The 72,089-nt window shown below is 33.0% G+C and overlaps 2 protein-coding genes, 1 long non-coding RNA gene and 1 pseudogene across 3 annotated transcripts; all 4 read right to left on the bottom strand.

Moving 5' to 3' along the window:
- Positions 1 to 14,563: 14,563 nt before the first annotated feature.
- On the bottom strand, positions 14,564 to 17,386 carry LOC136070547 (uncharacterized). Its single transcript, XR_010631765.1, has 2 exons — positions 17,036 to 17,386; positions 14,564 to 15,304 (listed from the first exon to the last, which is right to left on the bottom strand). It is a non-coding gene; the product is annotated as an uncharacterized LOC136070547 (long non-coding RNA).
- A 3,260-nt stretch (positions 17,387 to 20,646) lies between these two features.
- Positions 20,647 to 31,110, bottom strand: LOC112008376 (disease resistance protein RPV1-like; annotated as a pseudogene).
- An 8,873-nt stretch (positions 31,111 to 39,983) lies between these two features.
- Positions 39,984 to 43,671, bottom strand: LOC112008375 (eukaryotic translation initiation factor 6-2). Its single transcript, XM_024040707.1, has 7 exons — positions 43,662 to 43,671; positions 43,046 to 43,133; positions 42,490 to 42,575; positions 42,047 to 42,091; positions 40,639 to 40,769; positions 40,308 to 40,445; positions 39,984 to 40,241 (listed from the first exon to the last, which is right to left on the bottom strand). The coding sequence occupies exons 1-7, from the start codon at positions 43,669 to 43,671 to the stop codon at positions 39,984 to 39,986; spliced, it is 756 nt and encodes a 251-aa protein (XP_023896475.1).
- Positions 43,672 to 57,877: 14,206 nt separating this feature from the next.
- Positions 57,878 to 66,256, bottom strand: LOC112004983 (oleoyl-acyl carrier protein thioesterase, chloroplastic). The gene is made up of 7 exons (XM_065780617.1): positions 65,797 to 66,256; positions 64,671 to 64,804; positions 64,468 to 64,581; positions 61,711 to 61,806; positions 59,939 to 60,026; positions 59,795 to 59,863; positions 57,878 to 58,510 (listed from the first exon to the last, which is right to left on the bottom strand). Exons 1-7 carry the CDS (start codon positions 66,136 to 66,138, stop codon positions 58,232 to 58,234), a joined length of 1,122 nt encoding a protein of 373 aa, XP_065636689.1. The 5' UTR covers positions 66,139 to 66,256; the 3' UTR covers positions 57,878 to 58,231.
- Positions 66,257 to 72,089: the final 5,833 nt, after the last annotated feature.

Raw genomic sequence — 72,089 nt, 5'->3', positions numbered from 1 at the left:
ATTAGTAATAAAGGTTGTTGAAATTTTCCATGAAATAATCTTTGGGTATGATCCCCGTTCAATCAGAAGGGACCCCGAGTTTTTGAGGGTTATGTGAGCATATATACCAATGGGCGAGTGATAGACCATAAAACCTCATGGTTTATTAGTTTAGAGATTTTAAATGTTATATTTTATTTGAGAGATAATGGTTCATAGTGTTCTTGCAATCTTACTAAAATATAAGAAGAAAAGATTAATAAGAAATAAAATTAATTGGGAGAGAAAGAAAATAAAGAATAATGTGATTCATTTTGACAGTTTGCAGTTATAGGATAAAATCCTACACATCTACATAGTGACGAAGCCAAGATTTTAATTTAGGGTAGCAATATTAAAAGGCAAACATAATAGCAAAATTAATATGAAAAAAAAAAAAAATTGACATTAACAAAAACAAATATAACAAATATATAATAATGTATACGTCAATACAATTTATTTTTTTTATATGGCTAATAGGGACATGACTTGATTAAAGTCCCTAATGCAAAGCCAGTTCGTCCTGGCTATGTGCCTAAGTTGTTTAAGCTTTATCCAAACTTCCTCCCTTTTAGAATGATTAGGTTGTCCATAAATGAAGGTTATAGAAAGAGGAGTACCTTTATGATCTAGCATTTTTGAGTGGATCATATGCCTCGAGCTGTATTGAATTGTGAGCTTCTACTCATGCGACCATCCTAGCAAAAGATCTTCTTTGAGTCCCTTCCTTGGGACTTCCCATCCATTCAAAAAACCACACTTTTTCAAAAAATTCTGTCCTTTACCTCTGTCCAGTTTAGTTTCCATCAAAAACAAAATGTTGGGTTTATATTCTTGGGTCTTTTTTTGACATTGGAGAATTGCAGAAGGGTTGCCCAACCCTTTACAGTTCCAACTCAAGACCCTCATGGCTGATGGGGAAGCTGCTGAGGGCCAGCTTCCCATAACCCATTTTCTGATTCAGTAATGGCACTTGGTGCAGTGGTTGTTTGTTGTATATCTTATAGGATACTAACTACTGGTTGACTCTCTTTATCAAAGAATCCACAGCAAAGCCTTTGTCTAATATTTCTCCCAAACTTTTCTATCTCCTTCCTAAGTCGTTTCCTTGAATTATCAGACAAAGTATCCTCCTTAGGTATAATGTTGGCAGCTGATGTTGGTTCTGGAGTATTAGGGAGAGGTGGGCCTAGGCCTAAAGTGAGCAATTCAAATGGGCTAAGATCACTCACCATTCCTTCCATGTGATAGTCTGGGCTAGCACTAGAGAGTATTGCATGTGGGCTTGGGTTAGTGGTAACAACACCATGACCTTTCTCCTGGTTATTTATGCAATTTGGGTCAACATTTTGAGATTGGTTTGTCACGGCCTGATCTGGTAGGATGCTCGGCCCAATACTTGACCCTCCCAATTCAAATCTGAATCTCCCGCAGTTAACTCTCTGCACTAAAGATTCAATAAAAGAATCTGGAGACTCTAGTATAAAGCCATTCATCCAAGGTCAAGGCTACACAGTTTCAGGTCTTTCCTCATTCATGCTGTCCAAGTTAAACAATATTACTGTCGTATCACTCTTTGTATCCGATGCTTCAAAGTCTTGGCCCCTACTTTGTCCATTGGTGATGAAAGGGCCATTCCCTTCAATCCATGCCCAGGTTAAATTTGAATTTTTTGGTGGTGCCCAAGGAGGTCTTGTGGAGAATGTGTTTGTAGCAATCTGTTTAGACTCTTGGTTTACCGTCTTCGGGTTGGTAGGGATTGAATTTGATGAGGCTAAAGAGTTTGCTAGTGTAGGAGGTACTACCCTATTGTTCAGGTTTAGGAGATTAATAGCTGCATTAAGTATAGAGTCATTATGATTTGGCTGAGGGGTAGTGTTGGTTTGGGGAGCAATATTTGGTGTTTACATGTGACTTTCTGGTGGTTGTGTAGGTAAGGGTATGGGGTGTTGGGGTGAGTGTGGTGGACTTGGTGTACAAGGATCGGGGAACTCTGGAAAGGGGTTAAAAGGTGCTGCATGTCCTAAAGTTTGGGTTAGATGTCCAAATCATATCTGTGTTGTCCATCTTCTCCTATGAAAAGCTCTCAGGTCATTTGAAAATTGTGGTTGTAACATATCAAACTGAAACTGAACCTGATGAAGATCTTGAATTCTCATTCTTTGTCTATACAAGCTTCTTTCAATATCATGCATACACTGAGTACATTTCCTTCGAGTATGTCCTATTAGTCCGCGCTGATTACATAATTTGTGGACTCTCATATTGGCATTGAATCTAGAAGTGAGATCCTTCATTTGTTCTTAAGTTAAAACCTGTAATGACTGGCAACCATGGATCCACCCTGACCTTAACCCTTATAAACCTAATATTTCTAGGCATTCTATCTTCCTAATCAACCTATTCCACAATACCCATCAATTGTCCCATGTACTTTGCTAGCTTTGGATATTGGCATTCAAGGGAAAGACCATGAAATTGTACTCAAATTGAAATGTAATTTAAGTGAAGACGATTTAGTACTAGGTTCGGTCTCCATTTCTCTAAAACTAGCAAAGCCCCTTCCAAAGCCCATGGTCCTTCATTACAGATATGCTGAAGATCTTCAGTATATTCAAAATGCAAAATATAGAAGTATGATTCACGACCCACCACTATTATTGGTCCTCTGAGCCTCCAAGCAGCATTAATAATATTTTGAAAGAAACCTACTGAGAACTTTCGATAATCCAAAAGGAAGCCAATGGTGCACTTGTTCTAGAACTCCCTTTGAGCAGCAACATCTTGTTGGTCAGGTCTTATGATGGGTCCATGTCTGGCAAAAGGTATCTCATCTTCGCTTGATAGCAAATCAGATTCCATCTCCTCTGTTGTCATGTCCCTACAATAGTTTGTATCACTACTATCCGTCCAACCGTACTCTCTCACTTCAATATTATGGTCCATAGGTCCAGGATTATCAATGACACCTTGCATGCACTAGGAGCAAAGTGCCAATGGACCAACCCAAAAAACCTGTAAAAGAGGAGAACACAAGAGTAAATGACAAGTACAGAAACATAAAAGGAGGGAAATACAGAAACAGAAACAAGTGATTGGATATAAGAATAGAGACAGAGAAAGAGAAATCAACAAAACAGGGGAAAATGTATGACAAAAGGCAAGAGGCAAAAGGCAAAGAAGAAGTAGGACCAAAAAGAAAAGCATAGCAATTAGAGCAGATCACACTAGTATCCAAGGGTTAGAAGTTGACTTGAAAGGATGTAGTGCCACGCGACTAAAATGCAAGAGAAATTAACTAAAGGAATGATGAGAAGGTATAGAAAGGAGCAAAAAATTAAAAAGGATAAGATGGCTTTACCTACTAGGTTAAAGAAAACACGTAGAAAACAAAAAGGAATAAAAGGGGGGAAGGGGGAAAACACATAACCCAAAAAGATACCGCTAGCGGTAACTCTGAAGAGAGAAAGCTTTGTCATGGAAAAATTGGACAAGGCTTTTGCCACGATGGATTGGATAAATTCTTATCCATATTATGTTTTCCATAACCACCCTATCATTAGGTCTGATGATGGTGCCATTCTCCTAGACTTAAAAAATAAAAACCCTTTTAGGAGAAGGCCTTTTAGGTTTGAGAAGATGTGGGTTAAGCATAATGAGTGTCAGCATGTTGTCCAAAATGCCTGGGGAGTGACAGTTAATAGGTCAAGAGCATTTTAGCTTTAGAATAAGTTGGCATATCTTAGGAAACAGTTTATTAAATGGAACAAGGAGGTGTTTGGAAGGGTTGAAAAGGAAATTAAGACCAAACAAAACTCCTTCAGAATTTGCAAGACTCCATTCACACCTTAGAGGATGTTAGGAAGGAAAAAAAACTCAGAGAAGAGTTAGAGGATTTGATGTTGAAAGAAGAGAATAAATGGGCTCAAAAGGCTAGATGTGATTGGGTTGTCTAAGGGGATAGGAACACAAAGTATTTCCAAACTGTAGTTCAACAAAGGAGGGTCAAAAACAGAATAGTAAGCCTAAGGAAAGAAGATGGCACCTTGATTGAGAATTTTAAGGAAATAGAGAGTATCATGGTATCTCATTTTAAGGATAGATTCAATGAAACAAATCCCAAATCAGTTCAATGGATCCTTGGTGAGTTAGAACATCTTCCTATTCCCAAATTGACCAACCAACAGTTATTTCATCTTGAACAACCTTTTTACAGACCTTGAGATTGAAATGGACGCCTTCTAGTTGGGCCCAAGCAAGTCCCCTGGTCTGGATGGCATCCTGGCTTTTTTCTACGAGGAGTACTGGAGTATAGTGAAACAGGATATTTTAAATTCTATTCATGCGTTCTTTCATTCAGGCTCAATGCTGAAAGCCCTAAACAAAACCTTTATTACTCTTATCCCTAAAGTGATGATGCCAGATGAAGTATCTCATTTTAGGCCAATAAGCCTTTGTAATGTAACTTATAAGATCATATCAAAGATAATGGTCAATAGGTTGAAACCCTTTATGGATAAGCTCATATCACCATACAAAATGCTTTCATACATTGTAGAAACATCTCGGATAATATCCTTCTTGCACATGAAATCATAGACACTTTTAAGAAAAAGAAGGGTAGGAAAAAAGGTTATGGGGCACTCAAAGTTGACATGTGCAGAGCTTATGATAGGGCAAGTTGGAATTTCCTTAAGGCTGTGTTGATTCCAATGAATTTTGGTAGTAGTTGGGTCCACAGGATCATGGAATGTATTTTCTCAGCGCAATATGCACTGCTTTTAAATGGCAGCCCTACTCAAGAGTTCCTTCCAACTAGAGGAGTAAGACTAGGGGATCCAATCTCCCCATATATTTTCCTGTTCTATGCCAATATTTTGTGCATTGCTCTTATACAGGCCAAAGGTCAAAAGAATATTAAAGGAATCAAACTAGGTAGAAATGGGCTCTCATTTACTCATCTTTTCTATGCTGATGATTCATTATTCTTCTTTCAAAATGATAGGAACTCTCTAAACAATTTGAAGGGCATAATCCTTTGGTATTGTTGCCTCTCGAGTCAGAGCATTAATTTTATGAAATCCGATTTGTATTGCTCTCCCAATATGCATACTTCTATTCAAGAATCCTTAGCTAATGCATTGCAGGTTAATTTAGTACATAATCCTAGCAAATATTTGGATCTAAACTTCAAATTAAGAGGTAGAAGAGTGGTAGACTTTGAGGATTTGGTAGAGAGACTTCAAACAAAACTTCAGGGTTGGAGTGCTAAGTTGTTGTCTCAGGCGAGTAGAGCAACTCTAATCTCAACAGTACTACAATCTATGCCATTATACACCTTCTCCTACTTTAAAGTTCTAGAGACAATTTGCAACAAATTAGATGCTACCATTAGAGATTTCTAGTGGGGACATAAAAATGGAACTAGGAAAATGCATTTAATTGGATGGGATAAGCTGTGTGCTCCTAAGAATACGGGTGGACTTGGGTTTAAGAGATTTGGTGACTTCAATCAGGCAATGTTGGCTAAACAGTATTAGAAAATCCAAAGTAAGCCTAGCTCCCTGCTTGCTAGAACCTACAAAGCCAAATACTTTCCTAGGACTTCTCTAAAAAATTATACTCCCAAATCTTACCACTCTTGGACTTGGAGAGCTATTGCTAATCCTCAAAGCTCTGTATTGCATGAAGGTAGATGGATTGTGGGTGCAGGGCACCAAATACCTCTTAATCATCCAGATTGGTTTCAGGCTTCAGATCAGAAGCTAAGGGAGCTCAATTTGATCAATGGTACAGTGGCTGATTTGATCAATGGTACAACAACACCAATCCACATCCACGGGAAATGGAGCTTCAAGTGCTCAGTTTGATCAGAAGCTAAGGGTGTTGGGCTTTGTGGAGCCTAGTTGTGTTTGATCTGGTTGACGACCTAACTCGACCCAAAATAATGTTGTATGGTTTTTAATGAGAGATTTTCTGAGGCTTAGTCCATGGAGTGGAGGCTAAGGGTGTTGGGCTTTTTGGTGATTAGGGTTTTGGTCTTGTTATTGTTTTTGAGAGAGAGAAATACTGTAGCCGCACTTTGTACTTTTCCCTGATAATAGTAAAATTCCTGCAACTCCGTGGACGTAGGCAAATTGCCAAACCACGTAAATACTGTCTTGTGCATGTGATTGTTTTCTTTTGACATGTGTTTTTCTCTATTTTTTGTTTCTCACGTTTTGGGAATTTCAGGTTGAATTCCCTACAAAGGGAGCTCAATTTGATCAATGGTACAACAACACCAATCCACATCCACGGGAAATGGAGCTTCAAGTGCTCAGTTCTCTCAATTAGACTGGAAACTCTTCTGGAAGATCAAATTACCTGCTAGAATTCTTACTTGTGTTTGGACTATTATGCAGGATAGCTTACCTGTGTTTGAAACTCTTCAAAGGAGGGGGGTAAGGAACTATGCTAACTGCTTGATGTGTGATGCAGAGGTGGAATGTACCTCTCATCTTTTCCTTCAGCGTACTTTTGCAAGAGCTGTCTGGCATGGATTTGCTCTTGCAATCAGAACAACAGACATTAACACCCTCTCAGTGAAACAATGGATTGGGAACTATATCAAGATAAATAATATCACAGGCAGCACAAAGATAGAACTTCTACAGGCTATGTTCACTATACTTTGGTCAATTTGGAACCATAGGAATATGGTTCTTCACAAAGGAAAGGTCCCTAATCCTATAGAAGTTGTGCTAATGTCCCAATCTCTCATTTGCAGGTACAAGGAAGCATTTCAATTCCAACAGAGTCAGAGACAAGGATTCAAGCCAAAGTCGAGTATCTCAATACTTACTCAAAGTTAGGAAGTTCTTATTAAGGTAGCTGTAGTCAGAAATAGTAGAACAAAAAGATGTGGATTTGCATTTGAAGCCAGGAAGTTGGATGGTGACCTGCTGTTTAGAGGTGGTGCAAGCAGTGGAAAACTGACTCAACATCTTGCAGCTCAGGAAGCTCTAGTGGAAGCTCTACTTAAAGTGCTTGATTTGGGTTTTCACAGAACCTTTGTAGTGACTAATGACAAAAGATTAATGGAACTGTGCAACTGTCAAAGGAAAGCAAACTGGTTGGACGACCAAGCCTTGGCTATGGATCTGTAGAATCTTCACCAGAAGGGTCTGATCACACATTTTTTGTTAGTCCCTAATGTTGTGGACCTTGTGGTAGGCCAGATTTTGTTTTTAGCTAGGACAGCCACAAGGTTTCCTGTTTAATTTTTTGAAGCAGTATATGCCTAGTAATGGCTTTGTAATGTAACTTGCTTACTCGTTGTACTCTCTAACGCACTGTTTAATAGATGTTGACTCCGTTTATTAAAAAAAAAAAAATTTATAAGATAAAAAGTAAATTCAGGTATGTAGTTTTTTTTTTTTTGGTAGCGGTATGTAGTTTAATAATTACTCAATATAAATTGAAAAAAGAGAAAGAAAATAAATATAGTAATGTTCCTCGAAATTGTATATCACCCCATTTCCTTATCTACTTTAATAATAAAAAATGTAAAATTCAACTTACTTTCACTAGTTTTCTTAATTTTAAATTTTGAGTTTTTAACAAAAACCTAGGGAAAAAAAATTAGTGGAGGGGTTAGAGGCAATAGGAGTCAGTGTCGTGTGTGAGTGTTTAAAAAAAAAGTTATTTTAAGTTTAAAATATTGGTCCACTACTTTGAGTCTTTGAGGTATGGTAAAATGGTCAAATGAGAAAGATGATTTTGTTTTTTTGAGAAAGTTGATTTAGATTTAGATTTAAAAATTGTCACAGTATAACAAAGTTGAATTTCAATTTTAATTTTCATTAAAGACGTGAGACTTCTAATCCTTTATCCAAATATAATGCCGTGATTCTCTCAATATATTTGTTTTTTTAGTTTTTTTTAGTTTTTTTGTTTTTTTTTTTTCCTTCTAATTTTAAATAATATATCTTGCTCTCTCTACCTAAAATATGGCCATGGGTCTATGATGCATCAAGTGCTGTTAATGCAAATTGACTGGTGAAATTCGTGATAAAGCTTGGTGTTGGAAAGCTGTAAGATCTAAAGACCTTATTACCATCCAAAATAAGCTGCTATTGATAAAGATTGGTGAAATGGATAAATATTCTAGGACCTTATTTGCATCAAGTTCCTTTTCATGTTCTTCCTTGGGACAAGACTAGATTTAGAACCCTAGTAGTTTGATGATGAAAGATTATTTGGTCCTACATATCATTAGTTCTGAGTTCGGCTGTTACACGCTTATTTTTTGAATTGAAATCGTGAGTTGAAGACATGATTTCAGTTTTTAAAATTGTGTCTTCAACTCATGATTTCAATTTAAAAAATGTGTAATAGTATATATAGAGCTGCACTATGATTGGAATGATCCGTTGCATCAGGGTACTAATTTATTGTGTGTTTGTGTGGAAGAGGTAACATATAGCTAAGAAACATTTATTTCAGTATGTATGTCTCATTACATATCAGTAGACGTAGATGCCTGAACAACTACAAATGGGGCACTGCCTATTCAAGACTCATTTATTATTTTGTATCATATAACCACACCCTTATTCTATTAGGCACCTTAGAAACATGCTAGCTCCATTTGGTCATGGAGAGATATGCGGCCAGCTCCAATATCAGCAGCATTAGGAATGTCCCCATACACATCTTTGCCTTCCGCCATTTCTTTGAAATCGGTATGAGCTTGAGGAGGGTCTCCTATACCACCTCCAATACCACCACCAACATGACTATAACCAGAACCAGAACCAGAATCAAAAGCAGGAAAGCCTCTAAAACCAGGACATAAGCAAAATGGCCAGAAAGTCTGGGGTTCATAGACCTGATCATCTTTCTTTGGCACATCTCTTCCTCCTTCAGCACCAATGAGAAATGCCATAAGAAATAGAGTGAAAACGAGCACTGCCTTAGTAGTTTTCTCCATTATATTTATATCTTTTGTATTTGCTTTTAGTATGGGAAGGCTGGGAAGAATTGCTTCACGGTCACCTAAATTTATAGTGCAACTTGTGAAAATGTTAGGTACTTACGTGACTTTTTTTGGGAATGAATAATCAATAAGATGGCCCATGGTAATATAGGTGATAAATCAATTTTGCATGGGCCATAATTTCTTTAATATTTCGGGTATTTGCTCTGAATCTTCTGATTGTCACAAATGAGAATAATTAGTGTATTTATTGATGGCATCAGGCCCCCATGAAGTTAATGACTCAGTTTGAGAATTCATTTTGAAGAATAATCTGATGCATCAGAGCATAAGTAGAGAGGTTGATTAGGTGGAGCTGTAAAAGCTTTGTGCTGTGTCATGCATGAAGATACTATATATGCATACTACCCATATAATATAGTATTTAGAAAACATAAAATATAAAATAAAAAAAGTAATGAAAGTTATTACATTTTGGTCCCGTAAGATTTATTTTTGTTATTTTGGTCTTGTAAGATCACAAATGATGTCATAGTTAGCCTTTTCTCGATTGTGTTAAAAGAGTGACCATTATATAATGACTAACGATAACTGCAAATGTAAATTTACATGCATAAAATGACTAATAAAAAACTTTATAGTACAAAAATGACAATGAGCCGAATTTAAGAGGTGTAAATTTTAATTTTGTCTTTTAAAAGAAATTTAAACAGTCTTTTACTATTAATTTTTTTTATAATAATTAGTTATGAACAAAAGGATTAATGATGCCAACAAATGCGAACTTACCAAACTAAAATTACAAATGAAATACAAAAAACTAAAATGACAATTGACTAAACTTGAAGCGTATAATTTAGATTTTTGCCAAAAAAAAAAAAAGAGAGAAAAGAAATTGTGTAAACACACACACACACTTCATATATAATAGAAAATAAAAGTGTAGCAATATCATTCTTTTCTTTTCATGTTTTATTATTGGTTGTTCTTGAAGTCCATGGTGAACTCAGCCCTCATCAGAGCTCAACTGACCCAAGTTATATTCAAGATTTTGATACAGTTTGGTTAGACAAATCTTTGAGTTAGGGCAGAGACCAACTAAGGATTTTGTCATCATTATTGTTTTCTCTAAAGAAAAACTCAGCGTTATTTATCAACTTGAATATGTCCATTAAATATAGAAATTGCCCCCCCACCCCACCGCCAAAACTTCCCCTACCTTTCTTGCTATCTAATTTTTTTAAAATGGAGATTAAGATATGAAATTATTTTTTATATAAAGATATTTCTAATTTTCTCAAATAGTCTACTATTTTTCTCCTTAGCTATGTGTAGCTTAGCATTATAAAATGATATATTGTTACAACATCCTATTAGAGCATCTCTAATAGAGTATGTATAGCCAAAATATAGAGAATGAAACCCGAAAAAAAGAAAAAGAGAGCTCCAATAGTCTCTCTAAAACTCAAAATTTTTTTGCTCATGAACGGTAGCTCATCAAGTCTGATAGGCTACTGTAGATTAACAATTGATTTTTATTTTCATTAAAAAATTCCAGCACCTAATATTTTATCACTTCTTTCTCTTTCTTCATCGATTTGTTTCTTCTCACAAAACAATTCTTGCTCTCATAAAACTGATTTAATTTAAACAGCAAACCTAAAATCAAAACAACAACAACAATAGATCAAGAAAAAGAAATAAAAAATTAGAACAACAATAAAAGATCAAGAAAAAAAAAATGAGACGTATGTGTGTGGTAGAGCAGCAGCAGCAATGAGGAGGAGGAGCAGTGGTGGTGGTGTGGTGGAGCAAGGGTGATTTCTCCTCTCTCTCCATTCGTGTCTGTGTGTGTTTGAAGATAATGGTAGAAAAAGAAAAGAAAAAGAGTAGAAAATGAGAGAGCTGGAGAAAGAAATAGAGAGGGAGGTTCTGGAAGTGGAAAGTAGAGAAAAAAAAAGGAGAGGATGAGATATATGGGTATACGTGTGTGGTGCAGAAAAAACAAGAGAAAAAAAAAAGGAAAAAAAAAAGGAAACATATGGATGAAAGAATGGAAGTACTACCACAATATTTTTACAATATTTTCACAATAAATCTTAAGTAACATATTGTTATTAGCTAATATTGGTGAGTAAAAATATAATTTCAGTGGTGGGTTCAAATTAGAATTAGTAACAACTTTTCATATAAGATTTTGTTATAATTCTTGTGAAAGTATTGCGAAAAATGTTGTAAATATAACACTTTTCATTGAAAAATATAATTATTGGGAATAAATATAGAAAGAATAAATGATGATAAAAAAAAGAATAAAGAATGAAAGAAGAAATAATATTTAAATGAGATAGAGAATAGGATAGAGAATCTGTTGGAAAGTGTATTTGAAAAAGTGGGTAGTTAAAGGTAAAAACCATTGTTCATTCTTCAAACAGTACAAAAATTTGGAGAATCTGCTAGAGATGCTCTTACCTATCTACAAATTTTATTTTTTGTTGTTTTTCTTTTTTTTTTTCTTTTTATTATTATTATTTTTTAAATTTCTTTTGTGGCAATATACATTTTTTGAATAGTTGGAAATGAAATTTAAAGTAAAAGAATAATCATTGATACTTTTAAGTTAATTTTAGAAATTAAAAATATTGTACAGTGTTTCTAAAAAATCAAGGCATATAGAGAACATTTTAAAATTTTCAAGGGTATTACCGTATATATGAACTTTCTAATTTAATTTATTTATAATTTACTGTAATCAATGACTTGTCATGAATGTCTTATATTTAAGTTTACTATCGTGTATCTTTGGCGTGATGATCACTCCATAATAAGTATAAGTGTTTGTAGAGTGTATAAGAATAAGAACTGATATTCAAATCTCTAGGAGAGAGTTTCATGCATAATATATATAGATTAGGCTAGAATAAGATTCTATTTTGTATAAAAAAAAAGTTAATCTTTTAACTATATCTATTAATGAGTAAATATTAATTATTTTGATTTATGTAATTTAATTGTTTGAAATATATACTTATGGCGACCTTAGAGTTTAAAGTATTTTAAGGATAACATTAGTTATACTGAGTTTCAACTCTAATAACACAAACCACCAAAAAAAGAAAAAAAAGAAATCGAATATGAAAAAAAAATTTAAATATATATATATATATATATATATAATATTTTATGTATATGTTGTTTAACTTTTTGGCTTGATTAATTAATTTTACTTATATTAATGAAAACTTTGGAATTATATTTTGCTCAACCTTTTTATTTTAATCTTGCGTCCTCTATACTCAAATTCTGTATCCACCACTCGTTGGCTAAATAGATAATTGGGCAGGACTTGCTATGTGTTTTCTATATATAGGTCTCATTATGAGAATAGAGATCAATACTATTCTTCAAGTGATCTTTTGTTCAGAATTTGGAGAGAAGGTAGACGAATGTGCTATAAAGAATCTTTTGATGATGTGTGGGCCAGATCCTTTCATATTAGAGTCGAAGGAACTTCATTTTGCATCAGGGAGCTGTCAAGTCTAAAGAAAAAAAAAAAAAAATTATAGGAAAGCAAGTGAAGTCTCGTATAGGCTATTGGGAGTGGTAGATCTCACACGCTCCAGTGTGGATAAGATAACTGGCATGAGCTAGAGACATCCTAGAAATGAAGCATTAAGAACCATCCAAACTGGTTCTCATCAGGTCCAGTTTTATGAGGTAGCAAATCTGCTTGGGAGGCAATTCGAACAAGAAAAGCTCAAGTTGGTTGGTGTGTCTTGGTGTAGTATTAAGCTACTGTGCCTAGACATGCTTTCATTCCACAACAAAATGTACATGGTTAGCCATAAAGGTAGCATAACCCCTTGTGATAGAATGGTTATGCAGAGCTGGAAAGGAGATGTGCTTACTGCTTAGTGTGGCTTCTGCAGAAACCAGATGGAGTGTAGAAATCATTTATTTTTCGAATGCTCCTCTTAGAGGTTATGGGAGTAGGTTTCTTGGCTGTGTATGAGCCAGGCAGTGTGTAGCCTTTGATTGGGATGAAGTTATAAAATAGGGAATTGGTAAAATTTGTTTGTCAATTTTGGTAAGATAGCCCTCGCCACTGTCTATCGTATTTGGAGGCAGAGGAATTGCAAAGTGCACACAGTGTAGTATATGAAGTTAGTCAAACCAATCTTAATGCTCACATTCCCTCCAGGCCGTCCATTAGAAACGCAGGCCTTTCTGACTTGTTAAGAATCCATGTCTAAACATTATGACGCTGGCATGTAAGCTCTGTTATAAGTCGTATACAGGCTGGCTCAACAATTTTAAGGCCGCGAAAATTTTAAGTGGATAATTTTTTTTAACTTTAAACTCTAAGTTTGTACAAATAGAAATTAATTTATTACATGGTTCAATAAATTAGTATTACTATAATACAAATGAGTTGATATGATATACATTAAATAATTAATTGGTGTGATAATTTATAATAATTGATAAAGTAAGAGTTTGCATTAAAAAAAAGGGATAACTTATTAATTAGTGTGGGATCGTGTGGAGGCCAACTTAGCTTAGGCCTTGTGATGTGTTGGGGCTTGTGGACAAGACTGCATAGTGCACATAGCACTGTGCAGTCTTACCCTATCAAGTTGTGTGCACTGTTATTGTGCAGTATTCTGCATTTTAGGATATAATGTGGTTTTTTTTAATGCATTTTATTGACCAATTAAAGTACTTAAAATATTTTTTTAATTAAAATATATAGATAAGTATATTATATACATAAAATTTTTTTTTTTACAAGTGGGGGCTTTTTTTATTATTATTATTTATTTATTTATTTGGGGGCCTTAGGCGATTGCATCAATTGCTTATATGGTTTAGTTGGCTCTGGTTGTATATACTTTAAGAGTGTAGTTTGGTAGCTTGATTTTAGCCTTGTTTTGTGTCTAGTATCAGGGTTCTTGCAGCTTTGTGGGAATTTTCACGCCACCTTTAAGAGCTGAAGTTGAAGGAGAACTTGGATGAAGCATTGCAGCCAGTAGATGGCTAGCATAGTTGTGATCCCTTTGTTAGTTTGTTCTGATTATTATTATTTTATTTTTTTATATTAAAAAAGAAAACAGTTATTGTTAGTTGTGACTAGTGAGCTCTATTTGTATTTTGTATCTTGAGTTTGCTTTGCTTAGCTGTGTTGCTATTTTTGTATTGTCTGAGCTCTGCCCATTGTTGTAGCTAGCTAGCTACTGGTTTCTAGTTTGTTTTCAGTAAAGCTATTTAGAAAAAAAAAAAAAAGGGTATTTATAAAATAAGGTAAAAGAAAAAGAAAAAGAAAAAAAAAACCATAACTTTGTGCTGCATGTGCTTTTAGCTGCATTATATGACAAGAATGATCTCTTGCATTGAGAAAATATGTGGTGTTTTTGATGCATGCATTTTCTTTCTCATATGAGGGTGGACCCTATAAATATGAGGTCCACTTTCATGTGAGAGAGAAGATGAATAAACTGGAAACACCGTATACCACCTCCCTTGCATTATGGTCCTAATTTACTGCCTATGGAAAAGGTAACATAGATAAAGCATTATTGCAGTACATATATATATATATATCTCATATCAGTAGCCACATGTTTAGATGGAGATGACTAAACAAACACAAATAGGGTACGACCTAGGGCTCATTCTTGATTGACTATCATAAACACGCACTTATGACATCTTTGGAAACATGATTGGCTCCATTAATTAAGTCGATCACGGAAATTTGCCAGCAGCTCCAGTATAAGTATTACGAACGTCCCTATGCACGTCCTTGCCTCCTGCTATTTCTTTGAAATTTGTATGAGCATTAGGGCCTCCAATACCAAAACCAGGACCGACACTGGGACTTACACCAGGACCTATACTAGGAGCAACACTAGGATCCATACCAGGACCGGCACGGGATCAACACCAGGACCAATACCAGGGCCAACACTGGGACCAATACTAGGACCATAACCAGAACCAGCACCGGGACCGACACCAGGACCAACACTGGGACCAAATCCTGGACCAACACCAGGACTGAGTCCTGGACCAAGACCGGAACCAAGACCAAGACCAGCACCAGGACCGACACCAAAACCAAATCCTGGACCAAGACCAGGACTAATACTAGGACCAAAACCAAGGTAGCCTGCAATAGGGCCAAATAGTCCTAAGCCGGGAATGCCTCCAAAACCAGGGAAGCCTCCAATAGGGCTGAATGGTCCTAAGCCAGAAATGCTGCCAAAACCGGGAATCAAAGGAAATGGCCAACCAAAGCCTAAGCTGCCAAAGAAATGTTGACAATTGTAAAGCTAATTATCTTTCTTTTGCACATCTCTTCTTCCTTCAGCAACAATAACAAATGCAATAAGAAATATAGTGAAAACGAGCAATGCCTTAATAGTCTTCTCCATTATATTCTATCTTTTTTCTTTGTTTTTAACATGGAGATAAATGCTTTATGGCCGCCCTAAATTTATAGTGCAACTAGTGAAAGCGAGGGTTCCTTACATTTTTGGTCTTGGAATGAAATTAAATGGTCTACGCATGGAACGCTTGGTTGTTTCAGAAGATTAATGAGGTGGACCATGGCAATATGGTTGGTAAATTAATTTTACATGGCCATAATTTCTTTAATTGTTTTGGTATTAGGTGTAGGTAAAAGTTTAGCCATGTTGTCATGGCTGAAAATACTACCCATGCAAGCATGTTTACGAATATTTTAGTTAGGTAGAATGACACAGGTATACGCAAATGAACTATTATACCATTTTTCTACTGTAAGAAGTTTGGATTACCAGATATCATAAATTTCATTACTAGTTAAAGCTTTTTTTTTTTTTTTTTTTTAAAAGAAAAGAAAAGAAAAGAAAAAGAATCATTGCCACCAACTGCATATATACTATTTTCATCTTTTAAAAAAGAAAAGAAAGAAAAGAAAAAGTGGCATGGTTGTTCATTTGTTCTTGTTCTTTCCTAAGGAATCGAGTTCAAGGTGAACTCAGCCCTCAACTGGGCTCAACGAACCCATCCATATTCAAGCTTTTGATAAATATTATTTAGACCAATACAAACCAACTAAGCTTTTTCTCAGTATTATTATTGTTTAATTTTCAAGAAAATCTTAGCGTTATCAATTATTACCTAATATAACAACTTAAATATAATGGATTTGGTGCTTAAATTTTGCATGGGCCATGATTTCTTCTGTTGTTTTAGTAATAGCTAGGCTGCCCTTCTGATGCCAAATTTCCAATAAATGAATTTAGTAAATTTATTGTTTATAAAAGAAGAAGAAGAAGAAATTATAAATTTATCGGTGGCTTCATGACCCCATGGATTTATTTGGTCAATATGACATTAATTTATTTTTATAGTGGGATATTCACCTGGATAGTTTATGTGGTAGTGCAGCCCACAAAGATTTTGGATTTGTTGGGCCTGGACCCCAATTAATTTGTATGCTACTTAAGGGTATGGTGGTGATAAATGGTTGTGGGCTGCATACAAATTAATTGGGGGTGATAAACGGTTGTAAGGTGGTTTGTTGCTAAAAGTCCAACTACTTGAGAAGGATTTTAGATAGCTGAGGCACCCCTTAGGCATCTTGAGTTAGATCACCTTCCCTAAATATTAATTGATGTTTCTCTCTCTTTCTCTCATGTTTCTCTCCCTTGAAAATATTTCAACCCTATTCATTGGCCCTTCTTTCTTTTTTATACCTTTCTATTAGTGGTCCCCTAATAATGAGAGAATATTCTGCTGGCATGTGAGTCTTTTCACCCGCGGTGCCTGGGTAGCCCTTTGGGTTTAGGCTACTGTTTTAACATGTCTATTCTTGTGTTAGGGAGTGAGACCTGTTGTTTTGTTGTTGAAATGATTTCCTAGTAACTTGAACTGACGCCGAATCTCGTGCTCTGTTGGTGGACTCCCCCAAGACATTACTTCCCTTCCTTGGGGGACAAATGAGGATTATTCAAAATTTCAAATACCATAGAGAATGCAACAACTTACTTGTAATTCAACTCAGGCCTCTTGCTTGTGGGATGGGCCTGGGATTAGTGATCCTGAGTCTAAGTTTGGTATGGGCCGAACTTTGTCCTCCCGCAATTTTATTCACAGCATGAAGGCTTACAAAATTATATCTTTACTGTTGAAAGCACTATATATATTCGAAATATTGGACCAGGCCGACGAAAAAGTAGGTCCACGGTGAGCTAGATGGTCCAATCTATAACCAATTGACTCCCTTGATTCCCTACAAATAACTATCTATAACAAAAAACTATAAGTAGGGGTAATATGCCCACGTGGGTAATGGAGGGATGTGGGTATGTGAATGTATTTGAAATTTTGAATATGAGAAAGAGAACAAAAATTGTCTTCATTTGTACTCTTTGTGAAAGGGTTCTTACTTCTTAGGTAGTGGGTTCATGTGATTTGATTTACGCAATGAATTATTTGATTTACACATATTTTAATCCAAATAATGCTTCAAGAAATAACTAAATATGAAATTATTAATTTAAAGTTGTGTTTAATTATTTGAAAATTTATTTATTTTTTATATCATAATAGCCCCACACTTTCAATAATGATAATCCAAATTACTCACATTTGAATTTTCCTCAATTTTCATGTATATATTTACAAAATGTAAAACATTTTACTCTTCAAATAATTTATATAAATATCACATGGGCTCAAATATCATATTTAACACATTAGACATACCACCATATATACTCACAAATTACTCCGAATGTTCACCTTTTCTTAGAATTCCTTAGACCTCAATTTTAGCAAATCAACTCTAAAATAATTTAATAAACATTTTCAAAATTTAATTTAATCAATTTTAACCAAATTTTAGGAATTAATTAATGCTTTATCTCTTGGATTGAATAAGGTGCATGCAACTCCACAATAAATTAAATCTACAACCAATAATATTATGATATCTTATTAATTAAACTTAATTTGGACTAAAATAGACTAACTAAAATTAAGAGTTCATAACCATGTGTGATTGAACTTAATTCAAGCAAGTACACATTAACTTTTAAACATGTTTTCTTGATATCTTTCAATCCGGTGGTCTCCTATTAATGCTCATGAATTGTCATTTTGATTGTTATGGCTTCAAGATTTAGTTTATGTAATGCAATTGGAAATCAAATGATCAAAAGTACATTTTTACCCGTTTGATGTGATGTGATGATAATATGCAAATGAGGTGTCTATAACCATATGATATGTTGCACATTGTCAATAATCCAAGAAGTGCAATCAAAGGCTGTTCTTTATACTATTTGAGAAGAAAAACTGAATGACTTAGGTCAACATTAGGATTTTGATTTGGAAGATTTAGAAGAAGAGTACCTGAGAAATTATGCATAAGGGAAGTTTGAGGTGCGGATTGAAGATGAGAACGAGAGATCATGATATTGGCTGCTTGATGAGGAGCTCCAATCCTAGATTCCCCAATATACTGAGCACTGAGAAATCCAACAGTTGGTGGCATTGTTCTTGGGTTATTGGACATTGAAATCCAGATTTTCAACAGATAGAGAATTGGTGGAATTGGTGTTAGCCTGCACTGGAGGTCCACCATTTCCATTGGATCTAGAAACCTGGTTCATTGAGGACTTAGATCTGGACTTTTAACCCGGTGGATATTCATGATGTTTGTAGCATTTATCAGCTACTGAGCTACATGACTTGGAATTCCACAGTGACTACAAATTGACCTTTCTTTCTTGTTATTGTATCTTCCTCCAGAATTGGGCTTGCAGTTTGAATAGAGAAAAAAGAGAGTACACCTTGCTGATAGATGATATACTACTGACTCACTCATGAGGGTTTAGCTACTATACCATAATTCTCATTCAAGCCCATGAGAAACCTCATCACATAATCTCGTTTTTTCATTGTTTCACAAGAACATTCAGGCATTGGATCCTAGCTAATTAACCAATTCTTCCCAAGTTGATTTGAAATTAGCAAAATAGTCACAGATTGAAAGGTTGTTTTGAGAAATGTGAGAAATTCCTTTGTGTAATTCATATATTCTCAGGGAATTTCCTTGAGATTACCTGTGCTTCAAATCCAACCAGATTTGTCTGGCAGTCTCGGTATACATCACAGTGTAAGCTATGCTCTTCTGGATTGAATTAATGAGACAGGACAGTACTGTCGTTTTACAACAAATCCAAGCATTGAACAAAGGAGCACTAGTTTATGTCATGGTGATCTCGCCATTAACGAAACCAATTTTGTTCGTTGCTGTAAGAGCAACGATCATAGATCATGCCCAAGAGGGATAGTTATCACTACATATCAGTGGCTGAGTGACAAGAGAGCTCCCAGGGCCATCACTATTACTGAGGTGTAGTGGGGATTGGAATTCAAATAATCTGCCATAGAATTTGGAGATTGAGTAATAGATTGATTGGAGTATGCCATGGATGAATCTCAGAGAAGCCCTTATTTTCACTCTTGCTTTCTCTCGATAACACAGGTGTTAGTGCTTAGCACTTGTTTGATGGATATTGGTTACGGACTATGTGACGTATCTATTGAGTGGAGGGTTAATTTTAGTTCACATACACTACACCGTACGTGTGCAGATAAAGCTATTATCAAATTTGAAACTATTCAATTGATATAATATATATATATATATATATATGTATTTAAAAAAAAAAAAAACTATGCAAATATATTTTTGCTTTTCTATGGATAGTAGAAAATTTGCCGTAATAACTACCGGCCACAATGACACAATAGTACTATTTATCATAATATATATATATATATATATATATAAATTTACCATTATTTCCAAAATACATAGGAATTTACCACTTTTTGGATATTCGAGTTTTTCATGGTATTCGAGTTTCATGAACTTGAGTTCAATAAAAAAATTTTCGACAAATTTGAAGGCTATTTTTTCAAAGAACTCGAGTTCATGGAACTCGAATACTATGCAAAACTCAAATTTCCCAAACTTGAGTACCTAAAAAGTGCTAAATTCTTACATATTTCCGAAAGAGTAGTATTTGGCCATAAGTACCCAACATTGTATTTATAGAGATAGTTCAACTAATCACTTTATTTTTCTCTTATAAAAAAACCAATATATGATTCATAAAATTAATGGTAGACACAATTTGTAAGTGATTGTGATAATGATCATGTATGGTTAGAGGAGATTGAAGCATTCCTTAGTGATGTTGTATAAACAAAATATTGTTTTGTTATTTAATAAAATTTCTAATTGATTTAAAAAAAAAAAAAACTATTTGAACATATCTTTGCCTTTTTAAAATTGATATGAGTTGGTTAATTTTCATATTAGTAATTTAGTAGTGATTGTTGTGCAATTGAATGTACCTACTACCTACCAATTGTTTGAGTAATAAATTAAAGTAATTTTGTGATCCTTAAGAGGAAAAAATTTATAATAAATTTTAAACTCCAAAAAATTTGGAAAAAATTTCACACTATGTATAATAGAAGTTAGAAAAATAAAAAAAGAATAATATCTATCAAATACACCCAAAATAATAGAATGATATATATGGAGAGAGAATTTAAAAGAAGAGATTATTTTCAACAATTTAAGTGAAGAAATTATTACATATTACTAGTTCCAGTATTATTCAAACTCTAGCCGCAATGAATAATAAAACCGTGTAGCATCAAAGAAAATAAAATAAAATAGCATTTAAAATTGTAACAAGGATGTTTGAGATAGTCATTACAGTCTTCCAATTTGGTCCGACTGCAAGCTGCAAGATGCACAATGTCCTGGATCGTTATAATCGTCATTACCACTGAATGAAGAGACGAAATAATTAATTTGATAAGATCTCTCAATTGCTTCGTTTAAACTCCAGTGCTCGCTATCCAAACCCTCATAAGCATCATGATGGACACCATCCCAACCCTCGTAAGCAATAATGCTGTTTCTGCTGCTGCTGCATTGTGCAATTGTTTGGTATAACTCTTCCACACTCTGCTCGTATACCAAACTGACCCCACAATTACGCACTTTCTCTATTGAGACACAGCTCTCAAATACAACCTCAATCTGATTGTATTCACCATTCGGAAAAGTAGCAAACCAATCATCACGAGATAAATACAATATCCAAATGTCACCTGCACCAAATGACACCTTAAAGACAATTTCAGAGTTGGGGAGTTGACTGTGAAGTGAATCACCAAGGGCCATCACACGAGCTCTAAAACCAAATGTTTTGTTGGAATTTAATCCAAAAAGATAGTTATATCCTTCCAACTTAGCACACAGAGCGAATCCCATCCACCTACTGTTACACCAATTGGGAGGCAGGTCTATCCTTGCTGAGTTCCCCACACGTTGATGAGTAAACCACCGCGGAATTTCAAATGCAGGAATAATTATTTGAAATTCAGTTCTTGATCCTTCCTTTTTCTTTTCGGTAGAAGTTTCATATCCAGTTTTTGAACGGAGTCCCTGTACCCAAAAAAAAAAAAAAAAAACAAACAAATTTATAATGAAAGATATTTTAACAATTCATGTGAGAGAGAGAGAGAGAGAAGAGATTACTTGTAGGTAACGGTCCAATATTTTAAATGCCACTCCACCGTTGCTCTCATTATAATAATGCCTCGTGCAGCCAAAAGATTGTATAAATTTGAGCAGATCTGGTGATGGTTTTGGCAGTCCTGGTAATAGTTTGAGGGAATAACATCCTTCAGCATTTATATATCTCACAGTTGATGGAAACTCTGGCAATGATTGAAGCTTAAAGCAGTTGGACAAATCAAGAGCTTCAAGTTTCGAAAGTTGACTGATGCTTGCAGGCAGGGTGACAAGACTGTTTCCACTTAATGTTAAATGTTTTAACGAGGATAAGAGGCCAATGCTTTTAAGCCCCATTCTTTGAAGTCGAAACAGCCCACCAAAATTAAGTTGAGTTTGGGAAAAGGAAAACAATCCACGCCTCACAGAAAAGGAAGAGGAACATGGTCTAAATCTAATGCCAGGTCCACTCAAATCAAGTTGCTTCAAACACTTCATTTTCCACACGTTCTCTGGTAGGGCGGAAAGTTTCAAGCATCCTGGAAGAAGGAGTTTTTCAAGAGACCTCAAACTATCCATATTGTTTGGAAGGCATTCGAGATTTTGGCAGTCTCCTAGATTTAACGAAGTAAGGGCAGTCAAACACTCGATTGAGGAGGGTAGTTCGACAATAGCAGTCTTATTCATGGAAAGTTCTGATAGGCTTTTCATAATTCCTTTAAACTCTGGAATATTTTTGATATTTATGCAGTCACAAAGATTAAGAATTGTAAGGGACTCCATTTCAGTGGACATGATAGGAAGATTCGTAAGAGATCGGCAGAATTCTAGATCTAAAACAACAAGCTTCCTGAGTTGTCCAATAGATGGGTGTATCTCAACTAGATTATGGCAGCCAATAAGATATAGTCTCTCCAGTCTTGGAAGCCCAGAGAAGTCAGGTGTTCTAATAAGGAATTTGGAATCACTAAGATCAATGGACTTTAACTTGTCTAAATACTGTTGCAAAAAAGAAAAGAAAAGAACAATTAACTTACATTAAAGTGAATATAGATTTTAGTTTAAGTTGTAAATAATGTATAAATTAAAACAATTATATAATGAAAGGGGAAAGATGGAAGTGTATTGTAACTACACCTACAGAAAAGAGATATAATATAGGGTAAATTACGTATTTGGTTTCTATCCTATACACTATATTTTAATTTGGTCTATAACCTTTCAATTGTATCAATTTGGTCCCTATCATTTCAGTGTTGTGTCAATTTAGTCCTTACCATTATTTTTAGGATGAAAATTAATGACTCGTCTAATGGCCAAAATAAAAAAATTAGACTTCGTTGATGCGACAATACACAAAAATTTTATTTTGGCCATTTGTTATGTCATCAATTTTCATTTAAGATATAATGATAGGGACTAAATTGACACAATACTAAAAAGTTAGGGACCAAATTGACACAATTGAAATGTTAGGGATCAAATTGAAATATGATGTATAGAATAGGGACTAAATATGTAATTTACCCTATAATATATCATAGAAATGCACTTAAAAGACAGAAGTACCTTAACTCCCTTCCAAAGATATTCAATGTTGCTGGAGTGCAATTCAAGTTTAACAAGCTCTTTCGGTTGGAAACTAGAAGGCAAACATTTTGAGGAATAACCGTTCCATATAAGATGTCTTAGGGAATTAGAAACATGATTGAGACCATTTGATATATGCAAATCATCAATCATAAGCAATCTAAGATTAAACATCTTTGAAAAGGTTTCAGAATATTCTTCAAAGCTTTGAGCCTCTTCCGGATCCCCATCTAAAGAGGTCAGACCTATGGCTTGAATTGATTCTGTTGCCTAAAATTCAAAAGCAAAGACTTGGTGATTTGCATGAGAAAATATAAGAGTACAAGTACCGGTCTAGTTTTATACAATGTTAAGGCGATGAAAATATATATTCATTGAGTTTTCCATGTATATAACTTCCTTTTAACCAACCCTGCAAAAAGTGATAGTTTTGTGCACTACGTGCCACCTTTTTACAACTTTTTATAACTTCATCTTAACCAACAAGGTTGAGAGTGGGAAATTGCCCCATTGAACCCCCTAGAAATAATTAAATTTGCATTGCCCTTCCCGAGAGAACCCCAAATGATGGACCCAACTTCAAATTTAACAATAGAAAATCAATAAGTTTTAAGATATAACATTTTTCAAAACTGTTGATATTGTAGGTTGTGATTGGTATATGATAAAAGTGATATCAAAGTTTGGCTCAATCGAAAGTGGTACGGCTCCAATCATAATATATCATATTAATAGTTATCAAAAAATGTAAATAAAAATGTTATATCCCTAACACTATTCATAGAATATAAAATAGTAAAATATAAATTGTGTTACGACTAGTCACTAATAGATCGCAGTACAACGTCATGGTTTAACAGTAAAATGCACTGCATATTAAGAGTCCCTTTAGTAATTAAAAGAGCGTAGTATCCCTAAAAGAGATGATCATAACACATCATATTTTAAGGTTTTCTTCTTATCGTCCAGTTTAAAACTCATATACGAAGATTGCTATTTTTGTTTTATAACCATGCTTCAAAACTAGAGGTCCAATTCTACCTTTTAGGAATTCAAGACCAAGAGAATATGTGTGTATATATATATATATATTGGAAATGACGACACTACTTTTAAAGTGATTGGAAAATAAAGAAAATAAAGCCTATAGATCGAAGTTGAAAAAATAAAAAAATATTAGCATTTTGTTCTAGGTAGTAATCGGATGAATGATTGGATGATTACATCAAGAAAAATGAATTCATTTTTTTAAAAATGAATTCAAGTTTACAAACTAGTCATTAATTTGGGCGATGCGCAAGAAAATTTTAAACTATAAATTAAGATGACACATATATACACAATATAATAAATAAAACAATTTTCCCAGTATCAAAATGAAAAGCAAAACAATCTTTAAGGTAGAAAAAATATCCATTCCTAAACAACATTTACTAACAAAATTTTGTGCATCATCAATTCTTAAAGTATGCTAAAAATTAACAATTATTCTATAAAACAAATTTTATAAAAATATAAAACCTTTCTCCCCCCTATAAAATCCAAAGTATCAAAACCACAATTCAAAACAAAATGAAAAAAAAGAAACAAAAACAAAAACAAAAATTACTTCAAATTCTAACTTTTTGTCCCTAATATCCAGAATACAATTGTACATCAAACATTTTTCAATCCATGAAACAAAATAAAGCAAACAACTTCAAGAACAAAAACCAAAAAGAGCAGAACACATAAGACTAAGGGTCCATTTGTTTTGGTGGTAAACAATTTCAGGAAATCATTTTCCATTGACCCGCGTGTTTGGCAGCTATGGAAAATAAAATTTTCCAGAAAATCAGATGCATGTTGACCATAATTTACTCCTTTGACCCGAAAATGGTTTTACACTTTCATTTTCACTTCAAACCATTTCTAGGTCACGCACAAAAGAGAGAGCCAGAGAAAGAAGAGAGTTCGAGAAAGAAGAGAGCTCCGCCTGAAAGAAGAGAGACAGAGAAACACCGAGAAAGAAGAGAAACACCGAGAGCCAGAGAAACGCCGAGAAACACACAGCCCCGCCGTCGCATGCAAGCCACTCCGCCTACCCATCCCTTGTCCTCGTCCTTCGCCGAACCATCCCTCATCCCAGGATCGCACCGATCGCGCCCCAGGATCGCACCGATCGCACTAAGATCGCCGCCATCCTCTGTTGATCTGATCTATCTCTTACTCTCAGGCGATCTCGGTGCGATTGCACCCCAAGATCGCACTGGATTTGATGATTTTGACCGGATTTGATATATTTTTTTTCTTTAGGTTTTGTTTCTTTTGTGTCTGTGACTGAAATATGATATTAATATTTGTTTGGAAGCTGAGAAAATGTGAGCAAAAAGTAGAAAATGTGTTTTCCATAGTATTTTCAAGAATACAACCAAACACCAAAAAATATTTTTCAAAGTATTTTTTGAAATGCAACCAAATAGCCTGAATATATTTTTCTTTCCCGAAAATAGCATTTTCGGAGAATAAATATTTTACGGAAAATATTTTACACGAACCAAATGGACCCTAAATCAAAATTGAATAGGTTAAGAATGAAACTCTTTCCAATCTTCTGGAAAGATTAAACAGAAAGGAACCGCAACGACCTTCATCTCTCAGTAAGTTCTACCAAACACTGAATATGAAATTATAATTTCAGTAAAAAAATAAACATAAAATAATTTGAATATGATAGTTTGATAAAATTACTTCGTTAACATAGAAACATTTTGGCCACAAGTATAGCATTGTAAACATAAATATGATGTGTGATGTGCATTGCCACAGTCCGCAGTTAAATCAACCAAAAATAATAGAGAAGTACTAGTCTATAATATTTTCACAACACTTTCACAACAAATTATAGGTAGTAAGTTGTTATTGATTCTAATTTGAATCCACAACTTGAATTACTTTTTTGCCCGCCCATAACAACTATTAACAATTTACCACTTAGAATTTGTTATAAAAATATTGTGGACATAAGCATTTCTCAAAATAATATGTTAGTAAAAAAATAAACAACTAAAAAAATTACCAAGACGGAAACAAAATGGAAGAAATAGAGAGTATTGGCCTCTTTTTTAACTTAAGGGCAAAGGATGTAATGATTAGGAGAGAGAGTATTAAAGGGAGTAATAATAGATTTAAGGGTAATTATACTCCCTTCCATTGAGGTTTGAAAAAATCAATACTCACCCCCCTTCTGTTTATATTAGTAACGAAATATTTTAAATTTTTATAAGAATATTTTTACAAAAGTTTAACCATAGTTAGCAAAAACATAACTGATTAAGTCAAAATAAAAACGAAAATTTATCAAGCACTAAAACACTTGCAATGGCAAATCTCTCCATAACCCATTAAAAAAAAAAAAGAAGAAGCAAAAGTCATACTTAATATTTTAAAATACACTTTAATTAAAAATTAAATATTAAAAATAATTTTGGAAACTTGCCCTTAAGCAAAGGGTAAGTTGGTACATAATATTTTAAATATTAATTTAACAAAATTTGGTTAAACCAATGTCAAAGAGAGGAAAATATTTTTTCCCTTCAAGTTCGAGGTAGAATATCATCTCCCCAAACTTCTAGGAAGGGGAGTGTTATTACCCCATAGATTTATATGGAAACTAATATGGAAGATAATTAATAGGGGGGGGGGGGCGAATATTGAAAAATAGGAAAATAAAGATTGGATAAAGGGCAATGGTAGAATTTAAGAAGGCATAAATAATAAAATTCAAGTAGGTATAAAAGGAATGGAATGGAATACTGAACACTGAATTCTTAAAAAAGAAAAAGAAAAAGAGAGAATGCTGAACATTGCCAAAAAAAGAAAAAGAAAAAAAGAGGAAAGGTTGAACAAAGCACAACCATAGAATTTAAGAGCGCAAAAAGGGAATGGAATGGTGAGCCAAAATTAGCTAGTGATGGGTTGCTGATGACATGAAGTAACAGAAGTTTTGAAAAATTTATTGTAAAACTTCCATTATATATTATAAAGATGATACAATCATATTATGTTTTCAAAAATATAAAAATCGTTAGAAACAATATACGAAAACGAAAGTTTGTATTCTGTATTTCGTTAATCAAGAACTTAGGCACCTATTTACCTGTTGGATCAAAACAAACTATTTTATTGAACGAAATTATGCTATTATACCTACTTAAACTCGTTTGTTGAAATAAATTTTTAGTTTTGCCATTGTTCTTACCGAATCTTTCGTCATTATATGCAACAAATCTTTACAAAGCCACAACCTGCTGTGCTTTCCAGGCTCTTCACATGATTCTCGACGGACAATTTCTCTTCCCAATTCTTGTAGTAGATCATGCATCCATAATGTCTTGTTTTCTAAGATTAGGAGAGATTTATCTAGAAGAACACTTATACCGATTCTCGCATCAAACCCACGATTCTCTAATATCTCTATTACTTCATCTTTAGTCTTCCCTCTTAAGAAACACGCAATATCCAAGAATATATCCTTCCACATTTTCTCTAGTCCATCATAACTTACTTTAAGTATATCAAATATCTCTTTTTTAGGATTTTTTTTCAAACTATCCAATGCACTTTGCCATTCATCGATTTTTCTTCCAAATAGAAAGGAACCCAAAGTTACAAGAGCCAACGGAAGTCCTTTAGCATAAGATATCACATTTTCAGAGAGTGTACATAACCTTCTCCTGGTTGCTCATTTTTGAAGGCTTTCAAACAAAAAAGTTTTAGAGCATCATGATCATTTAATGTATTAGGCTTATATATTTTATGAACTTCATATTGGAGCAACAAATGTTCATCTCTAGTTGTTATTATGATCCAACTCCCTAATCCAAACCAGCCATATTCTCCAACCAATTTTTCTAATTGGTCCAATTGATTAACATCATCTAGAACAACTAGAACCCTTTTCCGACATAGCCTCTTCTTGATCATGTCAACTCCATCATAAACATCCCATATGTCTATGTTTCTTTCCTCCAAAGTTTGTGCAAGAAGTTGTTTTTGTAATGGAAGCAAACACTGTTTTTCTAAAACTTCCCTAACACTAGCAATAAAGGTAGAACCTTCAAAATCGTTGGAGAACTTCTCATAAATCACTCTAGCAAGAGTTGTCTTTCCCAGCCCCCCCATACCACAAATCCCAATCATGAAAACGTCGCCCCCAAAATCTAAATATGAAGTGATCAATTCCTTTACTAAAGAATCTATTCCTACCAAGTTTTTGGTAATGTTTGAGAATTTTGAACTCAGTTCACGCAGTATCACTTCCACAATGTTTTGGATAAAATCTGCCTCACGCCTGTGGAGAAAAGCATTAGGTGATAATACTCTAAGTGAAACAAATATGAATTCAAAATAAAGCAGCTAGCCTAAATTTTATTAAGGAGAGGGCTTGGGAAAAATTACAAGGGTGTAAGGAAAAGATTTTGTCTCAAGCTGCGAATGAAGTTTTGTTTAAAGTTGTTGTTCAAGCTATCCCTACTTTTGCTAAGTCTTGTTTCAAGCTTCCTGTGGGTTTATGCAAAGATATTGAAGCTGTGACTCATAAGTTTTGGTGGGGTCAACGGGGTGATCGAAGGAAGGTGCATTGGAGGAATTGGAAGACTGTGTATGATGAGTCCATAAAAACCATTAAGGTCGTCCATCTTAATGGATGATAATTGCATCATTAGTGGGTCATCAAAGGAAGATGAGTAACCACTCAATACATTCAATAACGACCATCAAAGGTCTTAAACTCTACCATCAAAACAAAGAACGTTACAATTAGGGTAATAATCACCCTCATTTATGTCCAACGGCTACTAAGTCACCTATAAAAAGGGACAATCTATCCATTTGCTAAGGTATGTCAAAAACCACTACAAAATGCTATCTATAGTAGAAAAGATATGGGCTAATACTAACTTAAGCATTGGAGGCTCCCCCACCGGGCACAATCCGGTGGTTTCTTCGATCAACTTTCTTTATCTTGCAGGTCCTACAAGATTGTCTAAAGCTCTGGATTGGATGAGTGATCCAACTGACGATTTTAGCATCATCAGTGTATGCCAAAAGATGAAGGTGGGATGTGTTTTATAGGTCTTTGTATTTTTAATGAGGAGATGTTGGCAAAACAAGTTCAGCGCTTAATTCATGACAAGGAGTCCATTTTTTATAAGGTGTTCAAAGCAAAGTATTTCCCTAATTGCTCTATTTTTGGAGTTGAAAATTCTTCAGGGCCTTATGCGTGGAAGAGCATTCTAAAGGCTAAGAAAGTGATAAAGTTGGGAGCTAAATAGCGTGTTGGTGATGGCCATTCTATTCGGGTGTATGGTGATAATTGGATTCCTGGAGATCATGGAGGTAGGGTGATATCTGCATTCTCTGCCTTGCCAACCAATGCTTTAGTTTCTGATTTGATTGACCCGGTTACTGGCTGGTGGAACTCCAGCTGTATTGAGGCGTCTCTCATTTTGGAAGTTTTTTTCTTTTTCTGTAAATATCGGATACTTTATGGTCATAGGAACATTTTGGTAATGTTTTTTAAAAAACTATTAGTTATTTGCATTTAAATTTTTGCAAGGGCCGTTACAATTTAAAAACTTAAGAGGTTGGTGATTCCATTTAAAACAAAAGCTTAGAGGAAGGAGAAGATTAACAGTCGGGGGGAGAGTAGGAATGAAACATGAAAGCGAAACAACCTAAATAATAATTTTTTTTTTTTTTTGATACAAACCTATATAACAATTATGAAAAAAAAAAAAAAAAATCATTGTAGGGGAAAATTAATATAATAATAATTTTTTTTTTTTTTTGATACAAACCTATATAACAATTATGAAAAAAAAAAAAAAAAATCATTGTAGGGGAAAATTAATACGTGAACATAAAAAGAGTGGCAGGAAAATATCAATTTACGTAGGAATCACTGAATGATGAGAATTAAATGTTTTTTTTTTTTTTTTGTGTGAAATTTAATGCTTAACACATGGCTTATATATAAGCAACAAATTTAACACATGTCAAACATATATGAGGTTGACCTATTATGGTTTGCCATGTAGCATTGTTAGTCCTAGATATCTTGAAGAATCTATTACATGTCAAGTGTTTAGAGACTCATATATGACACATGTTATTGTTGTGTGCATCATCTAATTCAAGTTTGGGAATCCAACTTTTATAATAATATTATAGATAATTTTGTTTCACTCTTTTCCAAAAGAGCTTCTCCTAAGTGTTGAAGGCAGGCGTCTCAAATTATTTGTTATAACAATAATATATCAGCATTGCTTCCGCTGAGTCCCGAAATACAACAGGCTTTTAACTAGCATAAGTTGAAGGATTCAGATCCTCTAGATTTCCTAGAGGATCTGAATCCTAATAAAAAAAAGCTGTCATTTAGATACCAGCAAAAGAAATATTTATATGGAAATTACCTATTTTGTAAATGCCATCCAGCTATATTAGCCAATTCTGTCAAAGCAACTTTCCACCTTTCAATCTTCTTTAACTTCTTTGTAGAACGTTTGTGATCAATAAAGGCTTCTGCAAAAGCTCCTGTCTGTTTTCGTATATCAGATGGATCCACATCATAAAAAACTGGTATAACTATCATTTCATTTTCTTTCATGCATTGGATAATTTCTACAAGCTCATCCAAACACCATGTCGAAGATGCATAGTTTCTTGAAAGAATTACTATAGCAAACCTTGATTCATTTATTGCTTTCAAGAGCTCTTGGGAAATAGGTTTTCCTCTCTCAAGTTTTTCTTCATCCTTAAAGGTCAAAATGCCCTTCCGTTGCAAAGCAACATATAGATGATCGGTAAAACTATTACGAGTGTCACCAAAAAAACTAAGAAAAACATCGTATTTCCACCATATATATATATATATATATTTTTTTTTTTTGCAACCACCGAGATTTTAAAGAAGAAGAGGATGATGATATGGCTCCGGGAATGCTCGTGAAAACCATTGAAGTACACTGGTAAATCTTGAACCACGTATGTTTAATTAAAACTGAAGAAATTACAAACAAAATAATTAGAGAAGAAGAAAACTATTTGATGTGTGTTTTTAATTAAGGAGGGATAGATGAAATAAATGCATGTGAAAATGAGAGCTTTCATATTTTTTAGGACATAGCTTGTGTAATAGACACATTGGGATACGAACACATGTTTGCATCCCAGTTTGTCCCTAATGCACTAAACATAATTCTATCCCTATTTTTTAAATGGAATTGTAGCAGTGAGTTAAGGCTCAAAACCTCTTGAAAGTTGAAACAATGCAATTGTCAAATTCAGTTCCTATAAAAGAAAGAGAGAGTTAAAAAGATGGGGTGGAGAGCATTCATTTAGAGGCCGGGCAATAACTTAAAATGAGTTTTCTTATATTTAAATATCACTTAAATAATATTTAATTATGATTTTAAATTACAATTTTTTTTATTTAAAATTCATTATTCTTACCTTTTTTTTTTTTTTAATATGACTAATTCATTTAAAGGTAATTTGGTTAGATTTCTATTATTTATTTTTTTGGAAAGATGCAAAAATTAATAAATTAAAAAAAATTGACTACAAATTCTAAAAATTGATATAACAATAAATATAATATGTGGCACTTAAAAAAGATAATAAATTTGTATTTGAATGAATGATTTTAAGAATACTGTTGATATTATATTTTGTACACTGTTGTTTTACATGCCAAATCCCATTTTAAGACAAAAAGTGCAAAAAGTCTTTATTGACTAAACTTTGACTGAGTTGTCCACTAGTCAAATAAAGTCAAATTTTTTTCATAATTGCTAAATTTCATCATTTTATATCTAAAATAATATTTTTTAAACATTTTTTTAAAGAAATTATACTTTATTGTCTTAAACTATACCCCAAATTACACTTGAATCTTAAATTTTTTGAATGTACAATTTGCACCATAAATTGACCCTTATTCCACTTTACATTCTAATGTCAAGTTTTTTTGTTATAACACTAACATTGGGGGTGTAAAACCCCCCTAAGTTGCTATTTTATAACTAATTCTTTAAAAACAAGCTCCATCCCAATTGTTAAAGCGAAAATTTTTTCTCACCCTGCTACAATGAAGTTGTATACATGCAACCTCACTGTTCACAAGATATATAAAAAAATACTATTACTTTATTAACTCCTTTTTGTCTCTTCTTTGACTCTCCCTCTTCTCTCATTATTCTTTTTTTCCCTTTCTTGCTCCCTTCCACCCCTCTCAGTCTCACTTCTCCATCTTTATCTCTTATCTTTCTATTTCTCTCTTCTCCATTTCCCACTCTTCTCTCTCTATTTCTCTATTCTTTTTTCCCCTTCTCAGTCTCCCTCTCTCCAAATCGGTGATTGTTGGTTTAGTGATGGCGTTTTGGTGGTGGAGTTGAATCGGTGGCCGGGTTTGTTGGGATTGGCTTTTGGGCTTTGGGTAGCCGTGATTCAGATCGTCGTGGGCCAGTGGGTGCTTGTGGCTCGCTGTGGGTTGGTTCAGATTGCCGTGGTTGGCTGTGGGTGGTCGTGGGTTTCAGATCGTCATAGGTGGGATTTTGGTGGGTTCAGGTCGCCATGGGGCTGTTGGTGCTCGTGGGTGGCCATGGTTTTGTTAGCCGTTGGCCACCGCGAGTCTTGGGTTTGGTGGTTGTGGCGAAAAATTAATATGATTATTTATTTATTTTTTTTGTTGTGGTTCGTGGGTATGGATTTGGCAGTGATGGGTGTTAATGGTGGTGGTGGTGGTGGTGGTGGTGGTATTGTTTTTGGTTGTGGCGGCAATGGCAGTGGAGGTTGGCTGTGGGTTGGGGACCTTGGTGCGGAGGTGGCTAATTTATTTATTTATTTTTAATGTGGCAGATCAGGAGGTGGCTAGTTTTGATTGTGGGGGTGTAGTGGTTGGTTGTATTTGTGGTTGTAGGTTAATAGAAAAATAGAGTGGGAGGAAAGAGAGAGAAGAATTTTTTTTTTTTATTAATTTGTTTATATTGTTTTAATCGATTGTAGGTAAAAGTAAAAATTGAGATGTAGGGTGTAATATAAAATGAGTTGGAATAATAGATAGATTCTTAGATGGTAAAATAGAACTTCTATACTATCCTCATTGCTAATGCTCTTAATTTGGAGGGAAAAATGACACACATAAAAAGACCCAATTATCTTCTCAATCTCTTATAAACAAAAGACAAATTATATTTTATTACTTTAAACTATACTTTGATTATATTTTACACAATAAACTTAACTTGGATTTTCATCCGAGTTAATGACAAATTAATATGGGGGTGTAAAGTGTAATGAGGTTCATAATTTATGGTGTAAAATTTGCATTCAAAAAAATTTATGGTGTAAAGTATTATCTAGATATAATTTAAAGTGGTAAAAATGTAATTTCCCTAACATTTTTCAACCGAGTTTCACCACGGTGAACTAGAGTTTGTCCTTGATTTGTTTTTATCATTTCAGGATTGTATTTTTTTATTTATTAGTAGTTGTAAATAAACAAAAATAAAATAAAATAAAAAACAATTTTGTCTATCACTGTATCACATAATGTCACGAATTCCCAAGGAGAGATCGATGAACCACTGCCTCCAGTGACTTCACCCCTATCCTTGCATACCCAACTACCAAGTAGACAACAATGAATAAATCTATTCTTGCCCTTTTTTTCTTTTTCTTTTTTAAACAACAAAAACCAAAAGAGAAAAACATAAACCATTCTTGTGACTTAAAATGGGCAATTACTAAATAAAACATGTTTTCCACTACAAAAATTTTAAGCACACAAAGAAAACAATTCTCTCTCTCTCTCTCTAGAAAGTTAGTTTGAAGATTCATGGTGCATCTCTCACATAGAGAGAAGATTCAAGCCCTCATATTTCTGTGTCCATTTTTTTATTATTTAAGCAGTGAAACGGTGCAAACTTTTAAAATAAGAATTTTCAAAATACAAGGATTAGTCTACCAAATCTATCCCAAATACTATAATTAAAACCAAATCTAACTAAAGACCTAAATCGAAACCATTGCATCTTAAAAATTCCAAACCTAACTCATATTTAATAATAATAAATAAAAAATAAAAACCTGTATTAGTGGCGATTCCGGTAGACTGAAGGTGGTGGCGGGTGTTCGGTCTGATCTCTCCCTGCCTTACGAATTGTGTCACTCTTTGGATCTGTGCTTTTTATTTCAAGAAGGGAGTGAAGAGGAAAAAAGACTGACGTGTGAAAGAAAAAGTCAGTTCCTAACCACGCTGTTGGAGTCATGGCAATTGTTGCGTCCATAGATTCAGTCCCGTCAAAGTCCTCACCGTGCAACCGAAGAAGGTAGATGAACCACTTCCTACTACGTGTTTAAAGTCATGGCATGAAAGGGTGGTTTTACAACACCCAATAAAGAGATGCCGTGCCACATTAGCAGTTAGAACCGGAGTGAAAATTCAAAGTAGAGTCGCTTTGACGTTTGTTCCTAATAACGACCAATTCTTCTTAAATCATAGGGACCAAATCAAAATTTATGGGTTCCCTCCAAACAGCCCAAATTGTTCTGTGGAAAATAGAATATGTCAAGGGCTTGTTTGATAAGAAATTTCTANATCACAAGTCTTCATCACTCATAACTAAAATTGAGTCCGCCACGGTTTTTTTAGTTTGTTTGGATTTGTTTTAAGTTTTTGTTTCCACCACTCAATTAATTGTATCTCACCAAGTCTCACAACACCAACACACACCAACACCAACAGATAAAGCCAAAAAGAAAAAGTCAAGAACAGGGCCAAAATGTAATAAAGTTAAAGCTAAGCTGAGTCAATCACAGTTGTTCAAAGAATAAGATAAAGTACTAAAGTTAAATTGTTAAAGTCTTAAAGATAAAGAGAGAGAGAGAGACTCATTCATTTCATTTCATATTTCACTTTCATTTTCATTTTTTAGATAAAGAGAGAGAATCAGAGAGAAAAAGAGAGAGAAGTTATTAAATACTTGAGGTTGAGGTTGAGGGACCACCGGAGCAAGCCGGGTGACGAGCGACGAGCGATGCAGCGAGCGACGTGTCTAGCCGAGTTGAGCGACAAGCGACGGAGCGAGCGATGTGACTAAGTTGAGTGACGAGTGACGTGACTGATCGGCGATCTTCGATCTGATCCAGTGAGCGATCTCCGATGCCCGAATCCCGATGCGATGTGCTCTGCATTGGAGCTCGGGTTGTGTTGGCTAATAGATCTTTGATGCAACGATGCCCAATCCGTCTATTGGCTTGGGTTGTAGCATTGGCTATGTTGCTTTGACGATTTTGTCTTTAGGTTTGCTTTAGTGATTTCCGATTTAGTGATTTGAGGTTTCTAATTTAGTGATTTGGATCGTATATTGGGTTTTGGTTTTTTTTTTTTTTTTTTAATTTTTTTAATTTTTTTAGATTGGGTTTGCTTTACGTTTAAGATTGATGTTGGGCTTTTTTTGTGGGCTTGCACTGTCACTTATTTTTTTTAAAGATTTTAGTACAAATTTTTTTTGGGCTTTTTTTTTTTTTTTTTGCTTGAAAGTAGAACAAATAAATAAATAAATATAAATGTATATATATATATATTTTTTTTTTTTTCTTTGAGGGTGTTCCTCATTTTTTTTAAAGGGTAAACAAATAAAAAAAATTCATTATTATATATAAAAAAAATTTCAAGTTAGAGAACACCCTAAGTCCAACCGTGGCGTTGCAACTGTATATCTTTTGTCTTTGTTTGTAGTGTGGAGAGAATTGCTTTACGGCCACCCGAAATTTATAGTGCAACTAGTGAAAATGAGGGTTCCTTCAATTTTCGTCTGGGAATGAAATTATATGGTCTTTGCATGGGACGCTTAGTTGTTTCAAAAAAGAATAATGATGTGGACCATAGCAATATGGTTGGCAAATTAATTGGAATTCAGATTCTCCTCTGTAGCGTTCGTACCATCCTCTGAACTTCTTATACTCACCTTTTAAGTGGAATTAAGGGTATGTTTGGTACACTGAATGTAGATTACATTAGGAATAATAATCTTTATTACTGAGAATAAAAGACATTGTAATGAAATAACTATTACTATTCATAAGTTTGGTTGTTACATATGAAAAACTTGTAAAAGATAATGCATAAGGAAACTTTATATTTTTTGGAAATATATTAATTTTAAAACCTATTATATACATTAAGGAATAACTATTACATCTATTTTAAAGAGAAATAGCTATTCTTCAATTTAAAGAATAGTTATTCCAATGTAATAATTAATCCATATAATTAAGATGCAACTAAATGACCTAATTGATATTACACATGAATAACTATTTCATTACAGGAGCTATTACAAAGTACCAAATGTCCTCTAATTCATGGATGAAAAGCATAAGCAAAGAGTGGAGTAGTTGCAGGGAAAAGATTAGCTGTGGAGTTGTGGCTAAAAATACTACCAGTACAAGCATATTTCTGAATATGTTGTAAAATACGTGAAGTAGAATGACACAGGTATACGCAAATGACCCCTTATACCATGTTTCTACATTAAGAAGTTTGGTTTACAAAGAAATTTGTAGAAGATATCATAAATTTTATTGCCTGTTAAAGCAGAAATAAAAAAGGGAATCATAAATTTCGGAAGAAGAAACTACATTGGATTTCCAACTGCTTTTACTCTTTTCATCTTTTAAAAAGGAAAATAAAGAAATGTGAACATGGCACGGTTGTTCACTTGTTCCTTCTTTCTTAAGGAATCAAGTTCAAGTTGAACTCGACCCTCATCTGGGCTCAACCAACCCAGCCATATTCAATCTTTTGATGCATATTGTTTAGACCAATACAAACCAACTATGGGTCCGTTTGGATACAACTTATTTTGCTAAAAACTAAAAACTGAATTGCTTTAATTTAGCCCAAGATTCATGCCTTTTAGCTGTATCTGGATGACCATAAAAACCCGTAAAGTGCCACCAACTAAGTTCTCCACCATCCACCCAAGCATCAATATGATTTTGAGTTGAATTTTTAACATCTACCCTTAAATCTTCTTTCCACAGCAAAACAAGACCACCACTATTCCCAATACTAGGAACAACAAAACAATTTTTCATTTTGCATTCTTCCTTAATTAAATCTAACCAATCTTTTTTCAATTTTGTTTCCATAAGGAAAACAATAATGGGCTTTTCTTTATTAACCACCTTTGCCAAGGCATTAACTGTTTGGAGGTTCCCAAACCTCCGACAATTCCAACTTAAAAGATTCATTGTGCTCAGCAGGGCTGCTGAGCAACCTCCGCCATTTGAGTAGTTGAGCTTACCTCAATTTTCTGCTTCTTTTCCTTTGTAATAGAATAATCTTCTTCACTTTCAGTTTCAACCACTTTTCGCTTCTCCCCTAGGTCAGGACTCCCATCTTTCATCGCTGAAGAATTTAATGTTTTATCAACAACTCGTTTCCAGGTTCTTTTAGAGTTACGGGTAGGCAGGGCAAATTTGTTAGGAGATGAAAGAGTTAAAGCAGCATCGTTAAACAATACTTCGTGTACAAATTTCTTAGGCCTCCCACGTGTGCCTTTCTTTTCTTTATTAATAAAAGTCCAGCCCACTTTAAATTCATCAGCCCGAGTTGTCTCCAAAGAGTCCATCTCACGTCCAACTTCATTCCCAATGAAATCCGAGTTTGGCTTTGACACATTCACAGATGAAGTGGCATGAGAAAACATAGGAACTGCAACTGAAGGAAGCCCAGGAAAATCGAGATTCAATTTCGAAGACCCTGGATAGTAGTTAATCTCCTTATCTAATTCACGGAACTGCTCCTCAAAATTCAGATTCTCCTCTGTAGCGTTCGAACCATCCTCCAACAGCATCGTTGAGATCCTCGCCAATGAAGAAACATTCTCCGCAACCTCCATATTCCCCCCCACAGGTGGAGACATCATATCATTGTCAGCATTAACCTGAGAAGCAGACGAGGTGGTGGTATTATTCAAACTGAAGTGAGGTTCTGGTGTACCATGAACAACACGAGTCCCTTGAATTGTCATCAATCCCTCCATACCACAGTTCATAGTGTCATATCCTTTAACTTCAACAAATGCTTTCTTTGCCGAATTAAAGAGAGGAGCTCAAATCCATGGACCAAATTGTTGATCCTCTGATTTCAAAGGACCCTTACTACGCGGCCAAAGTGAGCAATCCTTACTATCGTGAGATACAGACCCACACCAATAACAAACATTAGGCAACCTCTCATACATGAATGTAGCCCAACCTTCACAGTTTGCATCCCAAGAAATCTTTCTTCCTCTACACAAAGGCTTGGAAACATCAATAATCACCCTTACTCTCATGAAATTTGCTCCCAACATTTCACCCAAATCTCTCGATTTGATAACAAAACCAATAGTCTCACCAATACTGAAAGCAGTCTCAATAGTTTGGAGAGGAAAAGGTTGATTATGAATTTGCACCCAGAAAGCAGTCTTTTTGAAACCCAACAGTTGAATAGAAGTATATCCATCAAATCTTTCAAAGACAAGAAGATGTCTGTCAAAAGCCTAAGGTTCGCCTTGAATAACTCTTTCAGCATCAACTTCCAATTCAAAAGCAAACACCAAAATATTTTCACCACCAACAGTGACATTGAAACCACCCTTTGTGCGCCATAACAGTCTGAAAGTTTTTGCAACCGCCTCAACATTGAGAGTTCTATGAGTAAAGAATTTTCCTGCAAGAACAAACTCCCTCTTCTTTCTATTAGATCTCAAGGCAACCCGATTTTCCTCATATTCAAACAAAGTTAATTTCTTCAACCAAGTAGATAATAGCTCCATTGAACAGTGAAAATGACAAAGGACATGGAGACAGGACTAAACTAAACAATATCCAAAACACACCAAGACTTTAAGTAACTAAACTAAATACTATCCAAAACACACCAAGTCTCTAAGTATATAAGAATACTAGAGAACCCATCATCCTTCACACAAAGAAGGGAAACCACATACTACAAGGAAGAGAGTGTTAACTACCCTTACTTGAGAACTCCCACAATGCTACAATGTTAAAACACTTTCGTTATTAGAATGTTTTTGTACCATTTAAATTTTCTTGAATTTGAAAATATCAACAAATTTAGGGTAAATTACAAAACACATCCTTCAAGTTTGTTGTGTTTAGTTTGAGATGTTTGGATTTTACACCTTGAAGTTATAAATTTTAGATTTTACACCTTGAAATTTGAGAGTGTTTGAATCGTCAACCCCTCCGCCATTTGTTGTTAATGTGTTCGTTAAGTGACACATTAGCTAGCCATCTGTGTTTCGTTGGTCCAATAAAAAAATGCTATCTCTTACCTATCACAACGGGAGAGATGCTAGTTAAGTTACAAGACTTTTGCACTACTAACATTCCAATGGGCTACAAATAAGTGTTGTTAGTGATTTTAAAGTTTTTCTACTTAATATCTCCAAAAAAAAATGTTTTTCTACTTAACAGACTCAATTCATTCCATCATAAGTCATAACCACAACCAAAATTCCAATGTCAAAAACAATTGCCAAACTCGCAAATTAATTTTTTATCTTTTCCTTTTTCTTTTTTTGATAGGTCCAAATTAATGCTTCTTGATTAAATTAAAACATTGGCAGAGCTAATATATAAATGACAAAAAGAAAAGTCCAAATGAACAAAAGTGCTTTAATTTCATAACTATAATATATTGTCATCAATCCTTGGCTGAAGGCTGGGATGCAAGACTCAAACATAGCTCTCAATCAAAGATTTCCTCATCACATTCATAAACGTGCTAGGCTGGGCTTGCTTCAATTGGAATGCAGCTTCAATAACATTGAGTTCTGTTGCTGTGGTATCCCAACCACAAATTGCTGTCCAGTCATTCACTGTCAAACCAGCACCTATCACCTCACTGCCTCGGTTCACAGTCCCAGCAGACACCGGAACTTGAAGAAGTGTTGCAAATTCATTCATTGCTTCAATGGATGTATGGGGATGAACCTGTATAGTATTCAGCAAAGACAGAGTAAGTATACATAACATGACTCAGTAGATGCCTCAATAAACACCATTCCAAGTAGAACCATTTTTCCTTAGAGCACCCCTGTTTGAGAGGACACAATAACTGCCCACAAGAATTTTATCAGAAATTGTATGCCTAAAAACTTCGACTCCAAGAACATCAGCAATTATCTCTTCAGTTTCCTGAAAAAAAAAATGTTTCAACATGAGTATCCTAAAAAAGTTACCAACTTCAAGCTGATAAATGGGGTTAATGGTGCTAGCTAAAAAGGAAAGGAGAGATCAATATTTGAGTATATTTTCATCAATCTCTTCTTCAGATTGGGCTGCCAAACAGCTTTAAAAAATATTTGTTCTACGGACAAGACAATAATACCCTTCCAAGATCTGTGTGAACAAAAGCAACATGGTCATTGCATGCTATACAATTTCCCAGGGTATTGAGTCTTTCTTCTGTTAGCTGAACAACGACTTGATCCGGTAGACTGTTTCTCAAGTGCTGAAGTTCTGCAATATTAGGCAGAAAACAATAAGAGTAAGACGTCGGTAGAATACAATTTAACCATGGCAGGTAAATTAGTATGGATAAACAAAATCCTTTTTGATTTGTGATAATAAAAACTTCATTGATGTCTATACCAAGTAGAGAATCAAATTTTAGAAAGCCCTTTCCCCTCTTATTCAACAGAAAAATTATTCATTTGGCTGACCCTGGTTAAAAGTCGAGACTTTGCTGAGCATAAGAGTGAATGTTTTAAAAGACCAAGCATGCCATTCCAAATCTCATTAAAAATGATAAAATGCTGCAGAAATCTATGCATGAGCTTCTTGGAGACCACACAACAACAACAACAACAGAAGCAAAAAACAAAGCATTAATCCCAAAATTCTTGGGGTCGGCTATGGAACCTCAACAAATTAGTTTGAGTCAGCCCAATGTATTCCTTTCCTCCATTCTATCCTTTCTAAAGTCATTATCTTCTTGAAGACAATCAAAGTGTAAAATTGGAGGATTAAAATGCATCACTATTGCTAATGTAGAATGAGTTGCAACTTGCAAATCAATTGCCCATTAATTATGAATTTTAAAGAAAATATGGCTCTGTATAATTAAAATTGGAATCTATTCATGCCAATGCCACATAATCGCCACAAAACATGAATTGAATTCAACATATTATGAATTTCCCTCTACCTTCATTGAAATTTCAGAATTGCTCTCAAGGCCAAGCTTATAGTGCATTGCCTATTATTTAAGAAAAATGTAAATAGAAAGATATTTCAAAGATAAATTAATGGTATGTGCTATTTTTATTTTCATTTCTCCAACAAACTCTGTACATTATTCCAGTTTACGTCAAGGCCAAAAGAATTTTCCTGAACAAACTCACAGCTCCTATAACATATCTTTCAGCCAAATCCAAATGCTGATGCTTTTTATGAGTACAAGAATAAGCAAACCATCAAATAAGTCAAAATTAAAAATTTTTCAGAGAAAGTACTTGGCAATTCAAAAGAGTCCAATATTTTACTTGGAACTTCTTATGATTATGAAGCAACTTTAGGTCAAGATGACTACACACACATACATGCATGCATGCATATATGTGCGGACGTGCGCACACACAAATATTGTAAATCTATTGTTGTGAAATTTTTGGTTTTAGTAGGGAAGAAGCTAACAGGATTGGCATAAAGTGGTTAACTTAGATCGTTAATTACATCAGAAAAAATAATAATAACAATGCATTTTATTTCAGTCCAGAATGAGAATTTAAACCAACCTTGGTCAGTGGTGTTGTAAGATAATAGAAGCTCATTTTTGTTTCCTGCAAAACATGAATGATAGCAAGGTGATATTTCATTTTGGTTGATGGTTATGAAATGTGAAAGCAATTATTTAAATTGGGTAAAATACAAAAACTATCCTGAGGTCTTCACTAATGTCAGGTACTACCATAACATCTCAAAAATATCCAATTTGCTCTCTAAACACAATTGTTACTTAGCACCATTTGAAAAATCCCCCTCTCCTCTTGCTTCCTTTTCCATCTCTAGACGGAACTTTCAAATAGTGTTTCAAGCTGTTTATGCTTAGTAAGCAAATTGAATATTTTTGAGAAGTCTTAGAAGTACATACATAAGCCAAAACCTAAGGGTACTTTTTTTTATTGTATTGTACCCATTAATATATCAATCTATATTTCTAAAAAATCATCAATAGTACCAGCACAAAGACGTCCAATAATGCTAGTGCCAGCTATGGAAGTCTTAACCACAGGGATAACATCTGCTAACTCAGCCTCATACGCACTGCAAAGTTTTGCATTTCATCATATGTATACACTATATATACACACACAAATATATATATATATATATAAGGGGTTGGTTCAAGTTATACTTGATATAAATTTAAATTATATTATACAACTCAATATTTTTTTAATTTGAAGCAAAATTTTAATAAATCCACACTAAGATTAGAGTCTCTTCTTATTCTCTACATGTAAAATTATCTGATCAAATAAAAAAAAAATCAAAAGTATTTAGTTTAAGCTCTAAAAAGTTTAATTCAAATAATAAATAACATCTAACTAACAAGAAACTTGGTGGGCATGTTAACAACATACAAAATATGTAATCCATTGTTAAAATTTTTTAAAAATATTAATCTTATAAAAATGTTTTTAAGTTAGAATTACACTAGGTATAACTTGAACCTAACCAATATATATAAAAACATAAAATAAATAAAGTAATAAAGAAGAGGAAAGAGAAACCTATAGAAGTTCTCGGAAGCATCAATGGCAACCAAACAGAAAGCATTGGTGAACTTTAAATATACACCCACATGATCATATAGAATTCCTGTATACGTATGTATATAATTATCAATTCATTCTCTATCTCCCACAAATTAATAACATAATAATAGCAATAATAAAACAAATAGCATAAACACTTAAGTTATGTTTGGTAACAGTTTATGTTTTCGATTTCTAAAAACTTGTTTTTGGGAATATAAAGGAAAAATAATTTTCTTTTATTTTTGAAATCAAGAACATGTTTGGTTAGTTGAAATTAAAAAGATAGTTTTTTGAAAAAAAAATAGAAAATACTAAAATTTGTTGTTACTAGCATTTGAACTCTAATAATAACTCATTAAATGAGATAAATTCATTAAGTTAAATACATGTTTTCATTGACTTTTGAAAATTAGAAACTGAAAACAGTCATTTGCATGTTTTCAGTTTCTTTCACAAATTGAGTTTTGAGAACAATTTTTGTTTTCTATCCATTTTGTTTGGCCAAACGAGTTTTTTAGTCTAAAAAATAAAAAATTATTTTTGGAAACAAAAAATAAGGGGAAAAAACAATTACCAAACATACCCTTACTGTTGGCCATGATTGTCAAGGTTGAGGCAGAGTAAAAAAAAAAAAAAAACGCCACACACCCTTGGTGCGATGGTCACTCCACAAGTATAAGTGCTTGTGAGGTGTGGAGAGTAAGGGCCGGAGTTCAAGTCTCCAGGAGGGAGTTTTCACACACATATACACTTAGATTAGTTTAGAGTAAAATTTCTATCTCATAAAAAAAAAAACTAACGTGAGAAGAATGAAAGCGCGTTGAGGACTTTTAAACTACTTGACTCTTAAAACTGCCGACTCTCAAAACATTCTCAATGGGCTAGGTTTCGGCAACTTGGCCCAAACATGGTTTAATTTTTTTTAATTAAGTGTATGTTTGGCTAGCTTATTATTATTATTATTTATGGGTCTCACTACATTTTTTGGTACTATTCATGGGTCTTACTGTACTATTTCAACTAATATTTACCTTTATTTACAGTACTTTCGACTAAAAATTTTCAGTTTCAGCAAAATAAGCGATTCCCATAAGTGGATCCCATTGGCTATAGATTTTTTTTTTCCTTCTCTTTATTACTGTTTGAAACCCTAGGTGAGTAGGTTCAAATTACAACTTACAAGGCCAGGGTCCAGACTCTAGAGATGGTAGTATTTTGTATTTAAAATATTTATTTAAGATGATACAAGACACTTGTGGTTGTGGGGTTTTTTTTTTTTTTCGTTTGAAAGTTTAAATGGAATATAGTAATCCAAACATTTGAAGTTACTTTTTAAATTATATTGGTATACTGAAAAATTGTTATGTGGTACAAATTTGCTAAAGTATTTGAAATAGGAGAATATTTAATTATCTTTGTATAAATTTGTAAAATAATATAACCTTATCTTTAATTAAGATATACTTGAACCTCTTTAAATATTATTTTTGATAAGATTGTTAATTTTTATATGTTTTTTAAATATTAATTAATTATTAAATTAATTATAACATCATCCTTGTTCGACATCAATCAAATCTCAATTCAATCTCAAAAGCTTTTATGGTTCATTAAACAGTTTGAGTTTTAAAACATCGGCCCAAAAGGGTAATTAAACTTTTTAGAGCTTAATTAAATCCACTCAAGTAAATTAACATAGGGCCTCTTAAAATACTATTTTTTTTTTTTTTTGAGAATCACTTATCCCTTTTTTAATTTATGACTATTTTTTGGTTTCTTAAACCTCGTTATATATATATGAAATTCTATGTTCGAAACTTCTTGCTAGCAATTTGGGGTCATCAATCTCGAAGTGGAGCTTTTCTATAATAAGATGGTGTTTGTGAAAAAAAAAAAATTATGACTATTTGTTTATACATAAGCCAAGCCGATCTCACAAAATTTTAGTAATTTATTTTCTTATGATTCAAACAAGAATTAAAGATAAAATACATGTCAAAATTGTAGTTGTTGCAATTAGCCTATTAAATTAATTACTAATATAGTTTGCTTTATGTAAATCTCTACTACCAAAGATTCAAGAAATTGAAAATATTATTTCACCATTTAAATAATGTCACATTTTCAATGCAATTTTCATCATTTAAACTATAAGTATACATGTTATGATTTCATTAAATAAGAAGATGTAAAACTACTCAAAATGAGGACTCATTTCATCATTGAAGAAAAATTGATAACACATTCACATTTAGTATGTTCACAGTCAACAGGTTATGTCATTTCTTTAACATCGTGGTTGCATTAAAATTGGTAGGGTTTTAACATTATTCAAAAAGGATTAAATTCAAGAGGGATTATTTAAAATAATAATAAAAAAAAAAAGCTTTGGACTGTACTTTGAGTTGCACTATGATAGGAAGGAAAATTGTTATTTCATATTGTCCATTTCACACAATCTATATATGGACATCAGGTATGGTGTGATTGTGTGAAATGGGAGTGTAAGCGTAAGACAATCACATTCCTAAGAGGAATGACCCCTTGAGACAGGGTCCTAATTTGTTGAAAGTGTTGAGGAGATAACATAGCTAAAGCACGCTTTTGTTTCATTACATATCACTAGCCATATGTGTAGAAGATGATTGAACAAGCACAAATAGGACAGCCTATTGGAGGCTCATTGTTTATTTACTATTATCATAAAACACACCCTTATGTTAAACACCTTCGAAACATGCTAGTTCCATTTGATTGATCAGGGAGAGTTGCCTCCAGCTCCAACACCAGCATTAGGAATGTCCCCATTGCTACCATCTCCTCCAATACCAGGACCTGCAGAAGCAAAACCAGTAGAGCCTCCAAGATAACCTGAGCCGGGAATGCCTGCAAAAATACGGAATCCAGTCCCAAAAGGGAATAAGAATGGCCAAGTAAAGCCGAAGTCGAAATTCTGAGGCTGGTAGACCTGATCATCTTTCTTTGGCACATCTCTTCCTCCTTTAGCACCAGTGAGAAATGCCATAAAAATAGAGTGAAAACGAGCAATGTCTTAGTAGTCTTCTCCATTATATTTTTGTCTTACTCGAATTTATAGTGAAACTTGTGAAAATGAGGTTTTCTTACTAAACTTGATATGGGAATGAAATTTAAAGTTCTATGCATGGGAGGCTTGGTTATTTTAGAAAGAATGATAAGGTGACTTAACGTAATATAGTTGATAAATTAAATCTGCATGGGCATTTGCTTAATTGTTTTGGTAGTAGATTTTTCTTAATCCTCCAATAGTAGTGTCTTTGCTAATAGCATCATGATTCATGACCCCATAAAGTTAATGCGTCAGGTTGCAAAATCATTTTCGCATATAATTTTTAAGTGGAATAATATGATGGATCAGAGCATAGGTAGAGAAGTTGAGCAGGTGTAGCGTGTAGGTAAAACATTTGGCCTCATGGCTGAAAATAATAAGTTTGATACAACATTTTCCTAATTACTGACGTAACATGTTGTAACTAGTAATTAGTGTATGATAAATGTGGTCAGTGGTGGACTCCATTGATGAGATGTTGCTCAAATTAACCTTATTATGAAACTAGTAACAATAGTTCATGAAATTTCCATGAGACAATCATGGGGTATGAGGTAGCCTGCCAATTACTGCTCCTAACTCCTAAGTGAGAGCTTTATACACTGGATACAATTCTTTTTTAAGTACTGTGGTATAAACCTCGTATTAGTCTGGATTTTTAATGCTATCTTTTATTTTGAGCTCTAACTGCTCATATTGTTCTTACTTATATACAAGAGGGGGAAAGCGAGTCTAAATAAAAAGGGCTCATAATGACAAAGAACATAAAAGATTAACGTGATTCCCTTTGACAGTCTGCATTGTTGTTCATAATCAAGAGTGGCCTCTCTTGATTTTCAACCAGTAATTAACTATGTAACTACACACGACAAAAATCTATAAATAGTAGTAGCATTACCTATTTGGGTAATTGATGGAAGTGGGTGTGTGGAAGTGAATATGAGAGAAGGAAAACTACTCTCTATTTCTACTTTCTGTGGAAGGGTTCTTAGGCTCCTTAGAGTGTGATTCATTGTGTCTTGCTTTCGTTGTTGATATTATGTGATCGAATTAATCAATCCTACTTGTGCATACACGTTTTTTCTTTCAAATATTGGTATCTGAGCAACAAAACAAACAGTCTCCAATAAGAATTGTGCCAATTGATGGCTATATATGAGGATATAACAGCTCTAATAACTAGGGGAAAAAAAACAATAAAGGAACTTCACTAATCAATGATATAATATTATAATACAAATATATGTTTAAAGGTAGTCTTCGTTGGGCCAAAATGGCCAAATACCACATTTTTTTGAAATTTTTAGCAAAAAACCACTGTTTCGGAAATAAATGGCAATCTACCACTTTTTCTAGTACTCAAGTTTGGTGAACTCGAGTACCCTATTTTATAGTTCCACCGTGGCACTGCTGAGCTGGAAATTGGTCGATTAAAAATAATAATGTGGTACTCGAGTTTGGTAAACTCGAGTACCATGCAACACAATACTCGAACATACCAGACTCGAGTACCTTTTTATAAATAAAATGAAGAAAATTTTATTTCTACAGTACTCGAGTACCGTGTAATTTTTTTTTTTTTAGGATAATCGACAAATAAACATAAAGATAAAAATAAGTAGCTTTTTTATGTTTTTATTTATTTAAATAGAAGCATTGTAAAATATAGAAATTTTAATTTTGAAATATGAATTAATTTTTACATTGATTAAAATTGTTCATTGTTTTCTCATAAAAATTGTTCACTGTTTTCTGTATAAACTATTTCTACGATTTTGCATAAAATTATTTTCTGTTCAACATTATTTAAGAAATTGTTCACTGTTTTCTCATAAAACACCTAGTGAAATCGTGTTTTCTAAATTTAAACGCCAAATTTGAATGCTTTTTCATGTTTGAATTTCACAATCATTGAATATATTTTTTTGCATTGATAAAATTTGTTTCTACGTTAATGAAATTTTCTCTTTGCATATCATATTTACTGTTTATTCAAATCTGCTTACTACATTCATAAAATCTGTTTTTTGCATTAATTAAAACTGTTCACTATTTTGTCATAAAAATTGTTCACTGTTTTCTGCATAAACTATTTCTAACATTGGCGCAGTTATTGCACTTAAATGGTTTTTGTGTTAAATCACTTAATGGTAAATGCCTCGAAAAATTTGAATTTGTAAAAAAGTTCAAATTAGTTGAATGTAGAAATTCGAGAAAAATCGATAGAAAATCAATAAACGTACCAAATCATGAAGGTGTTCATAAGATGTATAGATAATCTAGACTTGTTGAGAAATTTGATTTCGTTGAAAGTACAAAATGATGTAAATTCAATGGAAAAGTATGTACATTAGATGTATAGATTGTATGAATTTGTTTAAAAATCTGAATTCGTTGAATGTACAAAACTATGAAAGCTCAAGGGAAAAATTGTGTACATTAGATGTACAGATAGTACGAATTTGTTGAGTGTGTAAAATCGTCAAAATTCAAATGAAAATTGAAGAACATACCAAATTGAGTAAACTTAATGGAAAATTAATTATATTAGATGTACAGATCATCCAAATTTGTTTCCAAATTTGAAGTCGTCAAGTGTACAAAATCGTGAAAATTCAATTTAAAACTATTTACTAATGTACTAATCATCCTGATTTGATGAAAATTTCAAAATTGTCGAATGTACAAAATCGCAAAATCTTAATGGAAAATCGAAAATGTTGAACGTACCAAATCGTGAAAATTCAATGGAAAGTTGTGTACATTAGATGTACAAATATTCTGGACTTGTTGAGATATTTGATTTCGTTGAAAGTACAAAATCGTGAAAATTCAAGAGAAAATTGTGTACATTAGATGTACAGATCGTTCAAATTTGTAAAAAACAAAATTTAGATGTACAGATCGTTCGAATTTGTTGATTATATAAAATCTTGAAAGTACAAAATAAAATTGTGTAAATTAGATTACAGATAGTCTGAATTTGTTGAAAAGTTTTAATTCACTAAATGTACAAAATCGTGAAAATTAAATGGAAAACTGTGTACTAATGTATAGATCATCCGAATTTTTTGAAAAATTCAAAATCGTTGAATGAACAAGATCGTGTAAACTCAATAGTTAATGAATAATTAATCTTTAGATTTGCAAAAGTTGAATGTACATAATCATCAGTTTTCAGACATTAACAACAACATTTTGTATTGCACAGAACATGTAGACATTAACAACAGCGTCTAATGTTCGTAGGTAGAAATTTTTGGAAATCATCATTACTTGAATTTGAGAAGTCTGAAATATCTCTTTCATCATCTAAAGCATTAACTTCATTAATAGACTTGATGGCTCGCTCTTGCGCCTTCCCCTTTAGGTGCTTCTTAGCTTTTTGGATTGCATGAAAATGGTCTAATCGCCTTTGCATTTGATTGTTCTCTTGTTTAAGACGAGCAAGTATGTTAGCAGGTTCATCTCTAGGTAACTCGGCTGAGCGTACCTTAGGAACTCGTAACCCATGCCATTGACAATACACCTCCAACTCACACCTCTTCTCGTATAGGGTTGACCATGGTGATTCTGCTACAGTGAACTTTATTGCGGTGATATCTATACTTAGTTTTGTAGGTTTGCCGATCATGATGTGCCCGACGCTTCCAAGACTTTCGTACGTTTATATTGGCATATTAAGGAAATATCTCTTCTTTCCAACCCATTTCCCTTCGTAGTGGTTTGTGTATGTCTATAGTTGTTGATCTGTTGGAATTTGTGATAATCCATTTGTTGAAGTAGATCCAAACTTGTTTTGCATTGTACAATTTGATGTTGAGGCGTTGCAACTCATAGTTTAGTCAATCTACGAAGTTAGTAGGGTAGAAATAAGATCATTATTGTGGTGCATTCTGCATAAAAGTATTTTTAGCATTCTGCATAAAAGTATTTTCTCTTCAACATTATTTGAAAAATTGTTCACTGTTTTTTCTACATAAATAATTCAATGTTCATTAGGTGTTTTATGATCTAGATGCTCTAATATCAATGACTACCCAGGAGAAAGCACAACAGTAATATGGAAGCATAAACAATGACAAAATAGATAATAAAGAAGTAAATAGCAAAATAGATATATTCAAAATAAGGTTAAAATGGAGAATGGAATATGAAAATAGAAACTAGTAAAATCTTACTTGAATAAAAACTTCAGTCTTTGATAAACTTGAAAACAAACTGCTGTCTTTGATATAAGCTTGAAAATAAAACTGTCTGAAGAGAAAGGTTACAAGATTACAAGAGGGAAGAGAGAACAAAAGTCTTTCTGAGGGAGAGGGAAGGCTATTACAAAAGGCTTTCTAAAACTTTGAACCTAAAAGCTTAGAATCTTAGAAACTTGTCTTTTGTCTTTGTAGTCCGTCTCTTTTATAGGTGAAATGAACCATGGTAAAGTAACTTGAGTAGGTAAATTTAACTTAAGTTAATATGTCGGTGGTATGGAAATTAGTACTGATGAGTAATAGTCTGTCTGCGTTTGTCTGGGAATCTTTTAAATCTCGGGAATCTATCAAATCTCTTTTTTACACATACTAGTAAACAGTAGTAACTTTTGAACATCTGTCTGTATCTGTCTAGACTGTCTTGATTTGTCTGGGCGGTTTTACTTAATGCAAAAAACAGATTTTATGAATGCAGTAAACAGATTCAAATATACAGTAAACAGATTCAAATATACAGTAAACAAGATGTCCAGAGAGCAAATTTTATTAATGTAGAAAAACCAATTCGATTATTGTGAAATTTAAACATGAAAAAGCATTTAGATTTGGCTTTTAAATTTAGAAAACATGATTTCACTAGGTGTTTTATGAGAAAAAAGCAAAAAAATTTTTAAATATTGAACAGAAAATAATTTACACAGACACCAACTGTAGTCATACGAACCACATGCAGAAAACAATTTGAATTAATGCAGAAAATAGATTTTATGAACAGCTCGGCACGATTTCACACGTGCTACTCAACAGCTCGGCAATACTTTGATATTTGAGAGCATAAATATCAGAGTATTGCAAGTGAAGAACACATTAAAAAAATTATATTGTCCTAACAATGGCTAACCCTGCTCTATATGGTGCTGTGATATTGGAATTGGACTCAATCAAAAGTCCCCCTGTAGGAGTAGGAGGGCTGAGTGCAGCTATAATGGCTTTGGGTTTGAATAGATCATCTTGCCAAAGTCCACCTGGAGGGCATAGTTTCCTAGAACATTGGAATAATATCTTTGGCAATACCTTATAAATTTGTCTTCAACTCTCACTATTTGTACCACTTCTTTTTCTCTTTTCATTTCTATTAAAAACACATACACAAAAAAACAAAAAAACAAAAAACAAATGAACATGCACTATGCTTATCTACGCAAAACATCAATAAAAGCCCACACAAATATATTATCTATATTATCTAGCAAAATTGAGCCATTTGCATAGTGAAATATTGGTTAGTGAAGGATTTAATTCTTAATAGAAGAAAAAAAAAAAATCAAACCATATATGCCCAACATAAGCAAAACTCAAAGGGATATGTTAGTAATAGTATAGATAAGCATTGATTCTTTAAAGGCCACGAGAAACTATTTCACAGTTTATGCTTCTACAACTAATTACAAGTATTCTGAGCATTGATTCAATTGCAATGTTTTTTCATATGCTTGAACTTTTTAAGAAAACTAGCTAACACAATAAGATTCTTTTTTTTTTTTAATCAAATTAACAAATAGCAGTTTCGGAGGGAACCTACAATCTTCTAAGAAGGAATCCCAAAAGTCTAAGTCATCCACTCATCAGAAAGATTAATGAAACCATATAGCAAACAAAATTTTCTTTGCTTTACTCTTCCATTGAGTCTATCTTACAGTCAACACTCAGAATATTTATCTAGGTTTTTCATTTTTGCTCTCTTTCAATATCCTCCACACGTTCCAGTCCATACCTCTAGATTATTATTTCTTATCGTTTGATGATTAATTTGTGGTCTGGTGGTGCGAAAATAACTGATATCTAACAAANTTGACAATATCCATACCCAATGTATAGTAGTTTCAAAGCTACTAATTAGTCAAGATGAAGAGATAAGAGACTAGGATGGAGCTAGGATTTAAACATGGGGGCGAGGCCAAATTTAATGTAAGTTCATCAAATTTCATCTCGTTCAATAAAACTATAATCTCATATTTGTGGATACAATCTTGTATCATGATACAATGAACAAATACTAATTGTAGGAGCATGGTAGGTATGTATTTTTTAGAGAGATTCCACAGGGAATGGTGGCTGGCATTTCATATTTGATGGAGGTTGCCAATGATGGGAAGCTTTGGAGCGTCTAGGGGAAGGTTGGCTGCTTTCTTGACTTTCCTTTGTTTCAAAATCAATGACAAAGAGAGGATGAGAATGAGTACAAGGAAGATAGTCGGAATCCAAAGTAATGTGAGAAATAATAGATTCATGTTTTTTGTTTGGTGATGTAGGAAAAATAGATGTGTTTAAAAAAAAAAAATACACAAGAATGTGAGTTCATTAGCTCAAACTTTAGGTAGCTAGATCGAGGGGAGGCTATTTAGATGGAGACGGCATTAGATTTGAGAGTATGATATGCATGTGGATTTGGGTCCTAGTTACACTTTGTGTAACTCTAAGTTATTTTACATCACTCAATATTTCTTTGTTGGATGTGAATTTTAACAAATCTTTCGTTAGGTTAAATTCGCTTCTAATACTCTATGTGCTAGCAAAATATACATACACACACTATAGATGAGGAGTGATTGTTGGATTCTAATAAAAATATGGTATTATTGCACAGTTATTGCTTGCTAAATTATTTAATTCTAGAACATTTTTTTCTCTCTTTTATTTATTACAACTATCTAAGAAAGAAGAAAAAAATTATGCAAAAAAACAAAACCTTTAGAGAGATAAGAGTCTATTTGGCATCAATTTCAACTTTTAGCTTTTAGTTTTTGTGTACAGCTTTTTAAAACCTCATTTTTTCCTGCATTATTTTTCATCTTTTCAAATTTTTTCAAAGTACAAATATAATTTAGCACACTTTCAGCAGAAAGTTTAGCAAATAGCTAAATAAGCTGTAAACAGACACTAAGCTTAAAAATAGTAGAACCTTAGAAATAGCTATTATATTACCATTTTGTTTCGGTAGTAACACCCCATGTTCCACCTCGGGAATAATTTCAGGTCATTCCGATTTGGTTCGTTCATTGATTTTCCATCGATTTTTCTCGAATTTCTACATTCCACTAATTTGAACTTTTTTACAAATTCGAATTTTTCGAGGCATTTACCATTAGGTGATTTATACGAATCATTAATTTTTCTTTCATGGAGTTTGTCCATTATTCATATGGTTACATATTTAAAAAAAAAAAAAAAAAAAAAACACACACACACACACACACACACACACACAAAAACTATTTAAGTGCAATAATTGCGCAAATGCTAAAAACAGTTTATGCAGAAAACAGTGAACAATTTTTACGAGAAAAAAGTGAACAGTTTTACTTAATGCAAAAAATAGATTTTATGAATGCAGTAAGCAGATTCGAATATATAGTAAACATGATGTGTAGAGAGCAAATTTTATTAATATAGAAACAGATTTTATCAATGCAGAAATATAGATTCGATTATTGTGAAATTCAAAAATGAAAAAGCATTTAGATTTGGCGTCTAAATTTAGAAAACATGATTTCACTAGGTGTTTTATGAGAAAACAGCGAACAATTTTTTAAATAGTGAACAGAGAATAATTTACGCAGAAAAAAGAGTAAACAATTTTTTAAATAGTGCTGAACAGAAAATAATTTTATGTAGAATATTAGAAATAGTTTATGCAGAAAATAGTGAACAGTATATCATGTCCTACTTGAGCCAAAATCCATCTTACAAACAGTTTTGAGTGTTAAGGATCATAACATCAGCATTCAATACTTTTAACAGGCACAACTACTTTCAAACACCAAAAAAACAAAGAAACAAGTTCAAAATCACACACATAAATGGACACTCAAAACATGCTCTGAGGTAAAAGTCATAATAGAAAATTGATTATTGAGCTACATTTTATTTTATTTTTCAAGCACGATTGCAGCCATTAAAGCAACATAGATTCTATTACAAACATTTTTTTTCCAGACATATAGATTCTATTCTCTCTCAGCCCCTAGACAGAGGGAAAGTATATAACAAATCTGACATTGAAAGACTTCAAAGAAACAAAATATTTGGTCAAGAACCTACTTCGAAGGTGTATGTGAAAATTGAAAACCCAACCTACCACCTTTATTTGATCAGGTAGATGTAGTTTCTGTTGTTTTTTTTTTTTTTTTTTTTTTTTTTTTTTTGTGGTTGGTTGGTAATTTATGTTGCTTGTGACAACTTATTTAAGTACAGCAACAATGCTGCTCAATTTTTTATTTTGGCAGTTCTTTGGTCTAGATTTCCCGCCATGTATTTCGTGGCATAGATTTTTGGATAAACCCAAAAATGTTTAACTTTTTAGATAAACTAAATAATAATAATAATAATAATAATAATAATAATAATAATAAAATGTAATAAAGGGAAATTTTCAATACATTACGATTCATTGTATTCAAATCATCTCTAATTTCTACTCATTTTGTCACACTTGTTCTATACTTCTACATGGTAGACTCTAGGTGAAGTAGAAAAAAATAGTGAGTTTATTAAAAAGTGATAAACAACAAATCACAATCTATCATTGTTGGATAATTTTGACAAAGTGTGTATCAAAATAGATTTTATCAATATAAAAGAAACAGATTCGATTGTTGTGAAATTCGAACATGAAAAACATATAGATTTGGGTTTTCAATTTTGAAAACACAATTTCACTAGGTGTTTTATGAGAAAACAGCGAACAATTTTTTAAATAGTGAACAGAGAATAATTTACGCAGAAAAGAAAGTGAACAATTTTTTAAATAATGCTGAACAGAAAATAATTTTATGCAAAATTGTAGAAATAGTTTATGCAAAAAATAGTGAACAATTTTTATGAGAAAACAATGAACAATTTTAATTAATGCAGAAAACAGATTTTATGAATGCAGTAAGCAGATTCGAATATAGAGTAAACATGATGGGCAGAAAGCAAATTTTATTAACGTAGAAACAGCTTTTATCAATGCAGAAAAACAAATTCAATTATTGTGAAATTTAAATATGAAAAAGCATTCAAATTTGGCAATTAAATTTAGAAAACACAAAACAGTGAACAATTTTTTAAATAGTGAACAGAAAATAATTTACGCAGAAAGAGAGTGAACAATTTTTTAAATAATGCTGAACAGAAAATAATTTTATGCAGAATGCTTGAAATAGTTTATACAGAAAACAGTGAACAATTTTTATGAGAAAACAATTAACATGGTGTGCAGAGAGCAAATTTTATTAATGTAGAAACAGATTTTATCAATGCAAAAAAATAGATGATATGCACATCTAATGTAATAAATTTTCCATTAAGTTTACTCAATTTGGTATGTTCTTCAATTTTCATTTGAATTTTGACGATTTTACACACTCAACGAATTCGAATTTTTCAATAAATTCGTACTATTTGTACATCTAATGTACACAATTTTTCCCTTGAGTTTTCACAGTTTTGTACATTCAACGAATTCAAATTTTAGACAAATTCATACAATCTATACATCTAATGTACATACTTTTCCATTGAATTTTCATTATTTTGTACTTTCAACGAAATCAAATTTCTCAACAAGTCTAGATTATCTGTACATCTTATGTACACCTTCACGATTTGGTACGTTCATTGATTTCCATCGATTTTTCTCGAATTTCTACATTCAACTAATTTGAACTTTTTTACAAATTCAAATTTTTCGAGGCATTTACCATTAGGTGATTTATACGAATCATTCATTTTTCTTTCATGGAATTTGTTCATTATTCATATGGTTACATATTTAAAAAAACACAAAAACCATTTAAGTGCAATAATTGCGCCAATGCTAGAAATAGTTTATGCAGAAAACAGTGAACAATTTTTATGACAAAACAGTAAACAATTTTAATTAATGCAAAAAACAGATTTTATGAATGCAGTAAGCAGATTTGAATATACAGTAAATATGATGTGCAGAGAAAATTTCATTAATGTAGAAATAGATTTTATATGCAGAAAAATATATTCGATTATTGTGAAATTCAAACATGAAAAAGCATTCAAATTTGGCATTTAAATTTAGAAAACACAATTTCACTAGGTGTTTTATGAGAAAACAGTGAACAGAAAATAATTTATGCAAAAAAAGAGTGAACAATTTCTTAAATAATGCTGAACAGAAAATAATTTTATGCAAAATCGTAGAAATAGTTTATACAGAAAAAGTGAACAATTTTTATGAGAAAATAATGAACAATTTTAATTAATGTAGAAATTAAATTCATATTTCGAAATTAAAATCTTTATATTTTACAATGCTTCTATTTAAATAAATAAAAACATAAAAAGCTACTTATTTTTATCTTTATGTTTATTTGTCGATTATCCTAAAAAAAAAAAAAAAAAATTACATTGTACTCGAGTTTGGTAAAATCGAGTACTGTAGAAATATAATTTTCTGCATTTTATTTATAAAAGGTACTCGAGCTTGGTATATTCGAGTACTGTGTTGCATGGTACTCGAGTTTGGATTATTTTTTTATTGCCCAATTTCCAGCTCAGCAATGCCACGATGGAACTCTAAAATAAGGTACTCGAGTTCACCAAACTTGAGTACTAGAAAAAGTGGTAGATTGTCATTTATTTTCGAAATAGTGATTTTTTGCTAAAAATTTCAAAAAAATGTGATATTTGGCCATTTTGGCCATCTTTCGTTGAGTATTTTAGCAATTCGCCTTTCAAATGCTAACACTATATGTTTTATATTTCATACACTAACATAAAGTAGCACATGTTTTGATGTCTGCAACACAGTCAACCGAAGTGAGAATGCAAGATGTCTATTGTAAATCATAAGCCTTCTAACTGGCGAGATTGTCCATGTTCAGGATTAACCTGAATTGGAGCTTCATTAGGCCACAACAAACCCGAACCTATACAAGCTTTATTTATTTATTTGAGAGATAGATATTCAAGCTTTATTAATGTGGATTATCACATTTAAATAATAAGAAGAAATTTAACTCTAATTTGGCTTGAAGCTAACTCCATTGAACCCGCTATATGACAATTGAAAAGACCATACATGCATAGTTTTGGTCACATAATTTTTTTAATAAGTCACATGTCTTGTTTAAATTATACACATAATTAGTCTTATAAAATCCCCAATGTAATAGGTTAAAGAAGAGACTCTTCCGCTAGATATTTGGGACCAGTATAATAGTTACCGACCCATTTGAGCAATGATTTGTTCACAAATCATTTTCTACATATATAAACTCGTGGAAAACACTAATGGTCCGTTTGGATTGAGAGAGAGAGGGAGGAGGAGTAGAGTAAAGTAAAGTTGATTTAGCACAAAATTAGCTTATTTTTAGCCAATTCTACTCTACTCTCCTCCACTTTCCCTCCTTCTCCCCTCTATCCAAATAGGCAGAGTCTATTCGCAATGGAATGGAGGCATATCCCTGCCAACATTATTAAATATCAACAACATACATGGAACATTGAGCTTATAAATATCAAAGAAAAACTAGAAATAATATTCATCAAATGGCTCGTGGAGTCTCTCAAAGCAAAATCTGTATGCATGATCCAACGGAGTTAGTCTCTAGTGCATCCATTGCAGGCAACTGAGTCTCTGACAACAGATGAGATCCACAATTTCCCGCATTTCCCCTCCCGGTTTACTGTGAGACATCTGTTGTGTGCAATGGATGCATAAGAAACTCTCTCCCTCCAAAGATAATTTTGGAGCAAAATCCGTTGTGCTGAAAAGTAAAAAATACACGAGAAGAAAGATTGAATAAGAACCATTGAAAGCAATAGAAAAGTAAAGTCAACTATGTATCATCTTGCATGTTTCTTTCTCCACTCAGTGCGTCCTCGATTTATTTCAAGCCCATCACCTGACACTCTCAGTAAATGTAGAAACTGACGTAAATCTTCATTGTTTTCTGTTGCAGCTATAGACCCATTAGTTCCTTGAATCTTAGAAACTGCTTCGGCATCCTCTACTGGTTCCACACTGGTAAGTGAATCAACTATGTCATCATGTTGGCACTCCCGTCTGTAATCTAAAGTAATAGTTTGCAGTTCATGGCTATCAATGATTTCTTGAGGCAAGCTCTGTGGTAGAAAAAAAAATGTATTACTCAACCAGCTTCATCAATAACAAAAACATGAGCCAAAATAAGTCACTTAAGAATGATGCAGCGCACAGATATTTTTAGATGGGTGGGGAAGGCTACAAAGATCCCCCTAAATTTTAATGAATTCAAACCTTTCAACACTCGTACCAATAAAAAGATAATTTTCTATCAGATGTTAATCATTACATTCATATTGATTTCCAAAATTAGAAAGAAATAATTGGATGAACTGGGTCGAATCAGCAATGAATTTGTCATATGTAATAATGTCGTCATTAAAAATAACAGTACTTCCTCCTCCCATAATAATGGGTGGAGGGCAAGGTTGTGAGTTCAAAACAGACTAAGAGAGGGTAACTTACTAATAAAACAACAAAATGTGAATAATGCCATCTTTCTTTTTCTTTTTCTTTTTTGGGGGCTATATAGATGAAATTCATTAAACATGGAAAAAAAACATATAAATTACAAGCAAGAATCCCCCTAAGGGCTTCAACTTGACTGCTCTGGAAGAGCAAACAAGTTGGTAGACTGCATACAAGTTTGCCTCCCTTTTAACCCAATGAGAAGTTAAAATTCTACAAAAATCAAACAGTGCTGCTAAGGTCTAGACTTCGTGAACGATATTCTTTATTTGCTGACTAGCCTTTATAGCATGATGTATCGCTGAATCCATGCATGACTTTGCATTCCCCTCAATGGTCACTTTAGGGAGACCATTTATGTAAGGCATATTTATGTAAAGACACCTTATCTAAAGTTTATTACTTTATTTTCCTGATAAGTGTGCTATCCTGTTTTTTTTTTTTTTTTCTTTTTCAATTGTTGATGAGTAATAAGAAATATTATCACTACCAAGCTTTTTATGTAAAAAGTTTCCCCTTTTAATTTAATTTTAGTTCTTTAATTTGTGGTCCTCCTTTTGAAGAAACAAAAGGAATTCAGAAGCTTGAAAAGGCACTCTCCACCCATATGTGAGAAGTAAAAGCAGTTTTTCAGCAGGAGTTTTTCTTGGTACCATTTATTTCACCCGCTTTACAGGGCACCCTACCTGGAAACAAAGGCATGGAATATACTACGGACCTCTCCAACCCTATACAAATTATGGGTGCTGAAGGGCTTTAGAAAGTGGCTCCATTGTAAGGATACTTTTAATTAAAAGTCAGTGATTAAAAGAAAGGGGAGAGAGGAGGATTAAGAAGCTTTGGCATCTGTTTAACAAGAATACTGCTAATATTAATAAAAGATGGCTTCAACCAACCTCCAGAACCCATCCAATGTAGGTGACATTATTAACATGCTGGTTCATGTCCAGATCAGCTCTTCTGGGCTGCAAAAAATCAATACTGAGATGTGGGACCTCGAAAAACTGTTCAAATAATTTAGATCAACCAAATGATCTTACCACAAGTCCCAGCTTAGAATGATCAGCAGGATCTTCCAGTTTTGGTATTCTTCTCAAACTACTACTGTTCTCCTCAGGAATTGCTAATCTAGAAAAGCCAAACCGACAAAACATAAAAATTAAAAATATCAAACAAAGTCAATAATGAGAATTAACAGTAGTATAAAATATAGAGATGTTTAGAGATGATCAGAATTTATCAACTTAAGCTATAAGTAATCTATACACCCCATATTATATTCACCTGGGATGTTTCCAATTATATCTTGTGATGTAACAATATCTACCACAATCTTCAGTTATTTTATTTCGCATAAAATTAGATCCCCATCTAATCCCTCCCCCACTCTTCCAAAAAAAAAAAAAACAAAAAAACAAAAAGAAAAAGGTCACAGTCCTTAATGTAGACAATTTCCAGTAACAGAAGAATTTAACAAGAGTAGGTCCTACATGGTATATCAAGAAAAAAATGGCACTGCTTCCATGTTAGTAAAATCTTTTATTACAAGTAAAGCTTTTCAGGCCAAAAAATAAATAAAAACAAAACAAAGGATTGACGATTTATTGTTGCAAGTGATTATTTCAACAATATTCCAGGCAAAACCATTGATTTGAGGAAAATTGAGACCTTACCCAAAAAAGAAAGAATATTAAGAGAATGGCTTTTTTCTTGGGGGAGGAGTTCAAAACTTAATTCTTGAGCCTTTCAACCTTTCTGAAGTTATGCCCTTTCCATGCATGAAATTCTTTTTTCTTTTTCTTTTTTTCTTTTTTTGTTATGCTTACTCATAGGATATAAAAATAGTAATGCATGCATTTAAATGTTAGTTTAGGTCTTCCTCTACCTTCTCTTGTTCCATCGACCTAAATCAACTAACTCCTTAATTGGGTAATTAATTACTCTCCTTTGCAAGTGAGCAAACCATATAAAGCAACTCTCATCTTTTTGAGTTTGTTACTTACATAAAACTAAATCATCATTACTTATAAAAAAAATAAAAAATAAAATAAAAAATACTCAAAATTTATTAAATGTTACGATAAAACATTATACCTCGCATGACTTAATTTTTTCCAAGCTTCATTAAATGTTACTATAAACATTACACATATATCAATCTCCGTTACTTTTTCAATTTGTTACATGTAAACTCAAGCTTTGTTAAATGTTTGCAATTGTAGAGCAAGATTCAATAACATAGTTGCTCCAGCTCTACACTAACATCTTCTAATATATTTGAATGTAAAAATATTCAACAACCTTCATTAATAATTTAGTCAGTTTATCATACAAACTTAACTATTTCTCACACTCTTGCTTTAGATAATTAGATTCCTTATGATTTAATGCATTTCCAACAGTGTACTCTACATTTTCAAAATGCTCTCTTTCAAGCTTGCAAAAGACAATTTACCGTGATGAAATTTGGTGCCTCATACAAACCTACAAAAGAACAGGTAGCACCTTGAACCTATGTATTGTAAAACTATCTATTCCCCCAATCTCATTAAATAAATTAGTTCCTATCAAATTTTAATATATTGATGAATATTATCTTATTTACAATGTCCAATCACACATATGACAAAGATGTGAGCAAAAGGGTTTCAACCATCGCACAATAAAAATATGCCAAGCAAAATCATGCCATCTTGCAAGTGTTAATTATGATGAAGCCAATATGCCATTTGAATTACATTTTGTAAACTGTATAAAACCATTTACAAGAAAATCAGATATTTTATACCTAGAGAAAACAAGGCATCCTTACCTGGGTTCTCGCGGACAATAAACTAAATACTCATCCCGTACATCATCGCTAACTTTCTGAAGACGTCTGGTGTCTTCGTTCATCATCACCCACTTGCTGAAACATAAGGTTCACATGATAAACTTTGACAATGCATCTCAAATCAGATAGACAAAGTTAGAAATAATTGCAAGAATTGCTAAGTCAAGTTGTTGAGTTAATCTGACAACCAATGTTTGAGAGCTTCCACGAAGGTGATCTTTGAATCAAGATGAGATTGATTAATTAATAAACAGAATTTTTAACCAAAAAAAAAGTGTGCAGGGGGGTCATATATTACGAAGTAAAAATAGGAAAATATTAAGATGGATAATTTAAGCACATTCTGGCACACACCAGACTAGCATAATTTTTGTCAATGGTCAAGAGAAGCATTAAATTTATGAATAATTGTGTTCTAGCAGGATAACCTCTTGATCTATATTTATAGTGGCCTCATTTATTTTCTGATTTGCAAAGAAGCTACTACAGGAAGGAATTGAAATGTTTAATCTTAAGAGTAGAATATATATTTTTTCAGAATATTATAGGGAAAGAAAAAATGCAACAAAATACATATAAATCCATGGTCGCTTTTCAATCCCCATAATAGCAGTCACATCCAGTTTTGCGAATGATCTTTTTGGCTAAATTGTTGAGTACTGTAGCTAGGAATCACCACCAAAAAAAAAAAAAAAAGGCTCTCCACACCCTGCTCGTCATTACTCATTACTATTCAAAATTCTGAAAAATCTACAATAATTGTTAACCATACCAAGCACTGTGTCATATTTTATATGCTACTCTCTCTCTCTCATCTGCAAAGTGATCTGCTGATGTTGTTGGCCATTTGGCTTCACCAGTTGTTGGGGGCCAACTTGGACTTGGTATCGTTGGTGAGCGGCAGATCTGGCAATTAGGCTGCTGATTTGGCAGTGGGGTGGCAAATTGGTGTCGTCAAACATTCTAGGCAGAGCCTAGGAGAGGGGCCTAACAGAAGGGGGTGGGAATAGGGGAAGGAGTGAAAAAAGTGATGGAAAGAAAGGAAAAAATAAAAAGAATTTATTTGAATATTTAATAGGATGTATAAGAAAATTAAGGGTGGGATGCCAACAACCTTTAGGCCAATCGGCATCATCTCCTAGTGTTTCCAACGAAAACATCTAGGATTTGAAACCCCCTTGCCCACTTAAAGCGTATCGAAAATGAAGAGTGTGATGTAAGGTGTATTTAAAAAGTGGCTAGCTAAAATAGAAAAGTGGGTTTTTTTTTTTTTTTTGCTAGGTAGAAAAGTGGGTAATTTCTTCAAAATATGAAAAGATTTTGCAGAACTGGATGTGAATGATCTAATATATGGTTCTATCATGGCAACTTTAGGTAGAAAATCATGTTTATGCATCACTTTTGGGGGAATTTCACATCAATATAATAACTTAACTTAGCAATAACATAACAGTATGATCAAGTCACTTACCCAGAAAATAAAAATTAAGATAATGGAAATTATGGACTATAGTGCATTCTTATTCTTCTCCTTCAAAGGCATCTCTAAATTTTTCGGAAATATAAATAATTTTGAAAGCTGGTTGGCAAAGGCCATTTTGGGTGTCATAGGAAAGGAATGAGTCTATTTGGATGGCCACCCCACATTGCTTGATGTGGTATCTCTAGAGAGAGGAATACCTGGTGCTTTGAAGATACAGAGAGATCTATTCCTGATCTAAAACATTTTTCTTTAGAACTTTGTTGGATTTTTACGTAGTCAATTCTTTGTTCGATTACTGATTTGAAAGATTTATGTAATTTGCATAATTGATTGTATGGTCCCCAATCATATACTTCGTATACTTGGTGACTTGATTTTTTTGTTATTAATGAAACTTCATTACTTATAAAATAAAAATAAAAGGCTATAATGGGTAGTTTGAGCAACAGCTATATGAAATCATGAGATTTATTAACAAAATTGCTTTAAAATTAGATGACACTGAAATGGAGAAAAAGGGCAGTTTCCCAAAACCACAACAAGAGACTAATTGATACATGAGTTTATAACATACATCAAAATCACCCAGAAGAGCATTCTATAATCATCAAAAAAGTGACACTCAGGACTTGAAAATCATATAAACAAGTGAAATGTGGTTGAATTAGTGATGCATGTGCCAAAAACATTTTCCCCATTTAAGATTATAAAATTAGATGACACTGAAATGGAGAAAAAGGGCAGTTTCCCAAAACTACAACAAGAGACTAATTGATACATGAGTTTATAACATACATCAAAATCACCCAGAAGAGCATTCTATAATCATCAAAAAAGTGACTCAGGACTTGAAAATCATATAAACAAGTGAAATGTGGTTGAATTAGTGATGCATGTGTCAAAAACATTTTCCCCATTTAAGATTATAAAATTAGATGACACTGAAATGGAGAAAAAGGGCAGTTTCCCAAAACCACAACAAGAGACTAATTGATACATGAGTTTATAACATACATCAAAATCACCCAGAAGAGCATTCTATAATCATCAAAAAAGTGACACTCAGGACTTGAAAATCATATAAACAAGTGAAATGTGGTTGAATTAGTGATGCATGTGTCAAAAACATTTTCCCCATTTAAGATTATAAAAAAGATTCCTCTCTTTCAATATCGTTGCTTCATTTATTTAACCTTATAAGTCTCTTTTGCAAGGGAAAGGACGTCAAAAAGAAAGAGTAGCTTAATATGCACCTTGTTGCTCTTCCAATAACTTGACCAGTAGCATGGTCCTTGAGTATCCAATCTCGTCTGGTTCCAATTCTTCCCTCCCCTTGGCACCAAGTTTCAATTTCAATCACATCACTCCTGTACCACCAACCATGTATCAAAATGGAGTTTATCATGTAAGAATCCCATATTAAACTCACAACATAAAAAAGAAGAAGAAAACTCACCAAGCTGGGTATTTGTAGATTTCAATGTGCATGCGAGCAGTAACCCATATGAGATGCAGTTTCCTCATGGTAGGGGTGGTTGCAAAGCCATCTGTTGAAAATCCTACACTCTGTGCATGATTGCATCCAACCTCCTACATCACACAAGGAAATTATTATATTGAAGATCTTTGAGAACAGCCAATCCTTCAATAAGTTTCATTTAAGGTAGAAGGTATCTCTCCCCCGTCCAATAAGATGAAATGAGTAACTGCGTATTGATTTTTTCTCTCTTTTTTTTAGCTTTCAGAATATGGAAACCAACTTTTCATTCATAATATGGGTAGCTTCAAAAACAATGGAACCATAACTTCTGAATTATCAATTTACCATTTATTAATCTCTAGATATTGAACTAATCAGCAGCCCCCTAACTAAGAGTTACTGAGAATTCAATGCTCACTGACAATTTCTTGATCCAAATCAGAGATATTAAGACAAAAGAATTCAAATTCCAGCATGGTAGCATTCAAATGAATGTAGAGTCTAGTACCTAACAAGCATGCATCTTGACACAGATAATAATAGAAAGCAGAGTGGAATGTTTTCAGAGCACAGTGACCAGCCTCAGCAAGTCAACAACAAAGCCATGCAACATTACTCAGGCGCTAAAATTAAGAAATCTACATGACAAAGAAATGGACCGTGACAGAGAGAGATTTACAACTCACCCAACTGCTAAAAATCCAATATTTGCTAACACACACATTTAAATAAATAAATAAAAGGACTTGTAAAAATTTAGATCTTTACGGATACAACAAATGAGAGAAAATAGTAAAACCAACAATAAGAGAAAATCCCATGAAAAAACTTACTTACAATCTTGTAAATTCAAAACAATCAGTAGCAAATGCATGTAACAGAGAACAAAACAATCACAATCAAAACCAGACATCCAAAACCGACAATACCCAGTTGAGAAAATCCCAAAAAAATGTTAGAACAAGTTGCAAATGCATGTCAAAGAGATCCAAAACCCACAAATCCCACAGATAAACCCATTAACGAAAACCCAAAATTGAATCAATTCAAAGTAAAATTCTTTAAAAAGAACAAAAACAAAATGTGGAATTTTCGAAAGAACCTGCAAGAGATTAGCAATGGTTTCAACAGTGGCAGTTTTGTTAATCCCAACTTCATAGCATCTCACTATGAATCTCTCCTTATACGACAATCCATCCTCCGTCAAGCTCCCAAGTCTCAAACGGTCCGCCAGAGTCCCCGACGCTGACCCTGACCCGGATCCGATTACCCGGTCAGACACCACAGCCAAAATTGGACCTTTGTACGAAGAACCAGAACCAGAGCCTAAAACGACGGCATTTCTCCGGTGGCCACGTGTCAAAATGGGCCCACGGCCCATAAACCCACATTGGGTTATCGCTTGGCTTTGGTCACTCAACACATTGCACGAGACCTTCAACATTTTACTCTCTTTTCGTACGCACACAAAGTGTTTGTGTTTTTGTGTGTGTGTGAGAGAGAGTGTGTGAGAGAGAGAGAGACTGTGTGTCTGTGAGCTTTTTTTTTTAATGTTTTTTTTTTTTTGGGTTCCGACTCTGTGTTTTAAAAGGTTTGGTCGATGAGACCGAGGAGAAAGGAGTTGGAGAGAGGAAAATGCCACTGGGGTTGGTGGGAAATAACGAGGATGCCATTCACCAAACTGTACTTGAAATCTGCGTGTTGGGATTTAAAATTTTAAATAGACAAAGTGAGACAAGTGGAGATGGAACCGTCTCTATAAGCAAAGGCACCCCACCACCAGCACCAAGTACGTATGGCTTGCTTTTGTGATGTAGCGGACCTCCATCCTCTTAGGCTATCCAACAAAGCCCTCAGCTCTGGTAAATAAGTAATGTTAGGGGCACACAATTTGTCACAATATTATGCCACAATTCATCATGTGATTGGTAAAAGTGTACCTCATATGACTCACCATCACATATTTACTAATCACAACTCGTCAAATAAAGAGTTGTGGTAAATTATGTATTCCTAACATTACTCCTCATAAATTATACCGTCTTTATGGACTATGTCCTTTTGCTTAGTAGTCTATCATTTTACTAAAATACTTCAACTTATTTAAATTATTGAATTAATTAATGATTAAAAAAAAAAAGTTAAACAGAAAATTTCTCCTCTCCTAGCCACCCTTTACCGTGAGGACTAATAGTCAGTCACTCTCTACTCTTAAACCAATCAGTCAGCCACCCTTTCTAATCTCTTAGGGTACAACTAACCTCTTTTTATCTTTTTTCTCTTTTTTGATAGGAACTAGCCACTTGTTTTGTCTTTTCAATTATGCCTCTTTAATTTCAAATTTGACGTTTCTCAAACAAAAAAAACAAAAAAAAACAAAAAACAAAAAAAAACCAAAAAAAAAAAAAATCAAATTTGACTTATAGTGTTGAGAATTAATTTAGCTGTAATTATTAGCTAAATTTCAGCTTCAAGTTTTGGCGTTGAGAGCTAACTTAATTGTAATTATCAGCTAGTCTATTTCTTAGTAGAGTTTTGACTTTTGGTGTTGAGAGCAGGCTTAATTATAACTATTAGCTAGTTTAGTTGTTAGTAGAGCTTCAACTTATGGTGTTGACAGCCAACCTAGCTATAACTATTAGCTAGTTTATCTCCTAATAGTTAGAGTATTCATGACTGTGGTTGAAAAGCTACTAAAAACTTATGTTTAGCACTTCAAACACCAAAATACATGTTATATCAAAGGTGCTAAAGCTAAAAAAAAAAGTAACATGCTAGTAGCAAATCACTGTAGCATGTTGCTACTATTATTTAATTCATTTATATTTTATGGGTTTGAGAGAGAGGTTATAGAGAAATTAATATGTTGAGTTGTTTATATTATTTTAATTGGTTGTTTATAGGGATGGTCATGGACCAAGTTTATATCAGGTATACCCAAACCTGATTTGAATATTTTACCTGTGGTTACTCTATTCTAATACCCGATTAGCACCGGTACCCAATTGTTACCTGGATATTTAATTATGGATACCCAAACCTAACCAGAACTCGATTCCAATGCCCATGGGTTGTTTATATTATTTTAATTGGTTACATTTGTGATGTAGCAAACCTCCATCCTTAGGAAGGGGATGAAAAAGTGGAAAGATAAAAGAAATTTTAATTTCTCTCATTTGTTTTTGATTGAAGGGTAGAAAAGTAGAGGGGTAGAAAATAAAGTTTGTATAAATTTACTCTCATACCCTTATTACATAACTTTTTTATATATAAATATTTTATAAAAAAAAGAAAAAGAAAAAATGTTTCAATGTAAAATGGTTCAAAGTAAGGAGCAAAAAACTCAGAAAATGAAAAGGAAAAAAAAAAGAAAAAAAAAAGGAATTTAAACGTGAGTAGCAAAGATACCCGATTAGCACCCATGCCCAATTGCTACCTAGAATTTTTGGGTTTTTTTTTTTTTTAATCTTTATTTTAAATTTAATAATAATAATAATAATAATAATAATAATAATAATCTTGTCCTCATGTCCTACAAAAATCTTTAATTATGTATGTGCGTTATATAGGAAAATTTTTGTGCTCAAGTATTGATTTAGTCAAAACTTTGGACCTGGCTGCATAGGTTGTTGCCAAAACCCTCATTTTTTTTTTAATAAATGACTTGAAAAATCACGTGAATTTGAAAAAGCACAAGAAAATTGCGTTTCTTAAAACGCAAAAATATATTGTTTTGAAAAATTCAGATTTGGCGAAAAAACGTGTGTTAAGCCTCTTAGAATAGACCATCCAAACAGGCTCTTTTGCATGCTGAACAATGGACTCCTCATTGCAAGTATGATTACTATGGACATCAAAATAAGCTACAAATAGCAAAATAGCAAACAAAAGAAAAGGTTACAATGGCAAATAAAAGTTTTGCTGTCTTGTGGAACTCTATAACCCTACTGCTGTCTTGTTTTAGTTTTTGTTAAGTCCTTGTTTAATTCATTTTCAAATTTTGTTTACTACATGCTTGTGTGGTTTGGTCTGGTTCTTAACTTCTGAATTTTCAGTGATTAATGTAAGGCTGTATGGCCGTTGATTGTTGCAAATTTTTAGTTGGAGGCCTCCAAAAAAAATTTGCAAATTGCAAGTAAAGTGAAGTGTGAACAATCCGAATTTGTTTTGTTTTTCTTTTCTTCTGTCATAATTTATAGTCATTACTCATTTCATTATTACAATGGCCTATGATTTATATATATATATATATATATATATAAATAGTGCGAGTTGGGTTCGGGTAATATCCAAACCTGACTCGAGGATTTCCGGTTTAGGTAAAATCCAACCCAGTTAAATTTTACCACCTTAAACTATACTCCTAATTACACTTTACACCCTAAACTTTCAAAATGCACAATTATCACCCTAAACTATAACACATGTTTCACTTTGCAATCCACCGTTAATTGAATTGTTAATTTAGACTGAAAAGTATGGCGCAATGTGAAAAAAACTAATTACCTATCTTTTCAATCCTTTAAAAATAAATAAGAAATTACATTTTACCACTCTAAAATTATACTCTCGATTACACCTTTGCACCCAAAAATTTGGTTTTTCATCCAAGATAATGGTAAAGTGTAATTACCCCAAAAAAAAAAAAAAAAACCACCTATCGAAAAAGATATTTTTCAAATATTATAAAAAATATTTTACTATAATAATTAGTGAATCACTTTAAAATTTAAATTAATTATTGTGATAACATATTATGTTATGGACAAATTTTACTTACAAAATTGGTTGTAGCCTAAGACTATAACTTACTTTAAAAATATTAACATTATTACATATTTTAAAAATCTAATTGTTAGATTGCATGTTCTTTATTCTCTTAATACATATGTCAAATTTTATGCCAATTGGATATTATTTACTATATAAACTATAAGTTTATATTTTATGCATAATTTTAAACTAAAAAAATTTTCAATTTAAACAATTTATTGATGACATAATTATTGATCTTTGATTTTCTAGAAATTTTGCAAACATTGAGGATATAAGAAGAAAATTTAATCCAATAGTAAATTTGTCAAAATTCACCTTAAATAAAAGAGATATTGAGTACGGTTATAGCTTAATACTACAACCAATTTTGTAGATAAAATTTGTCAATTTTTTATTGAGAGAGAGAGAGAACTGACTCGAAACATGATTTACCCGACTCGACTTGGACGTGCAAATTTGGGTGAGAGGGATTTCGGGTCATATCTATTGAGTTGGGTTGCAGGCTAAGTCTGAACATGATCCAACCCGACCTGTACTTAGTCCTAATAATGGTACACTTAACACTCCTAATAATGTGACTACAATGTGACTTCACGAACTGATGTAAAGAACTTCCTTGCACCCAAAAAAAATTATTATTACCTTGGCCATTACATTACTAAATGATGCTATATATACTTCGAATTGACAACTTTGGGTCTTGCTCTAAGATTTAGTTGGTGGAGGTTCTTTAATGATTCAATTTATTTGAAATTCTACATTATTAAGGGTGTACCATTGTTATATCCAAGGTGCTAAAGCTAAAAAAAAAAAAAATAGTAACATGCTAGTAGCAAATCACTTTAGCATGTTGCTACTATTATTTAATTCATATATTTTTATAGGTTTGAGAGAGAGAGGTTATAGAGAAATTAATATGTTCGGTTGTTTATATTATTTTAATTAGTTGTTTATAGAGATGGTCATGAACCCAGTTTAGATTGTGTATATCCAAATCCAATTCAAATATTTTACTTGTGGATACTCGATTTTACCTGATTAGCACCAGTACCCAATTGTTACCTAGATATTTATCTATGAATACCCAAACCTAACTAGAACTCAATTCAAATGCCCATGGGTTGTTTATATTATTTTAATTGGTTGCTTTTGTGATGTAGCAAACCTTCTTCTTCTTCTTCTTCTTCTTTTATTTTATTTTTTTATTTTTTTTGAGGGGGGCATGTAGCAAACCTCTATCCTTGGGGAGGGGATGGAAAAGTGAGGAGATAAAAGAAATTTTAATTTTTCTTCTTTCTGTTTGATTGGAGGGTGGAAAAGTAGAATGATAGAAAATAGAGTTTGTATAAATTTACTCTCATACCCCTATTAGATAAATTTTCTTATATAAATATTTTATAAAAAATAAAATAAAATAGGTAAAATGGTTCAAAGTAAGGAGCAACAAACTCAAAAAAGGGGGAAAAAAAGAGAGTTTAAATGTGAGTAGCAAAGATACCCGATAGCACCCGTACCCAATAACTAACTAGAATTTTTGGTTTTTTTTAATCTTTATTTTAAATTTAATTTTTAACAAAAATAATAATAATAATCTTGTCCTCATGTCCTACAAAAATCTTTAATTTTACTATTTGTGAATAGTAAGAAGCAATAGATAATAAGTGTTTAAAACAATAATAAAAATTGTATTTAAAAGTCTATAGCTTTTGTTATTCAAAAATAATGTGTAGTTTGAAATTTTTATTTCTTTTCATATATATAGAGCCGAACATGTAACTTGTCCTTAGCCAAAGAATCAAAACATTTGATAAAATTTAAATGGTCATAAAGTTATTGAAATCAATATATAATCAATAGTTTTCTTTCTATAGATATATATATATATATATATATATATATATAAAATATAAAAACCGGACATGAACTTGTCTTTGCCAAAATCTATACGTTGAAAGCAATTGAATGGAGTCATAATGCTATTGAAAATTAATAGCCCATAAAGTGGCTGAAAATTGAATGCCAATCCATTTAAGACAATTTCAGAATATACATAAATATAGCCATCTTTTTTGGCTTTCCATTAAACCAAATAGTAAACACTTGTGTATATATGGTAACTTATTATAACATAAAATAATTCAGCAATAGCTGTACATTTAAATGTTGAAAAATCTTTCATATATGACATTACTATGTCATATTCAAATAAGAATGTTTGAATACAAAACGCTTAGAATGGAAAATATATATTTGTAATAAAACCAAATATGCTGGCAATGATGGTATTAATATCATGTTAATATTTAGAAATTTCCTAATTAAAAAACCATTAACAATAGCTATTCAAATTTTGAATTATATTTGAATTTCAAAATTTAGCAATCAACGTATTTGACATTAAAGGATAATTGATTTTCTCAATTCACATAAATAAGTATTAAAATAAATATGATATTTTTTATAAAAATATCCAACAATCCGCCACGTATTTTTATAAAAAATAAATAGGTAAATATATATATATATATAAGAAAATTTTTTTGGGTTAAGTAGAACATTATGCATAATAAGAGTGCCAATGGCTTGAACCCTCATTTAGTGTTTTAGCAACATTATTCC

Source organism: Quercus suber, unplaced genomic scaffold (assembly GCF_002906115.3).
Source record: "Quercus suber isolate HL8 unplaced genomic scaffold, Cork oak 2.0 scaffold_242, whole genome shotgun sequence".
In the NCBI taxonomy this organism is placed as follows: domain Eukaryota; kingdom Viridiplantae; phylum Streptophyta; class Magnoliopsida; order Fagales; family Fagaceae; genus Quercus; species Quercus suber.
The sequence above is the reverse complement of the archived record's forward strand: the minus strand, read 5'-3'. Positions and strand labels throughout refer to the sequence as shown.

What these genes read in the sequence shown, in the direction of transcription:
- LOC112008375 (XM_024040707.1), bottom strand. An exon ending in GCTTCCGAGAACTTCTATAG is followed by an intron (nt 42,576 to 43,045) that starts GTTTCTCTTTCC and finishes AAAACTTTGCAG; the next exon opens with TGCGTATGAGGCTGAGTTAG. An exon ending in ATGGTTCTACTTGGAATGGT is followed by an intron (nt 40,242 to 40,307) that starts GTTTATTGAGGC and finishes AATACTATACAG; the next exon opens with GTTCATCCCCATACATCCAT.
- LOC112004983 (XM_065780617.1), bottom strand. Translation starts at nt 66,138, where the DNA reads ATGTTGAAGGTCTCGTGCAATGTGTTGAGTGACCAAAGCCAAGCGATA. An exon ending in ATCTACAAATACCCAGCTTG is followed by an intron (nt 64,582 to 64,670) that starts GTGAGTTTTCTT and finishes TTGGTGGTACAG; the next exon opens with GAGTGATGTGATTGAAATTG. An exon ending in TATTGTCCGCGAGAACCCAG is followed by an intron (nt 60,027 to 61,710) that starts GTAAGGATGCCT and finishes TGGCTTTTCTAG; the next exon opens with ATTAGCAATTCCTGAGGAGA.